Here is a 61,484-nt window from a genome sequence, read left to right on the forward strand (position 1 = left end):
TTAGCCCACAGCACCACACCAGAACTGTTTGTTAATTTCGGGGAAGGGGAACGCAATATGTAACAAGAGGGAAACTGGCACAGGAAAGGTGAAGGTAGTGGAAGATACAGAGAGGAGTACAAGAGTTACAATGAATAGAGTTAAATACTGTTAACTGATGATACACAGAGTGGATTTCAATCGTTGTATTGATGTGACATGAACGATTTGTTGAGTGTGGGGACTGATGATCTGTTCTGTAAACTTTCACTCAATTCACAATAAAAAGTTTAAAAAAGATGGATCAGTAAGGGCAGACAATCGAGTGAAGGGAATAGTGAAATATGAAACAAAGGAAGTAAGAAGGGGCCAGATGATGACAGACTCCATAAACCATATTAAAAGAGTCTGGGTTTTCTCCTGAGGGTAAGGAGAAGGTAATAAAGCGACCTAAGCAAAGTGCTGCATCTCAGCTTTTGGAAGTATGGTGGTGGTGGTTATGTGCTGTGGAGTTGGTTCCAAGTCATAGCGACCCTGTACAGGGTTCTGTACAGGGTTTCCGAGGCTGGAAATCTTTACGGGAGCAGAAAGCCTCATCTTTCTCCCATGTAGCAGCTGGTAGTTTCGAACTTGCAGTTCGCAGCCCAATTCGTAACCGCTATGCTACCAGAGCTCCTTTTTGGAAGTATACTTTGGTGGAAATGTAGAACATTCATTTGTTTTCTAATGAATTAATTTCTAATGGCAAAACTAGACCCCTAATGAGATGGATTCACACAGTGGCAGCAGCAATGGGCTCAAGAGTAACAACAATTATGAGGATGACACAGGACCAGGTAGTGTTTCATTCTGTTGTGTATAGGGTCGCTATGAGTCAGAAGTGACTCGACAGCACCTAACAATAACAACAATGATCGCCAAGACTAGAAGCAGGGAGACCACTTAGAAGGTTAGTGCAGAAATCCAGAAATGAGATAAGTCACACAAAATTGTTGTTGTTAAGTGCCATCAAATTGGTTCTGACGCACAGTGTCCCTGTATAGGGTTGCTGAGGAGCAGCTGGTGAGACCTTAAACTGCCGACCTTGTGGTTCAAAGCAACTTTGCAGTCCAGAGTATTATCCCACAGCGCCACAACAGGACTTCCACACAAAATAAGGCACGCAAAATAAGTAGGACTGGAGGGAAGAAAGTAGCTTGAGAATTTTTAAGAGGCAAACAGGACTTGGTGATTCACTGAATATGCTGAATCAGGGAATTAGAAGCCTACAAAATGATGCCCAGACTTTGGATTTGGACTCTTGGGTTAATGGTGGTACCATCAATTTAGGTTGATGAGGAACAAAACTTAGGAAGGGTAGGCAGGGATCTGAGAGAGAGATGACAAACTCAGTGTGGGGCCTAAGAGCTTGACGCTCAAAATGAATGACTCTGGATTTGAATATAACATCAGCTTTGAAACTCATTGACTGTGACATTGAGCAATAAGCTCTCTAGGTTTCATCTATATAATGAACTCCATTAAGGGAATGTAAAAACAGCACTGCAGAGGTATCTGACCTCTAACTTCCTGAGAGGGAGAGAGAATCACCATCAGCCCAAAGCTTGATTCCTATGAGGCCAAGGTCAGACATGCCTCCACTCTCCGACCTTTTTACCAGTTTGGACACTAGTCATCCCTCTAACGGCACTCTATTTCTCTGGTGTGTTTGATGATTCATTGCTATGACCACACAGAACTAACAAAAATACTTGCAGTTGTGGAGTGTATTAGGGAAGTAACAGTTTACAATTCAGAATCAGAAATGACTCAGGATACAGTTCTTGGGTCAGGACTTGTAGACATACCTCTCACTGACTCATGGGTTCTCTACCTCTGCCTTGCTTGGGCAAGCATTTCAAAGCCCTTTAGCTTCACCAATAAGTGTCCCTGAGGCACCCCATCCCCCCAGGAAGCCTCCTGCCTGAAGGCACTCAACTTTCTCACTCTGTAGGCCAGGAAGCCCACCGTATTGTCTCCTGCCAATGTTCTAGTTCGGCTGTCTCTGCTACTACTTCTTTCTGCTTCTCATCATCTCCAATGTTGCTGCTCTCCCTCTGTGTCTCCTCGATCTAGGAGGTTCTCAGCGCACAGATCCTGGTTCCAAAGGATGCACTCTGCTCTTGACTCTTCTTCTTTGGTTGCCATGATGTTCCTTGTTCTGCCTCTGGAAAGACTCATCTTAAGCCAGTCAGATAGTAAAGCTGACTCATCCCCCTTTCAGGAATCCATACACCTTATTTGCATGGTCCCACCCACCAGGGTGCCTTGTGCCTTATTTGTGTTATTAGTAAGCTATCCAATCCCCTTGGTAGGCCATCCACACATCATTTGCATGGACTGACCCAATCATTGGTGGGAGTTACAAAGACTATAGCTAGAAGAGCCATATCAAGTAATTCATTGCAATGCAGGGATTTTTATGATAATTAATGAGAACTATGGAAAAGTGCCAAGCAGACAGCAGATATTCAACAGATCTGAATTTTGAGCACAAAGTTGGAAGTAAAAGCCCTGTTTGTTTTTGCTTTTGTTTTAAAAGAGTTCACTATGTAGCAGAAAAGGCAGACTTAGTTCTCACAGAAGGAGCTCTGGTAGCTTAGTAGGTTATCAGTTGAGCTGCTAACTGCAAGGTCAGCAGTCCAAATCTACCATCTGTTCTGTGGGAGAAACATGAAGCTTTCTGCTTCCATAAAGATTTACAGCCTTGGAAACCCTATACAGGGTTTATAGCATATCACCACCACCACCAGTTCTCCCAGAGGACTCTTCCTCTGGATCTCTATTCCTTTGTAATGTTCTGTTCTTGCAAATCTGCTCATCACTTTCTAACCTTCCTATCTGCCATCTCCTGACCACTACCCTATATTCGTTTGCAAACCCCTTGTTTTCAGAGATTACACTTCTACTCCATGTCAGCTACCCATGCCCTGACCACACCCTGAACTTAGTCATCTTCCAGAACTGCTGTATCTGTGAAAATTTAAATTCTGATATGCTAGTTTCCATCCCAACATCCTGTCTTTCTAGATTCTGAAGAAATTCTAGGGTCCCCATTGACCCAGTCAGGATACAGTAACATAATCAAAGAATCCCCCAAACTAATTTAACATAATTTAAATCTCTACTTAGTTTCTCCAGGGGACTCAAAAAGTGTAGGTAAGAGGTAGGAGCACATTTTATTTTATTTTTTAACATTTTATCGTGAATTGAGTGAAGGTTTACAGAGCAGATTAGTTTTCCATTCAATTATTTATACGTATTGTGTTTCATCTCACTGATTAAAATCCCCAAGATGTAACATCACTTCTCCTACTTTCTCCCTGTGTTTCCTGATTCTATTCTTCCTTCTTTCCTAACCCTTCTGAACTTTGTCCTTGTGTAATCACTGTCCTTTTAATCTCAAATAGTTGCTTATTTTAACATGTGTGTACCTCACCGTTCTGATTGTCTAACAATGGGCTCAAATATAGCAATTGTGAGGATGGTACAGAACTGCACAGTGTTTGCTTCTGTTGTGCATAGGGTCACTATGAATTAGAACCAACTTGACGGTACCTAACAATACCAACAATATTTTGGGCTGAAAATTGAGCCATGGAAGTGAGTTCATTTCCACATCTGAAGGGTTACTTAAGGGCCTTAGTCTTGGAGGTTCCACCAGTCTCTATCTGACCAGTAAACCTGGTATTTTTTATGGTTTTGAATTTTATTCTTCATTTCCCTCCAACTCTATCCAGGACCTTCTAATGTGATCCCTTTCAGAGCAATTGGTTGTGGTAGCTGGGGGCAGGAACACATTTTAATGCATATTCTAATGTCTTTAAAAGCTTCTTTTTCCTAGTCAGCATTTTCCATGTAGATGATAGGTTCTCTCCAAAACTCTCTTTCCCAACCCCACTCAGGCCACATAGCTTTTCCAGGTTTCTGCCCTGCTCAACTCTTTACTATACTATCCTTTAGTTGCAGATTTGTTCTTTTCACTTCACCTTGATTTTGCATAAGGGTTACACAGGTGAAAAAACAACAGAGGAGAGTCCTGAAGTCTTCTACTTATTCTAGTCACTCTCTCTACTCTGTCCATGAGGTCCCCACAGTTTTACAACTTGTTTCTGGAAGGGAAGGTAGACACCTCCTTCAGGACTTCTTCCATGATCCCATATTCAGTGCTAGGTGTCCCTCTTCTGTAATGGCACCTATCACATTGGTCTGGAATTTCTGTCCTATCTGACTGTTTCAACACCAGACTGTAAACTCTTTGGGTATAGGGACCATGTCTTTCCTTTTATCATTCCTTGAATGTAAGCTAGACCTTTTGGCACAAACGCTACAAAATATTTCACCTTAGATATGTAGATAGTTCCTTTTTGTTGTTGTGTGCCATTGAGTCAGTTCTGACTCTTAGTGACCTGTATAGGGTTTCCGAGATCTGCTGGTGAGTTTGAACTGCTGACCTTGCAGTTAGCAGTTCACTGCTTATCTTACAGTGCCATATCTGTTATGATTATTTTCTAATGCTAATAATGCAGGGGTAAGAAGTGGGAGGAACACAAAGGAAGAGATGCAAGGGAACAAGAAGAATTAGCATGTATTGACCATTTACTAGAATCCAAATATGATGCCAAGCATTTATATCATTATATTCATGAATTCTGATAACCACTCCACAAGGCAGCTAGTTACATACCCATTTTACAGTTAAGGAAACTGAAGCTCATAGAGATCAACTAACTTAAGACCACATCATTGCATGCAAATAGGTCGCAAAACTTGGTTTCTGTCTGACTCCAAAATTCCAGTCCTTTCCTCTATTCCAGGTGCTGTTGAGAGAATGATTTGATTCGAGTTTATCAACCAATTGCTTATTTTTTAAACAGATAAATGAAACAGTCTGTTCTCGATGGGAGATTAGTACAACTGATGTATTTTACTCTTTTCCACAGAGTCCTGGTGTAGTGCTGTGGGTTAATGCACTGAACTACAAGGTCAGTTTGAACTGCAAGATCGGCAGTTCAAGCTCATCAGCTGCTCCTCATAAACCCTATATAGGGTCCGACTTGATGGCACTTAACAACTATAACTCTTTTACACAGATCCATTTTTCAGCACAAAATTATTATAAAGTATTTTAAGCCCCCCAATGCTTCTTGCATCTGTCTATATTATCAAGGGAGTCCTCGTGTGGTGTTGCAGACCGTGTAAAGCTGGTCAGAAGTTCGAGGCCCACTGGGCCCAAGTGTTGCAGACAATGCAGGCCACAGGCTCTGAGGAACAGATTCTAGCCACCGGACAGAAACAAATTGTTTTTCATCTTAGTGTTCAGTTATGTTTTATTAATTCCAAACATGAGCCCTTAATATCCACAGATAAATGTAATATTTTCCTAAAGCTGAGACTGTAAAGGTTTCAAGATTAAACCTTTCTCCAAAGGATTAACTAAAAATAGCTTAGCTACTTCCCAGTTCTTTGTTCTATAAACAAAAGGACATTCTCCCTAAACCTGTCCCAGGTGCAGGCTATTCAGCCAAAGTTCCTGAAAACCTGGCTCAAGCCAAAACAGCGGGACTCCTCCCAAGCCTTTTGTCCTTCCCTTTCACCTTCCCCCAACTGAGCTCAGGGGCTATAGATATGTTAATTGAACCTGAGAAACTAAGTTGCAGGCCTGGGATTTGAACCAGCGAAGCTCAATGTAAAGTTGCCTGAATGTCGGGAGAATTACGTATGCTAGCTGTACCTTGTCTTAGTCCCTCCCAGCTTGGTGTGAAGCTCCTCCCCTAAATAAAACGGAGACGCAGGCCAGCCCAGGTGTGCATTACAGGCAGGCGGTGAAAGTGTGCAGTACAAATTGGATAACGTGCTGTGCAACTGACTAGGCATGTGTCACTGACCAGCTAGTAAGGGGTGCGTACTGCCCGCTTAGCTAAGATGTATACCATGCAGGATCTTACCACCCTCCTGGCTAATATGTTCACCACGCCTGACCTGCCGGATGCCAGTAATGCACCCACCCTGGTTTTGGGGTGTCTCTTTCTCACCCTCTTTTTGTCTTTCTGTGTATTCTTTTGCTATCCCTTTTGCCGCCAGATATCCCCTCCTCATGAACCAAACACTCGTGAACAACACAACTATGTCGAGGCCAGTCCCCGACAGTGTGGTGCTGTAGGATAAGCACTCGACCATAAGGTAGGTTTGAACCTCAAGGTCGGTGCTTCTAACACACCAGTTGCTCCTCAGAAACCCTATACAGGGTCGCTGTGAGTCAGAACTGACTCAATGGAAATTAACAACAAACAACATATTATCTAGAGAATGTGCTAATATATCTCTATAAAGCTGAATATGTGTATGCCATTGTTTATGTTCTTCTATATAACTGGGCTTGAGGGGTTGCTCAAAGTCTGAAAAGAATGCTTTAAATTTGCTTCCTCCTCTCCCTTTTCTTCCTAAGGCTATGTAAGTCCTCTGGGCCTGTCCCCACATAAGGTCCTGTATGGGGAAATTGTTAAGTATTATTGCTCACCCACCTTCCCTCACCCCCCTCTTTCAGAGCATTTTTAGGTGGTTTCCCCTAGCTGTCAACTGTCTAGTCTTGCTGCCAATGATTTTAGCTACCCCACCCCCACCCCCCACAGCAACAAGGCAATGGGGAAAACATTCCATTGGTTCAGAAGTATCCTCTTAGCCAATAAAGTGCTAATACATTGAATTCCACTTTCTTCCCCTCCTTCCCCATGAGCCTAGACCAATGAGATAGTGGTTTGTCATTTACTGTCAATCTGATGTTTAGTGGGGGAAATACTGTGTAGAGATTCAAGAAGTGGGGCTAGAGATGGAGTAGAATTGTAAATGAAAACTAGTCCATTCCATAGCATCCCCTAGAAACTGTGGCTCTCCCACCCCTAGCACAAAAGTAGTGCTTGGACTAATGCCCAGATTTCGTCTGCTCTCACCACAGAAACAGAGAATCTCAGGGATAGAAGCTTTAAAAAATTGGCTTAACTCAGTTATTGCTTCAACTTCTTCTCTCACCACAAACAGTCAAACACAAGACTTGCCCTCCCATAAAATGTTTGTTCAAACTCTGAACCTCTCCAGAGCAGGGTGCTTACTTCATCAGCAGTCACTGGCCCTTCTCTTTCCAGCTTCTCCTTGTTCCCTCTTCCCGCCTCTCACACCAGATACTTGAACTGTTTCAATCAGTACCTCCTCCTTCCTTCCTGTTACTGCTCCCATCTCAGGTCTGTGAAGGCAGTAAGTGGGCTGTCTGGAGAGACAGCTCTTGCAGGGGCGTATGTATTCGTACTTCCACAGCAAGAACGTACTGGGCTCCTGTCTTCAAGATGTTAGGTAGAGTCTATAGCCTGGGTCTCAGAAGTGGGTAGTATGGGGAGACCACTCTGGAAAGGGGTCAAACCTTGCCTAGGATTATTGTTGTTAAGTGGCGTCGAGAGTCAATTCTGACCCATAGCGACCCTGTATAGGGGTTTCCGAGGAGCAGCTGGTGAGCTTGAACTGCGTACCTTACAGTTCAAATGGCTTTGCAGTCTGGCACATTAACTCACAGCGCCACACCAGGACTCCTTGCCTAGGATAGAGGGCTGGAATGTCCATCACTTCTTGAGGAGCTAGTTTGCTTTGCTCCCTTTCACTATATGCCCTCCACCTACCCAATTATGGCAGTGACTTGGAGCCCAGTCCCTTTTTGTGACTGCAAAAATGGGCTCAAGCACAGCAACGATTGATTGTGACATGGCACAGGAAAAGACAGTGTTTTGTTCTGGTTTTTTTTGTTGTTGTTGTTGTTGTTTTTAAATAGGGTTGTGTTGAGTCGGAATCCACTCAAAGGAACCTAACAACAACAGTGAGCAAAGGGCTTCCTCTTAAAATTATACATACACATGAAAGTTATTCACAAAGTGTGAATCAGAGTAAGCACTGAAGGAGGGCTATTATGCAATGTCTTACATCCTCCTTTGGAGAGTAGTGTCTGGGATTTTAAAAGCTCATAACCAGCCATCTAAGGTGTAACTATTGGTCTCTCCAGGTGTGGAAGAAAAAAGAATGATGAAAATAGAAGATGCTTGGAATCAACTAATCCAGTGAACCAGTGGAACAGATGAACATCAGTTACTATGACTCTGAGACCAGTAGAACTCTGTGCCCAACTACCACTATTAACTGCTCTGAAAGGGATCACATGAGAAGGTTCCAGATAGAGTGGTAGAAAATGTGGAACAAAATTCAAAATTATAAAAAAACTAATCTGGCTTACTCTTCAGAAAGGGACGGGAGGAACCCAAGACGATGATCCTTGACCACCTTTCAGGGTGACCCAATTTTCAACCAAGCAGTAAATATGTATATAGGGGAGACAACAACACTAGTAAAATATGTTCACCATTGAATGGTTGATGATTCAAGATCAAAAGGGCAACAATTACCTACCCTACGGACAAAGTTGAGAAGGAATGGGAAGGTGGGTGGGATGGAAATAGGAATCACAGGAAAGCAGCAGGATAACTGCTGTTGCCTGGAGGGGATTGCAATCATTGAGATGAAGCTAAGTGTAGGATTTGTTGAGTGTGAAATTGATGATCTTGTCTGTAAACCTTCACTCCATTTACAACAAAAAGTCAAAAGAAAGAAAGGTATAGGTAAATATGATTACCTATTCCTCACATCCCAGTTCAAGACTCTCTCTTCTTAACCCACACAGTCCCTTGAGTCTTATCTCACAGTTCCTCAGTGTCACCCTGTTTCTCTTTGTGGAGGTGTAGCACAGAACTTTCCTCCTGGAATACAGTGTGAGCTCCTTTAGCACATATATATTGTTTGCATTTCTGCTTCACGTCTGCTTAGCACAGGGTCTGCTCATTGTACCATTAGCCCACAGTGTTATGATCCATAGAAGATGTTATTATTGGTGGTCCAATTTTGCTAATTAGATGAAACAGTTGAAGAACAATCTGGCCTTGATTCACTCTCTTGCTTCTACCTCCTCTAACCTAGCTTGTAGGAAAGCCAGAGAAAGGGCCAGAGTCCAGTGGTGGAATTGTGTTTGCTGAAGAGAGAGGTAGTTGGGAGACTCTTGTCCCATTGCTTCCGAAGGAATCGGGCTCTTGTCCCATGCTGTGCCGGGCATATGCAGTATAGGGCATTATGTAATGTGCTGCCTGACACAGAATTTGATTAGTAAAATCCAGCCCTAGTGAGCATAGCACCCACAACCACCGCAGCCTCACCCCCATACTCCCAACTCCATACCCAAGCAATGTTTGGCAGTCCATCTAGGGTTTCTTATAGTAGTGTGAAGGACTTTTAGTTCCCAAATATCCCTACACTCACCAATCCCTAGCAGTCCAAATTCTTGCAGAGTACACTTGTCACCCTTGCCCATCCCTGCTCCCTCCATGACACACACAAGACTACCCTGTTCAAAAGGAAAGGTTGAACTATTCCCAGTATCCTGCCTCTCAGGAGTTCTGTCACCACTGGATACTTGGCTCCTATTCACCCACCATAGATGAATACCTGGCTCCTATTCACCCACCATAGTTGTTCTTCAGGCCATTCTTTTCATCTTCCTTCTCACCCTTACCAAACATGTTCCGTGTTCCTCTTAGTAAATTCCATTTCAAGTTCACTTCTTCTAAGGAGTTCCCAGAGTGCTGGTGTGGTGCTGTATGTTAATGCTCTGGACTGCAAAGTGGGATTGAACCACAAGGTCACTGGTTCAAACTTACCCAAAAGCCCTATACAGGGTCACTACAGATCAGAACTGACTTGACAACACTTAACAATAACAAGTAGTTCCCAGGAGTCCTGGTGGGTGGTGCAGTGGGTTAAGCATTGGACTATTAGCTGAAAGATCCATGGCTAGAACCCACCAGTCACTCTGAAGTCTGCTTCTGTAAAGATTTATACCATTGGAAACCCTATGGTGCCGTTTTACTCTACTATAGGGTTGCTGTGAGTTGGAAGCAACTCAAGGGCACTGGGTTTGGTTTTGGGTAAGTCGTCTGCTTGGTGATTCTGAGGACCTTGTCCCAGTCATAAGGGTGTCCTCTTACATGAGTAGAGCCTTTACTATTTAAATATTCTAACTCTTGTCTTCAGAACAACCCTAAGAACAGGTTTTATTAGCCCCATTCTACATACGGGCAATCTAAGCCTCAGCATCAGTAACTTATCCAACACTACCCAGCTAATAAGATGTTGAACCCCAACTCAAATTCAACCTATCAGTTCCCGCTCTGGTGCTCTTTCTATTACAATAATTTCATTACTAAGTGGGTGTTGTTTTAATGTAGTCATTTGGTTATTTCTGTACATTCATGTTCTTGTAAATTATATTTTGTTAAGTGTTTATTGAGTCTCCTTCCTGTGACTGGAAGCTTACAGAGGTAAGGGGCAGAATTGTCCTCTCTCTGAGAGTCCTTTGGAATTCAGAAGAGAGTTCTGCAAACCTAGAGTGGGTGCAGGCACCATTGACACCATTGTCCCCTTCAAGTGCACTTCAGACCCCATGGAGGGTGGAGGCTGAGAGAAAGACAAGGACACTAACTAACAGCCGCTGCCGTTTATTGAGCACTTACTGACCTAGTGCTAGGCATTGTGCTAGTTCTTTATTTACATTATTTAGTCCTCAAAAATTTCCAAGTGACGTTTTCTTATCTGCAAATGAGGAAATTAATGCTCAGAGACAAGGAGCCCAGGGTACAACCCCAACTGTCTGGCTCCAAAGGACCACATAAATAATTGAATTCAATTTAAATTTAAAAAATATGCATTCTTATCCCTCATTCCCTGAAGGTCCATCCTACCCTTGACTCTTCCTTTCCTAGAAAAGGAAATTCAGGGAGAGGAAAGCAGGGCAGGATGTTCCTCATACATAAGCACACACACGCGCACACACAAGCACTCACACACACACAGAGATCACTTACACTAATCACCACCACCCTGCATTTCCTAGCCAAGATTAAGGGCTATGTGGGGTGGAGTCAGTTTCCCCAGTTCCCTAATACTTATCCCCTTCCCTGCTACTAAACAAAAGTGAATAAATACTAAATAAATACAACTGGGGCCCACCCTGCTTTCTCCCTCCCTCCTGTGACCAGCAGGGCAGAGGAGGCAATTTAGATAGGGGACTGTTTCCCAGCCACCTTGGATCCACCAACCTATCACTGCCTCCCAGGGCAGGACACAAAGGCAGGGCCAGCCTGCACATTAGGGCAGAGAGGAGGGGTGGGTGCCACCCCACAGGCCCTCCCCACTGTGTCTCAGCATGAGGCAGCTGCAGGAGCCCCTCTTTTACCCAGCTAAGTCAGAGGCCCCGGTGCCCAAGAAGAGCAACCGGGATGGCTAGGTTATTTCCTGCCTGCCCAGGGGCGCCGCCGGAGGATCTCCAGGATCTGGGCCTTGCGGTGCAGCCAGTCCTGGGGAGTGGAGCGTGCTGTTGGAGGGGTTGGCCGCGGCACGAAGAAGCTGTATCGGAGGCGTACATTCTGAGGATTGCCAGCCAACAGGGCCTGCAGAATCAAGGGCTGGGCCAGTGGTCCGTGGCCTGACAGTGTCTCTGAGGCTGCAGTGGCCCCGCTGTAGCGCAGACTGACAGCTCCGGGCAACAGTACAACGGTGGGTGAGGGCGTCAGTGTGTATTCGCCATTGAGGACATAGGAGCCATCTGGGAGCTTCAGAGCTAGGTAGATGCTCCGGGGGGTAGCAGTCCCCTGCTGCCGGACAAGGATGTGGGTGGCCCCCGCAGGGATAGTAACCACATTGTTATAGCCATACCTGTGTGGAAGGAGGATGTGGGAGAGCTCAGCATATTCCTGGATCTTCCTCACTCTTTTGAGCTGTGTTTGTATGTGTGTACGAGGAGGCTTCAAAAAGTTCATGAGAAAATCCCATTATATTCTAATTCCATTTTTCCACAAGCTTTTTGAAGTCCTCTCTAATGTTTATATATATGTGTCTAGAGGGTTGTCTCCCCAAACTATGTGAGTCATCCAGCACAGATTTGAGCACATACAAATGTGTCCCCTTCCTCGTATCTGCAGAGTGTAATACCCCCCTTACTGAGATGCCCTTCTTCACCCCACCCCGTAGTGCCTGTTCAGTTTCTAACTCCCTCCAAGACTCAGCTCACCTTCTGGGGATGCCTTCCCTGATGCCTACAGGGGCCCTGAGCTGACACCCATTGAATGCATGTGATACTTGTCTCTCTCCCCTACTAGACTATCAGCTCTTTGAGTCAAAACAGTACTGAATCCACCTCTGTATTCCCAGGGCCCAGGGATGTGGGGAACAAAATAAATGGCAAATTAACCTGAATTTTCTGAAGGAGCCAGATTGCTTGCTGCATCCAGAGCCATCTCCACCGCACACCATGCACTTGTCAAACTTCTTTTTGGAGCCGATGATGCGGTCACAGCCCGCATGGATGCAGCGGCCCTGGACACAGACTGAGGAGCTCTCTGGGGCACAGGGAGTCCCGTCTACCACCTGAGGAGGAAAGAAATGTTACAAAGGACTCTTCCTAAGTCAGGGCATTGTTGCTGTCGTTATGTGCCGTTGAGTTGGTTCTGATTCATAGTGACCCTGTATAGGGTTTCCAGGGAGTGGCCTGTGGGTTGGAACCACTGACCTTGCAGTTAGCAGTCCAGTGTTTATCCTACAGTACCAGTGAGTCAAAAAAGACCTATACCTGTCAAGAAGGGCTATCAGAATAGTTGGGTGAGGTAGGAGAAGTGAATGATACATAAGTAGAGAAAACCCTATCACCATATGGGATGCTATTCCTAATGATAATGCGAGGCTTCAAAAAACTGGGATGGAGGGGAGGAGAATGGAATAGAAAGATAATGGAATTTCCCCACAAACTTTTTGAAGTGTCCTCATACTCTTATAAAAATCACCATTTTTAGAGTACAGCTGTAGTGCTGTAGGATAAGCACTAGACTCTTAACTTCAAGGTTGACGGTTCAAACCCGCCAGCTGCTCCTTGGAAACCCTATACAGGTTCCCTATGAGTTGGAACCAATTCAACAATAGTTAATACCAACACCGTGATCAGCTACTATGTTAAGTGCTTTGTAAACATGAATATAAATCTCATAACAGCCACTGGGGGTTTCTAGAGATGGTTTAGAAAGATCAAGCAACTTGTCCAAAGGTTGCACACTTGGCAAGTCAGGATGGGTGGGAATTGCAGGTTTTGATGGCACTGTTCTCAGATGGACACTAGAGGGCAGCCAGCCTGTGGGAATTTCCCCCAGAGTAGGGATGAAGGAAACAAAACTCTGTCCTTCCTCAGCCAGCAACCTGTCATTTTATCACGTTGTTGTTGCTAAGTGCCATTGAGTTGGTGCTGACTCTTAGTGATCCTGTAGAGGGTTTCCAAGGAGCAACTGGTAGGTGTGAACTTCCAACCTTGTGATTCACAGTCCAGTGCTGAGTCTACACTGCTACACCAGGAGTTTATCCTGTCAAATAGTGTAGCACATAGAATACATATCACTGCCCCCACTGTAATTTTATAGAGGAGCCCACAAAATGAGGGGCAAGGACTTGCTCAAGTGGTCACCATTCCAATTGTCACCAAAGGGAGCACCAGAAGCTAGGGATAGAGAAGAGAAGAGAAGAAACCGAGAAATAAGACAGGTGGGCAGCTTAGCCAGAGTCTGGGACTTGTTTTCCTAATTTCTATGGATAAGTAAAGCAGTTAAGTCTGAGTGGCCTGGCATGACTGTGGGAATGCCAGTGATCGTGCTATCGTTTTGGAGGATCTTGGCTATCAGAAAACAGAGGCACTATTGGGAAGAGTGTATTTGGACCTGGGGTATCCTGGTCCTCACCCGTGGCTCCAGCACATAGTAGTAGCCCAGTGCCTGGGCCTGGCAGGTAAGCTTGCACTGGTCCTGGGGAGCCACCCCTGTGTAGCGAGGAACCCAGTCCATAGGCCCTGGGAAGCTCTTGAAGAGGTCGGTGCGGTGGTTGTAGGCAGCACACTGCTCCTCACGGAAGGTCAATGCTATAGAGGCAAAATGGACAATGAGGGCCCACCTCTTCACACTGCTCCAGGAGCCCCTCCCCCAGACCCCTTGGACCTCTCTCCCTCATGGACAGTCAGAGAAGATGCTAAAGCATAAAGCCACCCCCCATCAAAGCAAATCAAGTGTAGAATTCCTAAGGTGCCAGCACCCAAGGGACAATCATTCTTACTCTACTAGCCCCTCCCAAGTGCTCCCACGGCTCCCACCTCTCACCTGAACCAGTTGGACAGTTCTGGGTGTTGCAGGAACGGAAGCGGGTGCGGCGGCCCTCACAGTACTTGCCCCCATTGCGGGGGATAGGTCTCGTGCAGTCCCGGGAGGAGAACTGAACACCACCTCCACAACTCCGAGAACAGTCACCCCATGGTCCCCAGGGACCCCAGCCACCAGCCTGAGGGATCTGCAGAAGTGCCAAATAAGAGGGTGGGATAAGTACACTCTCTCCCAGGCTCAGGGACAGTCTCCCAGGCCCCCTCCTCTTCCCCTCCATACCCTGTAAACTCACATTGAAGTCCTGGAGCTGGTCAATGTGGAGGCAGCGGCCACCCATACAGGCCTGAGCTGACCCACAGGGGGTGCCGTCGGCCCAGGGTGAGTGCTTGGTCTGGCACATGGCGTGGCCATTGAGGTGGCCAGAGCACCAGAGGGCAGCACAGGGTGGAGGCAGCTGTGGACAATGGCGTGAGTCGGGCCCAAAGGTCAGCTGGCACTGGCGGTCAGCGTCATAGTCCTTGCCAGGAAAAGTCACAGGCAGATGCAGGGGAGCTTCTGGCTTGTCTAAGAGACAGTGCCCTGGGAAGGGAGTAGGGGCACAAAGTCAGCAAAGGTCTGAGGAAGGCATTCTAGATTGTTTGAGCTTCCTAGGACTTCATGAATCTTAGAATCTAAACCCTAGGGCAGGCAGGGGATTTCAGTTACAGCTACAAATTTTTGGATGCTATTATGTAATGTTGTTAAGTGCCGTTGAGTCGGTTCCAACTCATAGTGACCCTGTATAGGGTTTTTGAGGAGCAACTGCTGAGTTTGAACCACCAACCTTGCTGCTGAGTATTGGCTAAGTGTTCAACCATTGTCCTCCTTTTCAATGATGGTAAACATCTGTGAGGTACTTATTATTGTTATGCCTAGTTTATAGACCAGTGACAAATACAGGGAAGTTAAATAACTTACTCGCAGTCTAAAGAACAAAATCCAGGTAGGAACTCAAAACACTAAGTCTTCCTATCTATTCAGACCAACTGCTGAATTCTTGAATGGTTGTTTCATGGTGTGTGCACACCTCAAGTTCCCTGCAGTCAGTCCATTCTGGTTCATAAAAGGTCAGTTCTAATTCTCTTAAGCCAAAATGTACCTCCCCTAGGCTTTGTTATTTACTCTGGGAGGAAGTGGTATCAATACAGAGACAGCAGCATTTTCCCCCTATACCACACTGAAGAGGAAGCACACTCAGGAGTCTATTTTGTCCACTTGGATGAGGCAGAAGTGAGAATGTAGCAAGGGATAGGAGTTGAGCCTGGCACAGGGAAAGGTAAAGAGCATCTGCTTACCATAGCCATTGTCCAGGAAGTCAGTGATGAAGCGTGCACTGCAGGGGGACCAGGGCTCCTCAGAGTCCACGTGAGCCATCACAGGAGCCATCACATGGCGGGAGGTGCTCCCAGGTCCATTCAGACCAACACATGGTTTCGAATTGTCATGGAGCATGTTGAAGACATGGCCTGGGAGAGCAGAGACCATGCTAGGCTCTAAGGGTCCCATTCTGTACCCTTAGGGGTCTGCAGGTTTCTCATAAACCTGGCTATAGCACGGGATGCTCAAGCCCACTCCCCAGTCCAAGTAACCCCTCTGAGTGCTCTGAGGGCTGTTTAGAATATAGCCCTCACTGCTCTGTCTCCCTCAGATACACTCAGGGTGTTTCCCCACTTTTCCTTGTAGCCCAAATTTCCAACCTTGTGCTTACTTTCTTCCTTACTGTTCTTGTGAATAAAAGCTCTATTGATACTGTGCCAACTCTTTCTCCCAAACACACACACATAAAATACACAATGTTTCCAAACACTGTCTCACTTAACAAGAAAAGTCGAAATGCTTATACAAAAAGCAGCGAAGGATAATAGCCCTTGGACCTAGGTATTAGGAGGAGGAAGCAACATCCGGGAAGCCCCATGTGTACCTGGGTGAGCTGACTATTCCCTCACCTCATCCTCGATACATCTCTTAGCCACCTCGGCTTCCCCAGGCCCCCAACCCCTCTTTACCCAGTTCGTGAGCAGCAGTGAAGGCCGACTGGAGCCCATCATCCTCCACAATGGCACAGCTCCGAGCTGGGTCACACACAGTGCCCACATCAGCCATGCCTAGAGTGTCACAAGTGGAGACCCCACACAGGTCCTGTTGAGACAGATCACAGATGGATAGGCTGAGATCTAGATTAGTGAGGAGCCGGGCTGTCAGGCCCTAGACAGTTTTGACAGTGTGGTTGGGGCCAGGACATCATGTGGCACAACTCCAAGGGTGCCATTTACATCTTAATCTACATCTACGCAATGGTGCTTTTTGGACTATGAGGTGCAAGGTCTGTGGTGCTGAGGACTCACCTGACGGGTAAACAGAATGGCTGTGTCAAAGTGATCCGAATCTGAGTCTTCAGGGGTGTTGAGTCCCTGTTGCCAGGTACAGAAGCTGCGCAGGGTCTGGGCGGCACTGGGTCCCACCTGGGGCCCCTCTTCACCTGGACCCAATATCACTAGCCGAGTCACCACTAAACTGACAGGGTTGCGGATGCTTGGGTGCTTGAAGGCCTTGGCAGCTGCTGCCATAACTGTCAGCAGGTAGCGTTTTAGCCCTGCACCATGGAAAGCCACCATCTTGTCATCTGCCACAACCAAGGTCTCCACAAATCTACTCAGTGAAGCAAAGCGCTGGAAAGAAAAAAGGAGAGGTGGATCCAGAAATCATTTCCCAAACTTGTGGCTCACTTCTTCCCTCCCTCACTTCCTGGGTCTGGAACTCAGGAGAGGCAGCTGGGCCCAGCATACCCCAGGGGGATTCCTAACTGGTCTTGATTGGGCCCTCCCCTCCAGCCCCAAATCCCAGGGCTTTTGTGGTAACTCTGAGGAATCAGCTGTTGGTTCTAAGAAGGGGAGGAGAAAGGGATTGGGGAATGCCACGTCCTAGGATTGTGTAGGACCCAGAGGTGATGAGCAACTGGGACTGCTTCAGGGAGGGCCTTTGGGGTCCTCCAGGCCTTAGTGTGGCAGGGGCCTGTGGGTCTGGGACTGGAGGGCTGGGTTGCAACGTGTCTGCCCTGTGTGGTCGCAGGAACAATTCAGTCAGCAGCTAGGGCCAGGGCCAGATCTCAGCGTGGCGGGTGTGGAGGGAGCCCAGAGAGAGCGTCTGGTCTGGATTAAAGCTCCAGAAAGGAGGAGGGAGGAAGAAAGGGAAGAGGAGGAGAGTTGCAGTGGGAGGGAGGAAAGGATGGCGCTCAGGCAGCCTTTAAATCAGTCCACAGGGTGGGGAGGGGATTGACCAGAGAGAGGAGGTATGGGGCGTCTTTCCTCCCCTGCCCACTCCTGCCCTACTTTATAGTTTGCCAGGACAATTTTTAAGCATCAACGGCCAGAGGCCAATCCCCCAGGGCTTCAAACCACTCTTTATAGCTGGGGGTGGAGGAGTAAGGGAAGCGGATGGGGTGAAAACCAAATTAGGGGCAGAGGAAAGAGCCAAGGCCAAGAGGCTGCGAACTGTTCCTTACTGCTGGGGATCCTGCCAGTAGGGGATGCCCCAGCCAGGCGGGGTGGAAGCGGTCACTCCCAATCCAGTCTTTGACCCACTTCTGGGAACCCTCGGTGGGGATCATTCTGACCAGGAGACAGGTTGGGGCTAGGCTTGGGAGAGGACTCTCTTTGTGTTCCCCAGCTGTCCCTAACTTCCCTGCCAGGCGATCCACCGAGAAAGCATGCTCGTGGAAGAGGCAATGCAAGCAGAATGGTCAGAAGTAGAAATGGGTGGGGACAGGGTGAATAAGGGTCAGTAGGACAGACATGGCGGGAGGACACTGCAGGGTGCAGACTCCAGGACTGCCTACCTTGGCTCTTCGAGGACTGGGGCTGGGGCTCCCTGAGGGAACCTTGACGTTGCACATAGGACCCTGGCCGCTGGCAGGATGCTTCCGACGGAGTACATGAGCCCCAGGCCCCCCAGCAGAGTTAGGGGTGCCCCCCTCCAGGGGCTGGAGGTGGAGTTCAGATCCCCGATACTGCAGCACCCCTAGTAGGGCTCCTCCATCCCAGTGCAGAGATGCCACTGACTCTGGATCGCCATTGATGGTACCTGTCAGGTAGGTGCCCGGCTCAGCCCCGCCCAGCAGCTCAGGCGCCTGGCCCAAGTACTGCACTGTTAGTCCCTCGACCCGCACACCAGGGTCCTGCTCCAGCTCTAGCAGCAACATCTCCCCAAAGGCCGGCAAGCGGTACACCAGCCTGGCAGGGGTGCCCGAGCCAGGAAGGATACTGCTGTTGAGCTGCTCTGGAAACACGATCTCCTCCTCCCGGGGGAAGGGGCTGGCTGTCCGGGCTGAGGGCAGCAGAGAGGCCAGCAGCAGCAGCAGCCGCCACCGGTGCCCCAACCCGGAGAGGGGCACCGTGGGGAACAGCAGGCAGGACTGAACTCCCCATAACCAGCGTCCCTCCAAGCCCCTCCTGGGAAGTCCCATCCAGGACATGGCACTCGTGCTGCAGTTGGGAGGCAGTGAGGAGTCTGGAGTACCCAGCCCTCCACACTCAGGCTTTGGAAAGTTCCTTTCTGTAGCTTGGGGGCTCAGACCCTGATTGGGTCAGAGGCAAAGTTTTCTGAGGGGCTGGGGACCTTCAGAGGAGATGGAGAAAACTTGGCTGCTAGGCTGAGAGGAGGTCTCCAGTGGTCTGGATCCTGCAAACTCTCCTCTCGTGCCTGTCTCTCCGGAATCTTTGTCTGCCTGCCTGTGTCTTCTGTAGCTTCTCTGGGCTCTCCCTCTGTGAGAATCTGGTTCCGTCTCTGTGCCTGCCCTTTCTGTCTCTGCCTCCTTCCGCTGTGCCTTTGTTTGTCTCTCTCCTCCTCTGTCTCTCCCGTGTCTATGAGTCTGTGGGTCTCCCTGAGAGTTCTCTCCAGCCTCTCTCCATGCCAGCTCCTTTAAGCATCCCGAGCCTCTGTGATTGGCTGAGTTGTAAGCCACTCAGCCAAGAGCTCTATTGGTAGGACTCAAGAAGAGTGTCTCATTGCTTCCCAAAATCCTCGTTTTTTTTGTTTTTCTTAAAAAAAAAAAAAAAAAAGACTTGCCCCCCCTTAGGGGATGGGGGGAATCTAGCAACCGGATGGGTCATAGGCACTGGGCCAACTAATGACATAGCCTTTTCCCAAACCCCACTAACGGCTCTCAGCTGTCTCTTTTCAGTTTTGGTGGGACAGATCCCCAGGAGGATTAGGAAATTGGGGAAAGGGCCTGGCTTACACACACAGAAAGGACTTTGGTCTTGGGAGAATTCTGCCCTAACTTGGTATGACCTTCCCTTTCTCAGGGCTTCCACATGCCACTGTTGCCCTCTAGAAGCTGTTTTCCAAGGCTGAGGGGAATGTTGCTGGGGCATGAAGGTGGGGAATAGGTAAGGAAGCAACAGAGGGCAGAATAAAGAAAGGAGGTGGGGAAGCCTTGACTTAGTTCTGAATGGGACCAAGGAGGAATGATCAGGGAGTGAGGAAGACAATGCTGAGGGAGTGTGTTGCCTAAGGTGGGATGATTCTGGGAAGACAAAGCTCAGCGAGGACAGGGCAGATGACAAGGGAGTATATTGTTAAGGGCAGATGACAAGGCAGGAGGAGCTGACGACTTTTCCTTTTATAAGAAGAGGATGCTGGGTGGTACCTCCTATTCTCTAACGTCTCTTCCCTCCTCAGGCTCCCCCTTCCTGAGTTAACACTACCGCCCCCTCCAAAGCTCTGAACTGCCATTTTGCCTCCAGTTCCACATGCCCCCCTCCCAACTTCCTGACTCCTCTCTCCCTGGCCCAGCTCCCAGTCGCTTCCCCTAGACTCTTGGCCCTGCTGCTACCCACACTCAATTGCCCTAAACCCTCTTCCAGCCTCCAGCCTCCAGCCTCCAGCCTCCAGCCAGTCAGCCCCAGGCCCCCAGCACAGGAATGACTTGCTCTCAGGAATCTAGATGCACCCAGTGTCAATCCAAGGGTACCCCACCTGGCATCCTCCCCTGACCCTCACCTTATCATAATAACCCGATCTTTCAGGAAATATTTAGTAATCTTTATTTCTCACAGGGAGAGGGTGGAGATAGCATTATATGTAGAAATCAAGAGCACTGGGAGAAATGGGAACTCAGTCGGTGTCTGTGGCAAGGAAATGGAAGAGGTAATGCTAAGGAAAGGAAGCAATATGATTCCCTTGGTTCTAGACTGAGGAAACTCAGAAGAGGTCTTGTGGTGGACTCTCAAGTAAAGGGTTCAGAAGTAGGGGCAATTTCTGCTTACCCCACCCCATGGCTACTCTTGTTTCCCCAGGAAATCCCCAGGAAGGAGAGTATAGTCAGCGGTCCCTTCCCTTCACAGTGCGGACCAGCTCCCCCTAGTCCCATTTACCTTTTCACTCTGCCTTACCACCTCCTGTCTCCCACATCATATCCGACAAGACTAACACTTCCTCTCCCCTCCCTTCCTGCGCAGGTCACTAACACCTGCCCTACTGACCATCCCTTCCTGTAACACCCTCCCCCCTCCCCATGACACTTAGACCCTCCTGACCCACCACATGCCCCGAACCTAATCCTAGGTTCTGGAGGAGTCAGACAAGACATGGGAGTCAAGCAGGGGCAGGGGCAAGAGGAGCTATCCCCAGAAGGTTCTTACTGCCCCTGTCCACACCCCCATCTGAGATGAGGACAAAGGGGGTGACTAAGCAGTGAGAGACAAAGGGCCTTAGAGTCCCATCAGCAGTGTGTGTGGGGGTGTTGGCTGCAGGGAGAAAGCACAAAAGATGCAGTGTCTCAGGAAGACCCCAGGAGCCCTCATTCCAGTCCCAGATCAAGTTGTCCCCAGGGCTAAGCAGCCTAGAACCTATCCTGACTTCTTTCAACCTCAACTAGAGTAAAAAAAAAAATTCCTTCACACTTCCTTCCCCCTATCACATGTCCCAAATACAGAAGGAGAGAAAGGCCACAAGAAGGGTGGAGGATAATGAGTTTAAGGGGCCTGAATATCCCCTTGGTTCTATTGGGGCTATCCCGCCTACTCCAGGTCCTGGTCAATTCTCACAGCCAAGGTTCTGACCCCACCCTTTGGTATGGCTCCCATTTATTCCCAGGCAAGAAGTCTGGCTTTCCCCTCTCTTTGCTGCTAAGAATTCCCTGTTTCTGCCACTCCCCTGGTCTGTCTGCCCCACCCTTTTGTGCTGCTGGTGGGCTGTGTCCCAGAAACCCTGTCTGGGAAGATCTAGGAAGGGACTCTTTCCAGGCTTAGGGTGGGAAGAGATGTAAAAACTTAACGGGTGGCCCAGCTGGATCTGGGCTTGGAGCATAGACAAAGAAGAGAAACTGGCCTCCAAGGCTGGGAAGGTCCTCTGTCTTTTCTATACAAAATTGGAATCAGATTCCTGGTGTTACCATTTTTCTGTGCTGTTGTCCAGGACTGAGGCAGTGTTAGAAAGAAGTGCGGGAAAAGATACCCACCCAGGACGGAAGCTGGGTATGAGGCATCTTGAAGTGTGGTTTCTGGGTCTGTGGTTCTGTAGGTTCAAGGAGCCTGAGAGATAGTAGAGTTACCCACAAGGGACCTCCCCTCTTGTTAGGGAGAGGCCAATGTTGGTGACCTTGTGTTCTAATTTCGGTCTGGTTTGGTAGCCTCACTTGGGTCTCTTTCCCTAACTTGATTTATGGAAATTCAAGGAGCTTGCCTGTCTCTCTCCGCGCGCCTTCCCCCGCCCCCCAAGAATCTTTTGGATTCAGGAGTGGGGAGGTACTTGTGAAAGCCTGGTGTGGCATTGTGGGTTAATATGGTGGACTGCAAAGCCAGTTTGAACTGAAAGATCGGTGGTTCAAGGCCACCAGCCGCCCCTGGGAAACCCTCCCTATACAGGGTCGCTATCTGTTGGAGCCGACTCGACGGCACTTAACTGCAGTTTGTAGTTAAATTCAGCAGTGCCATTAAAGAAAAGTCTGGTGAACTTCTTCAGTAAATCTTGGTGGTGGTGGTGGTGGTGGTGTGCCGTGGAGTCAGTTCTGACTCATTGGGACCCTGTACAGGGTTTCCGAGGCTGTAAATCTTTACAGGAGCAGAAAGCCTCATCTTTCTCCCGCGGAACAGCTGGTAGTTTCGAACTATTGACCATGAGATTAGCAGCCCGATTCGGAACCACGACGCTACCAGAGCTCCTTTCAGTAAATCTTACACGCAAGAAAATCCTAATCCTATGGTGTAGCTCTACTTGCAGACTTGCAGTTTTACTCTGTGACATATGGGCTCGCCGTGAGTTAGACGGACTTCAGGGTAGCTAACAACCACCAAACCAAATGAGCAGGGCTTAGACCCTACTGCAGAGCACTACAGCAAGGCAGCGCCGAGGCGGAAAAGAACCCCGATCGAGTGTGCGTCGGAACGCTGCGGGAGGATAGCTTCTATGGCACACACAGAGGATCGTGGAGTGCGTTGCTGTCCTTGATAGGGATGGCAAGTTTTGCTGGTTTATGCCTTGACAACCGTAAGTAAAGATAGCGGCAGTCATCGCTATTTAAAGTGAAGCAGAGACACAGAACCCGGATGTTGTCAGAGTCGCGGTTGGCGACACTGCCAGCTTTCAAGAGGGCGACTCTATTGTGCTCATAGGCGAGAAGCCCTCAAGGAGGCGCGCAGGAGCACTTCCGCCCGGTTCTCCTTCCCGCAGTCTGCAGCGGGAGTAAGATGGCGGCGCTCAGGGCCCTCTGCAGCCTCCGGGGTGTCCCGGCCCAGGTGTTGCGGCCCGGGGCCGGGAGCCGACTGCCGATTCAGCCCAACAGGTGAGACGGAGACGGTTTTCCCGAGGCTAGGGTTTCTCTAATATGGGACACTCCGTAGCACCCGTGACCCCATAGGAAAGAATGACCCAGGTCTGTGACCCTGCTCCCGTGCCTCAAGTCTAGGGCTCCAGGATGCAGTAGCGCCTACACTGGCCGAGGGAGAGGAGAGAGACTTGAGCTTGCCCTGCTAGGGGAGTGAAATCAGTGGGGTAGGAGACCCCGACCCTCGGCATTAGAGTTAGTGCTCTTCTTATTCCTTGCTGCTTAATGCTTTACTGATGAAAAGCCTCTATAGAGACTGGGACAGTAGGAAAACGCGCACGAAAGTGTAAAACTAGGATCCCAGGTTGGCCCCAGTGCACCTCCCTGGTCATGCCTGAGAAACCTAGGGCTCCTCCAAGGAGCTAGAATGCTTGCACACACTCCCACCTCTTGGTCCTTCTTCGGTTGACCTTGAATAAGCACCTTTCTAGCGTTCATGTGTTCTGTGTTGGGAATATGAATATGAAAGAACTATAGTTCCCAACCTTGCATGCACGGATGATGGGTGAAGTGATTTCAGGTATAGGTTGAATGTTAGTGGAAATGGAACTTCTAGGATTTCATCTTGTTTAGTGTGTCAGTGACTTGGGATTTTGAAGCATCCAATCTTTCCCTGGGCCCACTGGAGAGTGAATGGGAACAGGGGATTGAATTACTCTTTAGGTCCTTTGTCTTGGATTTTTTAACTCCCCAGAGGTGCTCGGCAGTGGCAACCAGATGTGGAATGGGCAGAGCAGTTTGGGGGAGCTGTCATGTACCCTACCAAGGAAACAGCCCACTGGAAACCTCCACCTTGGAATGGTGAGTGCCTAGTGCTGTTGTCCTAACCCACATCCATCCCTGCCCTACAGTTTTAAACTGCTTTGGGATTCTTGTCATTTTAGGTTGCTTTTCTAAAGCAAGTTTTAACCCATATTCTTTGCTTCTTTCATCACCCAATTCAACAAATATAGTTGTTGTTAGGTGCCATTGAGTTGATATCGACTGCCCAGTCCTGTGTCAATCTCACAATCGTTGCTACGCCTGAACCCATTGCTGCTGCCACTGTGCCAGTCCTTCTCCTTGGGGAAGGGAGGTGTTTTCCTCTTTTTTCCTACCCTCTACTTTACCAAACATGATGTCCTTTTCCAGTGACTGGTCCTTCTTGATAATATGTCCGAAGTATGAGAGACAAAGTCTGACCTTCCTTGCTTCCAAAGGAGCCCTCTGATTGTGCTTCTTCCAACACAGATCTGTTTGTTCTTTTGGCAGTCCATGGTATTTTCAATATTCTCCAACATCATAACTCAAATATATAGTAGTAATAACAAATACAGCAGTAATAATAATAATAGGTATCTACCAGGTGTGATAAGAATCCTGATGTGGCCCTGTGGGTTAATGTGCTGGACTGCAAGGTCGGTTTGAACTGCAAGTTGTTGGTTCAAGCTCACCAGCTGTTCCTCAGAAACCCTTTACAGGGTTGCCATGAGTCAGAACCAACTTGATGGCACTTAACAACAACATCAGCAATCGTGTGGTGCTGTAGGATAAGCACTAGACTGATAACCACAAGATTGGCGGTTTAAAACCACCAGCTGCTCCTCGGATACCCTATACAGGGTTGCTATGAGTTGGAACTGACTAGACAGCTCTTAACAATGACATTTACCAGGTAGAGAAGGAAAGGAAAGGCATTCTGAGTAGACTAGAAAAGGTAAATTCCAGGTAACACTTGATTGCCCTTACCAAATTGAAATCTGCAGCTTCCTTTCCACCCCCAGTGTTCAATACTACATGTCCAGCGCCCTCTCTGGACATGGTGGTTTCCCCACTGCCACCCAAATTAAATATGCCTAAGTGCAAACCATTTTTGTCCCTATAGCATGAGGTCTATCTTTATTTGATTTTTGACTATTAGCAGCATCATTCTCCTAATCCCTCAGGATTAACACTTTTCAGTCATTCCTGGCTTTTTTTTGCTCTCTTGTCCTTTCTGCCCATGCCCCCTAAATTATCAAGCCATGTAGTCTGTCACCTTTGGTCACCTCTCCCTTTTATTCTTAAGCCTTCACTCTAGCTCAGATGCATCTTGTATTAAACCATGACTGTTTCTGAAGCCTCTTCAATGGGTTCCTGTCACCGATCTGTCCTCTCTCCAATATGTTATATAATATCATTGCCTTCATCTTCCCTAAACAACATTTTACTATGTCTTTCTTTCTCTTGCTCAAAAACACTTCTAGTTACCTTTCAGTAATTTAACAGTAACAGTAGCCTAGTGCTAATTATGTGTTAAGTGTTGTGTGTTATTATTTCACTTAATCCATACTATAACCCAATGAAAATGGTACTAGTATTCTAATTTGGAGGAAATCATGGTGCAAGAAGGAGTCCCTGGGTGGTGCAGACAGTTCTGTGCTCGATGATTCAAGGAAAGGTTGGCAGTTTGCAGCCATCCATTGGCTCCTCAGAAGACAAGTCTGGCAATCTGATTCTGAAAGATCACAGCTTTGAAAACCTTATGAATCAAATTTTACTTAACAGGTACTGCAAACAACAACATAGTGCAAGGAGATAAAACTTGCTCGGTGACACACAGGCAATTTTGAACTTTCGGAAGATGGGTTTGGTTTCAAATTTCAATTGCTGGTGAATAAAGTCCCTACTTCATAGCATTATTGTAAGGATTAAAAGAGATGAAACGTAAACCACTTAGTGTAGTGCTTGGCACATGGTAAGTTCTTCATAAATATTAACTGTTTTTAAAGATATTGATAATTTAAACCCTGCTTCCTTCTGTTTCTCAGCACCAATATTCTGCCTCTTGTGCAGGCCTATATGAGTTCAACAGATACTTATTTCCTTCTTTCTAAGATGTGCGTATTGATGGCATAGCTTGAAATGCCTTCTTTTCCCTGTTCTTATCTGAATCATTCCCTAAACTTAGGAATCAGCTCAGGTTCACCTCCATGAAGTCTTCACAATGTTCTGTCCTTCTTTTAAGTACTTCATGGTAACTTACAAATTTAGCAGTAAGTCTACATTTCCAGCTTAATTGTCCATTCATCAGATACTTTGGACTTTGGAGGACAGTGTATCATAGTGGTTGAGGAGCTCTGGTAGGGTAGTGGTTAGGAGTCAGGCTGCTAACCTCAAGGTTAGCAGGTCGAAACTACCAACTGCTCCATGGAAGAAAGATGAGACTTCTCATAAAGATTTACAGCCTTGGAAACCCTATACAGGGTTGTGATGAGTTGGAACCAACTCCACAGTGCATAACCACCACCACTATAACTATATTTGAACCTGGAGCTACACTTCTGGATTTAAATCCTGGCACTGTCCTGTCAGTTATTATAGCTCTGTGATCCTGAGCAAGTCACTTAGCCTCTCTGTCCTCTTTGTCTCCAATACAATGGGAATATATTAGTACCTGCTGTTGTTCTTTTCCTATATGAAAATTTAAATGAGTACAGTTCAAGAATTTTATATTCAATTACTATATAGTATCTATGATTCCATACAGTTCACCCATGGCAGTTTATCTAGATCAGTTCTGTTCAGTACTGTAGTCACTATTGAAGTTTAAATTAATTGAAATGAAATAAAATAAAATTCAAAGTTGTCTTCCTCAGTCATACAAGCCATATTTAAAGCACTCAGTGTGTGGTTAGTCTTTATCAGTAGTGCAACACAGATATAAGGTATTTTCCATCATTGCAGAAAGTTCTTTGGACAGAACTAATTTAGATAATTCAGCTTATTTAGAAAAAAATATAAACATATTTCTATAGAAGTTTTATGAAGGATTTTAACACTGTTGAAAGCATAGATTACTATCTGACATTGTAGGCAAATATTAAGGTGTTTTTCTAGACTTGGTGTGCCAAATATTAAACCTTAAGCTACAAACCTTTAAGAAGTAAAGGAATTGATGTTTACTAATCAAGGAGTCCTGGTGTGGCTCTGTGGGTTAATGTGCCAGACTGCAAAGCCGTTTGAACTGCAAGGTCGGCTCACCAATCACTCTTAGGAAACCCTGTATAGGGTCGCTATGGGTCGGATCTGACTCGACGGCACCTAACAACAACAACAATCTTAGTATTGGAGTCCTGGTGTGGCGCTGTGGGTTAATGTGCCAGACTGCAAAGCCGCTTGAACTGCAAGGTCGGTGGTTCAAGCTTACCAGCTGCTCCTTGGAAACCCTATACAGGGTCTCTATGGGTTGGAACCAACTCGACAATACTTAACAACAACTCTTCATATGAGTCCTGGTGTGGCGCTGTAGGTTAATGTGCCAGACTGCAAAGCCGCTTGAACTGCAAGGTCGGCAGTTCAAGCTCACCAGTGACTTCTTAGAAACCCTATACAAGGTCGCTATGGGTTGGAACTGATTCAATGGTACTTAACAACAACTCCTCATATGGAGCCCTGGTGTGGCACTGTGGGTTAATTCCCTAGACTGCAAATTCAGTTTGAAATGCAGGCTCAGTAGTTCAAGCTCACCAGCTGCTCCTTGGAAATCCTATACAGGGTTGCTGTGGGTCGAAACTGACTCGACGGCATTTAACAACAACTACTCCTATAAAGAGCCTGGTAGCATAGTGGATTATGAGTTGGGCTACTAACCACAAGTTCAACAATTTGAATCTACCGGCTGCCCCAGGATGAAAAGAAGATGAAGCTTTCTGCTCCAGTAAAGATTTACAGCCTTGGAAACCCTATACAGGGCCACTATGAGTCCAAATCGACTTGGTGACACACAGCTGCCACCACCATTACTCATATGGAGTTCTGGTGTGGTGCTATGACTGCAAGGTCTGTTTGAACTGCAAGGTGGGCAGTTCAAACTCACCAGCTGCTCCACGGAAACCCTATACAGGGTTGTTATGAGTCGGAACTGACTCGACAACACTTAACAACAAGTACTCATATAGGAGACCCTAAGTAGGTTCGCTATGAGTCAGAACCTACTAGACAGCACTTAACAACAACACAATAAGGAGCCCTGGAGGCACAGTGGTTAAGTGCTTGGCTAAACAAGAAGTCAGTGGTTCAAACCCACCAGTCACTTTGTGGGAGAAAGATGAGGCAGTCTGCCTCCATAAAGCTTTCAGCCTTTGACACCCTATGGTGCAGTTGTATTCTGCCCAGTAGTGTCGAAGTTGAAATGAATTTAACAACAACAGGTTGATTTTTCATTTTTGTTTTCTTACTACTTGTAATTGTAAGAATTTGTTAAAGTAAGTCAAGTACTTGGCACATAACAAGGGCTATATAAGTCTTCTATTACTGTTATCGGAAAGGTATTCTGGGAGACATAGAGTGAGATTTATAGTCCCTCCTATCAAGAAGCTTAAATCTCCTTTGCCTTCTCCCGACGTAATGACCCTCTTTCTGGTTATTTTGAAAATGGCAAAGCCAGAATTAATAAGATATGGTTAATAAGATATGGTTAATTCCATTGTTAAATGGGAGAGGCTAACTGTTACTGTCTCATGGGGGATTTCCAGGCAAATTATCATTTAGCAATGAACTGTTTCCCACTTCTCAGATGTGGATTCTCCAAAGGACACAATGGTGTCGAACTTGACCCTCAACTTTGGGCCTCAGCACCCAGCAGCCCATGGAGTCCTGCGACTAGTGATGGAATTGAGTGGGGAGATGGTGCGGAAGTGTGACCCTCACATCGGGCTGCTGCACCGAGGCACTGAGAAACTCATTGAATACAAGACCTATCTGCAGGTGTGGGGCTGAACCGGGGCCTGTTGACAGGATCTGGGAATGCTTTAGCATGAACCTTTGCTGAGTTGCTGTTTCCAGAACCCGTGGGGAGAAGGATGTTGAGGGGAACCATCTATCAAGGTCATTGGGAGAATCTTTGTTGGGAGGACGGTTTGGAAGGGGTGGCAGGGGATGCTTGAGTCATCTGGATTTGGTTTAGTGTGAGCTACACTCCCAGCTTTTCTCTAGTTGACTTTTGGCTGGCCCCTTTATCTGTACTCTGCTGCCTCAGTGTCCCTGCTCTCTTACTGGGGTGCGTCAAATCTGGTGTCCCTGGGGAAAGGGAAAGAGGAGAGAGACGTCAGCGCTCTTGGAGTAACAGCTGAATCTTATATCTTCTGTTTTTGAAGCACTTAAATGAGTCAGAGTAACGGAGGGGTATTGTGACTGAGTTTGCTGATTTTAGGAGAACTGTGTGACCCAAATGGTGTGGGTCAGATTTGAAGGAGTTCCTTCTGGGAAACGAATCAAAAACTTTTTCTTTCTTTTTTGAAGAAACGGGTCATGATACAGAAGATGGTGGGGTTAAGATTTAGTCACTAGAATAAGATTTACTCACAGTGACTAGAATGTGATTCCCCAAAGAGTCCAGGCAAGGATGGTTTCTGATCCCAGAGTCAGTGGAGTTTAGCCCTGTAACATTATCCCACGTCACAGTGACATCAGGACAAGGACAGGCTTTCCCAAAGTAGATTATCTTAGCCCCACCTACTTCCTGGAAGCTGTAGTTGGTTAAGCAGAGTGCTAGGACTTTGTTTTGTTTTTTTTGTTTTGTTTTTGCATTCACTCCTACCCCCTACCCAAAACAAATCCCATCCTTATCAGTCTTCCCTAAATCTCTCACTCCCCAGGATGCCTAAGACTGATTCCTTTTGTTCCTTACTGTCTTGTTTTCAGAAATGTAAGAGAGTCAACGGATTATTGGCAGTGATTTACAAAAGCTAGCTGAAAGTAGTTTGCAAGAGCCAACTGTTAACGTTTTCAAGAATTCTCTGAGGGGGTTGTTAAACACATTCATTATTAAAATTATGTGAACTTAATAATTGAATACATTATATTAAAAGTCGAGGTATGACGTACTTGAAACCACTTCGTAAGTATTTGACTGCATTTTATTATGCTGTCTTGAGGTGTTTGCTTTTATCCCCATGGTGGAAATACTATGTAGGGTGTGCTATGACACATCTTCTCATTGTCCAGTTATATAATGATGCTAGTTTGAAATTGACCAGAGTGGGAGTATTTTCACCATGGGAACTGGCAAACATGACAAATCAGGGATTTTTCTCCTCCTTGAGGAGTTGGTTTTTAAATATTGACCAGCATAATACTATGAGTTTGGGGGATATTTTGTTTTGTCTTCCTGTGGCTTCTGAAATTGGCAAGGCATATTATACAGCATTGAAGGAAACTTGGAGAGTTATATGGTGGGCTGCTAACCGCGAGATCAGCAGTTTGAATCTGCAAGGCTTTCTTCTCCTTCAGCCCCAGAAACCCTATGCAGGGTCACTATGAGTCAGACCAAACTGCATGACACACCACCACCACCACACAGCACTGAGCCCTGATGCCCACTGAGAGCAAGGCTTCCAGCTGCCAGACTGGGGCCTCCTTGGTCTGTTACATAGGACCCAGTTTCCACCTTCTTCCTAGGCCCTTCCATACTTTGACCGGCTGGACTATGTGTCCATGATGTGTAATGAACAGGCCTATTCACTGGCTGTGGAGAAGTTGCTCAACATCCAGCCTCCACCGCGGGCACAGTGGATCCGAGGTATGCCTTATTACATTTTTCCTGTGACCCTTTGTGTGCACAACACATCAGTCACCCTGCTTAGGGAGCATTGAACCCAAGTATAGTATTCAAAGCCCAGGCTTTGCCCAGAACTTCTCTGTCAGCTCCTATACCTTTATGTTCTCTGGTGTTGCCCCTTTCCTCAGTGCTATTCGGAGAAATCACACGGCTTTTGAATCACATCATGGCTGTAACCACACATGCCCTGGACATTGGAGCCATGACCCCTTTCTTCTGGATGTTTGAAGAAAGGGAGAAGGTATGAGAGAGAGGAAGGAGTAGGAATAGGGGGTGAAGTATAAGAAGTAAAGAAGATCTGAAGGAGACAAGAGATGAAAAGAGGGAGAAAACATGGGGAGGCCTTTTGTGGATAGAAGGTTTAGAGTATAACCTGGGTTATATTCTTAGGAGCTCTGTGTCAGGAGAGGTTGGTTGGGCATAAGAAATAGTTGAGTGGACCACTGTGTTGAGCTTGTAGGCCTAGGACTATGTCACTAATTCCCAGTGTGTCCTATCAAGATGTTTGAGTTTTATGAACGAGTATCTGGAGCACGAATGCATGCTGCTTACGTCCGCCCAGGAGGAGTGCACCAGGTGAGCAGGCTCCCCTGTCACCGATTCAGCCCAGTCTTGTATTCTGTGTGGCCACTGGAGGGCAGTGGAATCTCAGAGGCTGTAGCCCTGGGAAAGGAGACTCCACTGGCTCTCCTTACTGAAATCTCTGCTGTACCCACTCTTGTCCTCCATGTGTCTTCTAGGACTTACCCCTTGGACTTATGGATGACATCTATGAGTTTTCTAAGAACTTCTCTCTTCGGATTGATGAGGTGGAGGAGGTAAGATAGGAGTCAAAGCTCCTTTTTTTAAAAGTTCCCACTTGTAAAAGAAATAGGAAGTGGCACCGTGGATTAAGTGTTAGATTGCTAACCAAAATGTGGCAATTCAAACCCACCAGCCACTCAGGAGAAAGAAGAGACTTTCTACTCCTATAAAGATACACAACCTTGAAAACAGTTTTACTAGGTCCTATAGGGTGACTGTGAGTTGGAATGGACTCACTGCCAGTGGGTTTATAAAAAAAATATGGAAGTATCCTGTTATGAAGAGTAATAGCATACCAATTTTATTCACCAACAGATGCTGACCAACAATAGGATTTGGCGAAACCGGACAGTTGACATTGGGGTTGTAACAGCAGAAGATGCGCTAAACTATGGTTTCAGGTGTGAGGAACAAGACTTCTCTCCTGAGTCCTGTTCTCCAGGGTGTCTTAATTCGGACCCCCCTTTCTAGGGTTGGGACTATAGTTTGGGGGAGAGGTGAGGGTGTTCTAGTCTAATAGTTTAGCTTCAGGCATGTTTGACATCCTCCTTATCATGCTCTGAGTTTTTATCCCATTCCCAGACTGTGAGGGAGGGACAAGGGGGAACTAAAGAGGAAAGTTTGTCTTTTTTCTTGGTTTATGGAATGTGATCCTTATCCCTATACTCTCTACAGTGGGGTGATGCTCCGGGGCTCAGGTATCCAGTGGGACCTACGGAAGACACAGCCCTATGATGTTTATGACCAGGTGGAATTTGATGTTCCCATTGGCTCCCGAGGGGACTGCTATGATAGGTAAGGCCCAAGTGATTTTCCAGCTCCTTGGCAAGCTACTTTCTCTTACCTATCTTTTTTCTTCTCCGACTGTCTTCTTTAACCTCCTGAAATCTGTCAGAGTACTTGTGTATATTAAACTAAATTGCTTTACAAAGTACTTTCACATACGAGGGGACTTCAACAAGTTCTTGGAATAATAGAATTAAAAGATAATGGAATTTTTCCATGAAACTTTTTGAGGCCCCCTCATATGTTATATCTTTTATTTTGCCCTTACATTCTCCTCCCCCACTTAAAAAAAATTTTTTTTTTTGGTTTGTTAGTTTATTTAAGAGGGTATTTCTATTTTAAAACACCTGCTTAAGCAAACCAACTGGACATGGTCTGAGAAAATAAGGAGAGGATTTAGTACAATCATCAGGAGTTATGTGGGTGGTCAAGCCACATACTGGACTAAGAAGAAAAGAATAAAAAAAAGTTCACTTAACTCTTTTTCACGTTGGCCAAAGGGCATCCTTCCCTGCTCCGTATCTGATCCTCTGACCTTCTCGTGTTCTAAGTCTGTCTTATCTACTTCAGGTACCTATGTCGGGTGGAGGAGATGCGCCAGTCCCTTCGAATCATCTTACAGTGTTTAAACAAGATGCCTCCTGGGGAGATCAAGGTTGATGATGCCAAAGTGTCTCCTCCTAAACGAGCAGAAATGAAGGTTGGCTATAGGGAGAGGGAAAGGCGGGCTTAGAAAGGGTGCAACAGCACGAGAAGAGTATCTTTAGATTAGACCTGCTGTTCTGGTTTCCTTTTTTAATGAATTAGTATGTAAGATTTTTAACCTCATGGAGCTCTCTTTTATTTTCTGTCGTTTCTGCTCACTGATCTGTGTGTGGATGTTTAGTCTGCCTAAAGGTCGAAATTATTTTCTGTGCTGGGGAAGGACTAGGAGTTAGAGTTTGTGTCTGACTTGTTGATACTCTGTTGTCTCCTCTGCAGACTTCTATGGAGTCACTGATTCATCATTTCAAGCTGTATACTGAGGGCTACCAAGTTCCTCCAGGGGCCACATACACTGCCATCGAGGCCCCGAAGGTGAGGAAAGGAGTGGAAGATGAGAAATAGGTGTCCAAGTAAATTCTAGCTCATCAGTGAGAGGACATGAGGGTGAATAGACAGGGTTTGTTAGCAGAGGAAAATGTTCTTCCTGTTAATGGCAGCCGATCTTCCTTGGACAGGGCGAGTTTGGTGTTTACTTGGTATCTGATGGCAGCAGCCGCCCTTATCGATGCAAGATCAAGGCTCCTGGTTTTGCGCACTTGGTAAGAACCAATCCCAATGATTCTAACTCCAGTAAATGAATCTAGTAATTTTATGACCTTAAATTTTTATGAGCTCCCCTACACTGCAGATCTAACACTTACTATTTCAATCTCCCCAGGCTGGTTTAGACAAGATGTCAAAGGGACACATGTTGGCAGATGTCGTTGCCATTATAGGTACAAGACCATTGTGTAGTAGAGACATCCCAGACAAGTGGGTTGGACTTGGGGACTTGTGTTGGGGACAGAAACTGGGCCTTCCCTGTTTGACATAGACTGTGGGCATGGAATCAAGTCCTCAATCTCCTTGGCACAGGTAAAATTTCTGAATGCTTGGTGACACCATTTCTTTTCCACCCCCTGACCTCTCCCAGGTACCCAAGATATTGTGTTTGGAGAAGTAGATCGGTGAGCAGGGAAACAACATTTGATCTTCTCCTCCTATCAGTTCCTCAGTGATATTCGTCACCATTTGGAAATGGGTGTGTGTATATGTGTGTACACATCCGTGTATACTTAGCTGTCAGACTTTCTGTGTGTGTACTAGAAAAGGAAAAAGTGTAATAAATTAGCTGCATTGCAGCCACTATGCCCAAACTTCTAGTGTGTCTTTCTCAGAATCTTACTATGTTTCTCTTTGATGGGAAACCTAAAGGTGTTTGTTAATCCATCCTCCTTTTCTGTATTAGAATTAGTTCTTACCAGTTTTTCCTGCTAATGCCCCATCCCCCTTCTCTGACTTGTATGTTTTCCACTTCTCCATTCCCCATTTCCGCTTTTCTTCCTCTTTTCTTCTCAGACTTCCCCGTCCAAGCCCCTTCATTATCTATACAGATTCAAATCAAGATGGGATAAAATTCTAGGGGGGAAGGAAAGGGCTATTGTGGGGCTTTAAGTAATCTAGAGGGGTAGTTTATCACAGATGTATCGCTGAACAGGGGTAGAGTAAAAGATGGCAAATGTAGATAGCCTTCCCTAAGCATGAATCCCCCTCGTTCCATGGATTAAGGGCCTTAGTCAATGAAGGACTAAGGCTTAAGCAACCAGATCTCCCAGCTCCCCTAGTTGGCCCTTCCGGGAGCCGCCCGCCCAGTCTCTTAGTGCAGGAAGGGGAAGGGGCCAAAGTGTGGGGGAAGGCGTGGCAGGAAGGGGGGAACTCTGTGGTCAAGGAACTGTTCGCTGAGCCTGTACAAGCTGCGCAGTGCTGTCAGAGCGTCTGATACGCACTTGGCCCCCAGTCCCCTGCCCAAGATGATTCCAGCCGTGGTCTTGCTCCTACTTCTTTTGATTCAACAAGCAGGTGAGAAGGTTTAATGGGCAGTGAGCTGGGCTCCATGGTAGGCATCCAGGGCATGTTTTCAAGGGCTGAGGCAAGGACAGAGGAAGACTGGCAGTGGGCAGACAAGCACAAGGGCTGAGGTGGACTTAACCAGAGTCTGGTTCTATCCAGCCCCCGTCTAGGGCACTAGATATTCATGCTCATACCTCCCTCCTTTCTTCTGTCTTTGTCATAGCTTTTGTCCTGTTCCTATCCTGTCCTACTCTGTCTTTTCCTCTCTTAAAAGACTGATACCCTCCGGAGGCTTTAATTTGGCTGGGGAGAAGGAGTGGTTGTGTGACATGGAGATCTGGTCTGGGGCAATGCGCCATATCCCACATTTAGCATTTTTGTGTAGAACACCTTTGGTCTTGCCCATTGGGAGCCAGTCACTAGCTGGTTAAATTGTACAGAGCTCCCTTAAAGAAGCTAAGGACTGTCCTTGTGTTTGGGAGTGAAGCAAAGGAGGTCAAGATAAACAGGCATTGTTGTTGCTTCTGTGGGGCATCAGTAACATGCATTGTGTCACTATGCTGATATGAGAGTGACAGTACAATATAACCTCAAGAGACATTGGCATCAGCTGAGAAATGGTGGCGGAAGTAGGAAAGGCCCGGCAGCTTTAAGGCTTAAGAACCCTCACATCTTGGCTGTACTGGAATTGTGTGTGCACATGCATATCTGTGTGTTTGTGTTTTGAAGAGGAATGGCAGCAGCTGGGTCGTGTGATGGAGGAGAGAGGTTTGAAAACTTCAGGGAAATGGCAATCAAAAGGAGGGGAGGAACTCCACTAGCCAAGTTATAAAAGCAGAGAGGCTTAAACTAGATAACCAGCTTACTACAGTGGGATGAGGACGGAGCATTGACAATGAAGCATAATAAAGGAAAAAATATGCTTTGGAGACGGTAAACTTGGATTTCAGTTCTAGCTCTGTTGAATAACTGCCTAACCCTTAATGAGTTAACCTTTCTGAACCATGGTTTTGTCATTCATAAAATGGCTATGTTGTCTCCCTTGGTAGTTTTGAGAATTATGCAATATTGTATGTGAAAGAGTGTTAGCTACTAAAAAATGCTCTACTGGTACCACACCTATGAGCTCTTCTCATAGAGACCTGGAGCAATCTCTGAAGTCTAGACCCTACTTGATTTTTAAAATTACATAAAACTTCCCCTCTCAGAGGCCCAGGGTAAGTGAGTGACAGGGTAGTGTGCCAGGAGATGGAATCCACAGGGCTTGTGGGCATTTCCTTTAGCTGGGCTAAGGTATTCCCCCAGCCGTGTGACCTGAGCCTTTGATACCTATGATATCTAGGAAAGCAGACCCCTGGTTTTTCCATGTTTAAGTGTCTCATGGGAAGATAGAAAGCAAGATGGCCAGTAATGGAGTAATTGCTGTCTCCCCTAGCGCACATCCTTCCTGTCCAGCCCTTAGCCGCAGGTCACAGGACTTAGCAGAGACACTCCTGTGGTTTCTGTGCTGAAATTTATCATTGCCTCCCTTGTACTCTACCCCTCTTGGCTGAGGTTTTGGGTCTCAGCCCAGTAAGCACAGATAGGTCCCTTGAGCGGGGGGTGACATGCCTAATGGTGCCTGAGGAAACCACAGTACTAAAAAGTGAGGGTTGGGGGCTGATGGGGAAGCCTCAATTCTCAGTACATATATAAGTTCCATCACTATAGAATCCTTCACATTTCTCCTGCCCTGGTGTGGGGAGAAGGCAGAGGGGAGGCCAGAGAAACAGGAATCTGAAGGGGAAGGCAGTTTCTTTCCTTGAAGGACTCCCCTCTAGGTCCAGTCCTACCTCCCAGAGCCCTTTCCCTTTTCTCCTCTGAGCACCAGATCCTCCCTGATGCCCCTGACCCCATGGGCACCCTCTATCCCCTCAGCGGCCCTGCAAGAGCCTCAGCTCTGCTATATCCTGGATGCGATCCTATTTTTGTACGGCATTGTCCTCACCCTGCTCTACTGTCGACTCAAGGTAAGGCTGGGCCAGGCTGGCCTGAGGACTGCTAGAAGGGGGAGGATGTTGGCAGCATGGATTTGAGGAGCAGGAATAAAAAGGGTGTCCCCCATGGCGTTTGGAGGGAAGGTGGATGGGTCGCTAGCTTTCTCTTTACTGTTCACCTTTCCCCTACTCTAGATCCAGATGCGAAAGGCAGTAGCCAACTATGAGGTATGGACTCTCCCACCCATGGGCACCCTTTGTGTTTCAGACTCAGCCTTTGTGGGAATCTAGCCTTGCGGTCTGAGCTCTCTGAACCTCTGGGAGGGTGTATGTCAAGTGCTGATCTATTTATGCTTAAGAGGTCCCACTGCTTCCACCTCACACTACGCTACCCTGCATCCTAGTGGAGCTGTAGGGAAAAAATCAAGAATATGGTGACAATGAATGAAATTTGTATGTTGTGTGGTTGCATGTTTGTATTCATGTAGGCAAATGTGTATTTATTCATGTCTCAGGGCATCCAGGTGTGAGCCCACTTGCTCAAGGGGCTAGTTACTTCTGGCCAGATACCTCTTTGGGTGGGGAAGAAGGCGCTGGAGGGTCCTGAAGGAGGTGTGGGTCTCTAATGCCTTACCCCTTTTGCTTCCACAGAAGTCAGATGGCATTTACACGGTGAGTGAACTTAACTCCCACTGCCACCACCCCCAGTTCCAGGAAGTTAGCAGAAAAGGGTGGACCTTCGAGTGACCTTTGAAAGATCTGTAGTCTATGGGGGTGGGTAGGGAACTTGGGATGGGTTCAAACTCCTGACCATCCTCTGACCCCTACCTCCAGGGCCTGAGCACCCGGAACCAGGAGACATACGAGACCCTGAAGCATGAGAAACCACCACAGTAGCTTTAGAATGGATGCCCTCCATCACATCCTTATGTTCCTCCTCCTCCTCCTAGCCCTCATGGTTGGCATCCACATATGTTCCCCTCCTCGGCAGTTAATGCCACCTGACCCCACTCCTGTAGTGGGCCTTGCCCCTCATTCATACTCACTGTGGACCCTCCTCCCTGTCATAAGACTTATGCTCAAATACTATTCATTAACATTCTAGTCTTGTTCTCTTCTACTAAACAATGCCATGAGAGTTCCTCTAATAAAGTCATCACAGACTGGGTTCTGTTCATTTATTCGTCACCATATATACATTTAGCCTCTGCCAAACACTAGACTGGACACTAGTTGGTTTGTTTTTTACTATTACACTGTTTTAAAATGTTTTTTTTTAATTAGGTAAAATATATATCACAAAAAATTAGTTGTTTCAACCTAATGATACAATTTTGAGGCAGATTCCGTTCCTAATCTCACAGAGCTCACAGGTTAATGGACTTCTGGATTATTTTGTTTAAATAAGGAATGAATGTTGACTGTGGCTAGGGCAGGGACAAGACTCTCTACCTGCGGATGTACTGGGATGGAACTGGCATAGTGAATTACGTGTTGAGACTCTAGGCATATTTGGAGAGATTGAAAACCAGTTGATTCTGACTTGTGGGTTAGAGTAGAGCTGTGCTCCCTAGGGTTTACACTGGCTGATTTCTGGAAGTAAACTGATAAATCTTTCTTTCAAAGAGCCTCTGAACTTGGATCTCCAAACTTTTGGTGAGCAGCCGAGGGTGCTAATTGTTTGAACTACCCAGGGGGTTTTTTGTTTTTGTTTTTGAAGACATTAGAACCTAAGAAATGATTTCTACACCCAACTGGCAGTTAAACTAAGTTTGGGTTGTGGGGGAGTCTGCCTATGTTCCCCAAGTAGTCACCAATCCATACTAGAGTGGGCTTCAGGGAGCAGTGTGAGAACAACTCACAATGTACATGCATATGGGACCTGGCATAACTGAAAAACCAGACATGCAGGAGAGATGGTAGGGACAGGGTTGTGCGAAGTGCCTAATGAGAAGTTTTATGGGAATGATGTTTTTGGAGCAGGCTCTGGGGCAAGAGGAACCTTAGAGGGCCAGATAAGGAATGGAGATGGGTGAGGCAAAGGTGACCAAGTCTGATTCAGATGGAAGGTCAGTGCCTCTAAGTGCATGAGCAGATGGTCAAGGAATCCCTCTGGTCAGTGCTTGTCCTGTTTTCAGCCTTGCTAAAGGCAGGGTGTCCTGGACGCATCAGAACCCCATCAGATGCTTCCAATCCTTGCTCTGACCTAGCAGCCCTGTCAGAATGGACCCAGAGTCTCCAAACTTACCCCTGCAAGTCCCCAATGCTGGACTTTGAGTATTGTATAGTTACTCAAAATTTCAAAGTGTTTCTAGCTCATTGTATTATTTGATCATCCCACTAACTTTGTGAAGAAATTCAGTCGCTTTGAAGTTAATTAACCTGTCCAACGAGTCCTGGTGTGACGCTGTGGGTTAATACACTAGACTGCAAAGTTGGTTTGAACCACAAGGTTGGCAATTCAAGCTCACCAGTTGCTCCTCGAAAACCCTATAAAGGGTGGCTATGAGTCAGAACCAACTCAAAGGCACTTAACAACAACCTGCCCAAGGTCACCTTGCAAGTAATGGAGCTGGAATTCAGACTGAGATCTCTGTCTCCACACATTTTGCTATATGTGGGGGCGGGGGGGGGGAAGACTAGAGGAAAGAGACGAGGATGGAGGTAATTAAGAGTGTTAAGCATCTTGAAGATCACAATGAGAAGATTGATCAGTATAGTGAAGAAATTCGAGCCATCTCCAGTGTCTGGGGGAAAGGTGACTTCAATTGAGATGTAAGAAATAAACCAAAGTAGGGAAGCAATTGTTTGAAAGGTAAAATGGGAACAGATTTCATTGGAAAATGCTCTACATCTTGAGACTGACCCTCCCTGCATCATTCCAGCCTGGTTTCCATTCTATTTTTGATGTAACTGAGCTCCCAGAGTTTCTCTAGGCCTATGTATCTACCAAGTTGTGTAGCTGTCAGGACTTTAAATGACCATGGATGGCTGCTAGTTCCAGGCCAGTTCTATGAAGAACACCTTGATAATAATGGGATAGGGGTTTGGAATCCGTCTTCATCAGACAGGGAGGGGGTCTAGTTGAGAGATTTTGAATGGAGGAATGAGAGTACCTTTGGGGAGAGGAGTAAACCCAGGCATATTCTTTCACTGTGGGAGCTGGGAATTCAGACTGAGATCTCTGGTTAGTTTAATGTTCCTTTGGCTCAGAAGGGAAAGAAGGATCTTGGGTGATACCTGTGGGTTATTTTCTCGGAAGCTTTCTCTTCTTTATAAAATGATGACGAGAAAATTCTGAGGGATTCCCTCAGTTCATGTGATCCTAGGAATCTAGAGATTTGATTTATGAATACTTTATTCCTTTCATGTTTCCAAGTTCAATGCAGAACTCTTTAGTGCTCCGTGACCAAATCCATTCCCAGGCCTAGAGGTAGATTTCTTGGGTTTGGAAAAGAATGAAGGCATCCCTGCTCTGCCATTCCTATCTCTTCTCTTTTCTGTCTCTTCAACTCTCTCTCCATTATTTCATACCAAAGCTCCACTTATTTTAGAGTAAGATTTCTTCTATTCCTCCCTTACTTCTCTTACCTCTTTTCATCCCTAAAACACACCAGGCTCACAGCTTGACAGGTCAGTATTTATTGTAGAAAACCATGGTGAGTTGAGAGAGGAGCTCTAGGCCTGGCCAGCAAGCGTTTTGTGGCCAGATGAGGATGAAAGACAAAGGTTTGGATGCCTCACTTGGAGACAGGCTCTGTTTTGCGATCTACAAAGCTGCTGAAGAAGGTAAGCAGATCTTCTCCAGCCTTCTTGACCAGGGGTGCCAGCTGCTCCTTTGTCTTCTCAAAGTAAGCCCTGGATATGTGAGAGACTAGAGGTCAGTGTGAGGGACCCTAGGCACTGGGAGGGGCCTTGTTAGTGGGAAATCAGAGCAGATGGAATGAGATCCCCATATTCTAGTGCCTGGTTCACCCTGGCATGACAAAGCTCCCCAAAGGAAAAGAAAACAATAAATCACAGGAATATGTGCTAGAGACAGAAATGCAAAGCACCTTTCCTGCTGCTCCTATCTGTCTGTCCAGCAGGTTAGTGGGATCTAAGAGGAGTGGGTTGAGTGGGTCATGAAAAGATTTTTCTTTTGAACCACAAGATCAGTGGTTCAAGCTCACTAGCCACTCCTCAAAAACCCTATACAGGGCTGCTATGAGTCAGCACTTAACAACATCAACAACAATTTATGCCTAATCTCTAACCTGCACACACGACTGAGTTTAGTCCTCCCAAAGACCTCCCGTCTTCCCTTCATTCTCTCCACAGTCCCTGGGACTCACTTGGCCTGGGCCTGAAGCTCTGGAGCTTTGGCCTTCTCCATCATGTCCTTGCTATAATCACTCACGGTCTGGAGGTACTGAGAGAACATACTCTGTAGAGTTGACTCTTCCGCTTCTCTCCGAACCAAGGCTCCTGTATAAAACATACACACGTTCTTCTCAGTTAGGCCCATAGCGGGAGAAAGATGAGGCTTTCTCATTCCGTAAAGATTTACAGCCTCAGAAACCCTGTGCAGGGTTGATATGAGTCAGAACCAACTCCAGGGCATAGAAACACCACCTCCACCAGGTCCATGACAATCAAGTCTTGACCTCCTGCCACACCCTCTGCCAATACCCAGTCCTAACTCTCAGCCAATTCCCCAAACAGGTATCCAGTTCCAGGTCTTTCAATGGGCTTTCTGGGTTTTGTTGCTGTTAAGTCCCATCGAATTGGTTCCGACTCACAGAGACCCTGTAAAGAGTTTCTGAGGAGTGACTGATTCTGGGTTTTAGAGGAGGCTTAATCTTCCCTTTGAGTCTGCAATTACAAGACCTAGTCATAGGACCGCAGACAGATGGGTAGCTAGAACCATCAGCATTGTCTCCTCCCTAGACCCTCCTCTCCATATGATACCCACCTTCAAGGCTACAGATGGTGATGAGCAGCACAGATATTGCAAGCAGCTTCATGGTGGTAATAGTGAGAAGATGGCCTGGGAACAGGAGGGAAGGCACTGAAACCTGGTGGTCTTCAGCATCTCCCCAAGGATCTCCCTACCTGGGTCCCCACTCCAAGCTGGTTTCCTCCCCATCCACAAAACCCAGCCATCTTTGGATACAGCCCATACCTTCTGCTTCCTTACCCTACCTAGTCAGCGTCTCTGTCCTTGCCGTCTTTGCCGAATCTGGCTGGGAGGCAGTGAATATATACCTGTCTGCTTCCCCACCCCCTGTCAGGTGACAGGTATTATGGAAGGTCTAGTGGGTCAGGGCCTGTGTTAGAATAAACAAGTTGGAGAAGCGGGGGAGGAAACGACAAACACGTGGAGACTCATGGTGATGAGGTGAGAGGTAGTTGTTGGGGGTGGGAGGATAGGTCTTAGTGGATGCCAAGAAAGTAAACTTTAGGCTGGGTTGGGATTTGTTTTAGGGGCTCTGGGCAAGTAGATCTTAACTTTGAATGCATCAGGAAGCATTACTAGCTTTTTTCTAGAAAGTCCTGACATATCAAGCCCTCAGCTCTTGGTATCTTTATTCCATCCTGGGTAGATTTCATCTCTCCCACCTTAAGATTTTCCATTGCTATTTGACAGAGTGAGACTGGAGAAAGAGAAGGAAAAAAAGGTGTGTGTGTGTGTGCTGTCGGGGATGACATAAAATGCTATTATTGGGAAGCTGAGGCCTTGTGACTTGGACAAAAATCCAAACCCTAGGCCCTCCTCGGTATGGCGAGCCATGAACCCTGCAGGCCCAGGAAGTGACCTCCTGGGGTCCCGGGTTCATTGGTATCTGTGAACTCACTGTTGGGCTACCTCTGTACAAGTCCTAATATTGTTTACTCTATTCTTCTAACTCCAGTAATTGTAGCTTCTGAGAAAATGGTTTTTATAATGCCTCTCTTAATGTCTCCACTGTGTTGGCAGTGCATAGGGTCCTGGGAATGAATCTTTCTGAGGTACAAGCGATAGCCACCTGGGATGAGTGTCAGAACTGCTCCTTATTTGATTATTCAGTTATGTTTAATATTAACTTAGAACATGAGTTCTTGATTATCCATGTACATTAATAAAACCGAATTTCGCCCTAGAACCGAGGCAGTAAAACTTCCTCAGAGGACGAAACAAGGACAGGTTTACTGGGATTAAGCAGGGAGGTTCTGGAGAGGAACTGCCTGGGGTATTCACTTGAGGTGGAGTGGTAAATTCTGGGAATATTGGATTAAAGGACAATGGTGGCAACTCCCTCAGACCACCCTGGGTTTAATCAGTTTAGATTCTGGGAAAAGGAAAATGGTGGCAACTCCTTCAGACTGCCCTGGGTTTAATCAGTTTGATCCAGATGCTCTTCTTCCCCCTGATGATAGTGAACATTGTAGCATTTGAGTGTGGAATCCAGATAGAGGATAAGGAATGTGAAGGTGAAACCTCGCCTTCATTAGAAAGGTTAAACCCAGTAAGGAAGAAAGGATTACTGGCTTAATTTATCTTAAAGATTGTCTCTGTGAATCATTAAGCATTATCTTCTTTGAATAATATACCATTCTTCTTCTGTAAAGATCTCTTCCCTAAAGAGAGAAAATAAAAGACTGGGGTAGAGATAGTTCTGCGTGCATTCTTGGCAGCAGGTCTATCTGCCTGTCAGCTTGTATCCACTCTGGTCTCCGAGTGTTTCTTTTCTCTCTCGCCTCTCCAGACATGCCACCTAGAGTTAGTTCTGTGTGCATGTCTGCCACTGAGCAGTTTGTCTGGCGGCTTGCATCAAACCTGTGTCTCTGTCTTCTTTGCGTCTGTTTTTTTTTTTTTTTTTTTCTCTCTCTCTCTCTATCATCGCCAGACACCCCACCTTCGTGTACTCACCCCTTTGTCGAGGCCAGACCCCGGCAAGGGGTGGGTTTGAAATCTGGCAGGGGTGAGGATAATAGGGTTTAGGGAATGGAGTTCGGGTCAGAGGGTAACTGTGATCAACTCTGTTCCCTTTCTGAGTTAATGTGTAATCAGGTAGGAGGCAGAAAACATGAGAGCCCAGAATGACCCTCCTGGGTGCTGATCAATGAGCATACCCTACCCCCAGTACAACAAATTCAGAAAGCAGTTCCTGTTTCCTCCTCCCAAAGGATGTCTCTGGCAGGGGCAAAAAAAAAAAAACAAACAAAAAACAGGGTGAATGATAGGTTTTTGCCAGGCTAAAGGTTGAAGGTCCCCGGTCATTTGATCGCCTTATCAGTTCTAGGTAGTAGTCAGTCAATACTGAGTCAGCAGAAGCATTAGCATCTCTCTGGTCAAGGCCTAGGTCTGATTGTGAGGAAAGGCAGAGGTACATTTCCCAAGCCAAAAACATGTAGGCAAAACCAACTAAGTAGATATCAAAAGTATTGGAATCTTTCACCCTTAAGTCCCCAAAGCCTACTTCCTGAGAGAGAGGAATGGAGGTGTGCCGGCTAATGAGGAAGGTAGTGACCAAATTCAAGAAATCTTCCTCCATTCTCAATTATGCTCCTGTGGCGTGCTTACTGGGTGAGAGTCACTCCACTGATTTATTCATGGTCCTGAGGTACAGCACATTTGAGGATCTGAGTCTACATTCCTGGATTTTGTTAACTCTGCCTGAGAGTTCTTCAGGGAAAGAAGGGCTAACTACAGGAGCCCCCGGCTCCACTCACACCCATCCCATTCCATCAAAAGGGGCAAGACGGTCCTGTAGGATGAGCACTGAACTGCTAACCGCGAGGCTGGAGATTCAAATTCACCAGCTGCGGAGTCAGAACTGACTAGGCGGCGGCATTTAACTAACACCTCGAGGAGAGATACATGTGTCCACATCTTCCGGAGAACTGTTGTGAATGATACTCATTTGGAGGTGTACTGTAGAGGGCTGTCAAGAGGGCTCTCCAGGAATTCTCTATGGGGAAGAGAGGGAAGTAAGACCCAAGGTTCAAAAGAAGGCTTCACAATTGTTCTTACCACCACCCTTCACAAGACAGGAGCGTCCAGGCTTCACTGTTTTGGCTTTCTCAAGGTTCAAGAGGGAGCTTCAGTGACCCAAGCTACAAAATGCTCCCCCTAGCGTCTAGTACTGGACAGTGAATAAGGAAGATCGTAGAAGAATTGATGCCTTTGAGTTGTGGTGTTGGAGGAGAATACTGAAAGTGCCATGGACTGCCAAAAGAACCAATAGATCTGTTTTGGAAGAAGTGCAGCCAGAGTGCTCCTTGGAGGCCAGGATGGCTAAGCTTCATCTCTCATACTTTGGACATATTGTCCAGAGAAAACAGTCGCTGGAGAAGGATGTCATGCTGGGTAGGGTGGAGGGTCAGAGAAAAAGAGGAAGACCCCTAACGAGATGGATTGGCCAGGTGGCATCATTGATGGACTCATGTGTGGCAGCGGTAGTGAGGTTGGCCCAGGATCAGACATTGTTTCGTTCTGCTGTGCATGGGGTCGCTATGAGTCGGTTCAGACTCGATGGTACCTGACAACAACAAGCGTCTAGTACATTCACAAGTTTTGCCCAACGTTGGAGAGGCCCGGCAATTTAAGGCCTCTACTAGAGTTCGGTATAAAGATCCACCAGTCAAGTCCCACTTCGCCTCCTGCGGCAGCGCCGGAGTTGGAGCTCTCGGCCTGTGAGATCTGTCACTCCCTTGCTTTCTCCTCTTTCATTGGATCCTGGAAGAACAAGGCGGCCTTTTTCCCCATCGACTGGGCGGGGCCCAGTAGGGGAGGGGCGGTAGGCTGGCTTTTTGATATCTTTTTTTCGCCCGCTTCCAAGATGGCGTTCGTGACTGCTCTAAGAATGCAGTGTGAAGCCTCGATTCTGCCATCACTCAAGATGGCCGCCCCCATCAAGATGACCGGGGTGTGCCGGAGGGGAAGGGGCAGCAAGATGGTCTGAGACGGTAAGGGCTACTGTTCCATTACAAGTCTGGCCTGGGGGCCTGGTAGTGAAGAGTAGAAACACTGGGAAGGTGGGTGAAGTCTGTGATATGCGCTAGGATTAGAAAGTGGAATAGGAAACATTGTGACAGGTGGGGGTGAGGGATCAAAGATGGGACGGGAATGTGCATGGGGTTCGATCTTTCTATCGGTGCCCTCTCTTCCTACCATTTCAGGTTTAGCAACGGACCATGTGGAAGTTTCTGGGACTGGGGAGCCTGATGATGGGGGGTGGGGCCCGTGGGGGGTAGAGGAAGCTACAGCGTCCTTTCTAAGGCTATCCCCTGCCCCTTCCCCTCCCCCTCCTCTGGGCTGAGATGGGGAACACATTGGGCCTGGCCCCCATGGGGGCTTTGCCCCGCCGAAGCCCCCGCCGAGAGGAACCTCTGCCCAACCCCGGAAGCTTCGATGAGCTGCACCGGCTATGCAAAGGTGGGAACTTGATGCTAAGGTGTCTCAAGTTGAAAGGAGCAAATGAAGGGAGGGTCTTGAATTCTGGGCGTCCAGAAATGGAAACAGGAAGGGGCGACAACAGCTGGGTATCCTGTGTCAGGGAAGATCAGGTGCCAGAATAATATGGAGCATTTCTTTGTCGGACTTGAATGAAGGTCAATTCATCTGAAGTACTTCCTGTGGGATTCAAAGGGGAGACCACTTCATGGGATTGGGATTCCTTGTCTGTGTATATGTCTGTACTTACTCCTTTTCTTCCCTTCATGCCCCCTTCAGATGTATTTCCAACACAGATGGAGGGTGTGAAGCTCGTGGTCAACAAGGTTCTGAGCAGCCATTTCCAGGTGCCCCCACTTCTCTGACCCCTCCTTGCCTGTCCCCAGCCACCTTCTCCTTTCCTTTGTATTCCAGACTCAGCCTATCTGTATGTGTCAAATGAGGGAGGATGTGGAGATCCTTTACCTCCCTTGATTGTGGAACTTGTTGCTTTTACTCTGTTGATCCTTGGTGTATGTTGGGATATTTAGGATTCTTAAGAGGTCCTCTGGGTGGGGAGGAGATGAGAAGATGCGATGCAGGATTGAAATGGTGCAGGGATGCTCTCTCTTACAATGACTTCTCTTTTCTCAGGTGGCTCACACTGTGCATATGAGTGCCCTGGGTTTGCCGGGCTACCACCTCCATGCTGTCTATGCAGGAGACAGTCAGCTTAGTCCCAGTGAGGTGAGGACATCACACACTTAAATCATCTCCCTAAAACCCCAGCGGGAAGTCAGGTCTGGTGGAGGAAGAAATGTGTGTGTCGTGGGGGAGAATGGGCAAGGCACCCTATTCTGTGTCTTCTGAACGGTTGTTGTTATGTGCCGTGGAGTCGGTTTCGACTCACAGCGACCCTGTACAGGGTTTCCGAGGCTGAAAATCTTTACGGGAGCAGAAAGCCTCATCTTTCTCGCGCGGAACAGCTGGTAGTTTCGAACTGCTGACCTTGCGGTTCGCAGCCCGATTCATAAAATGGTAAACTTTTGTGAAGAACCCGGAGTTTTATCTTTGTGTGTCCACCAGGGGGCGCCAGGAACCGTAAGGAAATCTTGCGTTTGGGCTTAGGTTTGGATGTACAGCTGTGCTCAGCCTCACTACCCTCTCAACAGGTGTTCCCCACTGTGGTAGGGGATATGGATAGCAGTGGCAGCCTCAACGCCCAGGTCTTGCTCCTCTTGGCAGAGCGACTCAGAGCTAAGGCTGTCTTCCAGGTAACCCTGCCTCCTGTCTCCGTCCACTGAGGCATTTCCTCTTTCTTCCCAATGAGTGACCTGCTCTGGGGACATCAGTGGGTGGGACAGAAGCGATAGTGATCTTACTGAGGGAGGGAGATTTTACTTCTTGCTTTCCCCATAGACGCAGCAGGCCAAGTTCTTAACTTGGCAGTTTGATGGCGAGTATCGAGGGGACGACTACACAGCCACTCTGACCCTAGGGAATCCTGACCTGATTGGAGAATCTGGTGAGGCATTGGGACAGGGCTCATTTTACCTCAACTGCCCATTTGCTAATGTCAGCTTGTTCATTTGTACAGTCCAGGAAGGAGGAAAGGACCTTCTTGGGACAGTTAGGAGGGGTAAGGGACAGGTTTGGAGATTGTCTCTATCACTGCCCCCTGACCCTGTCTCTGCGCTCCTCCACAGTGATCATGGTTGCTCACTTCCTGCAGAGCCTCACCCATCGGCTGGTACTGGGGGGAGAACTAGTTTACCACCGGCGGCCAGGCGAAGAGGGGGCCATCCTAACACTGGCCGGGAAGTACTCGGGTATGGGGTGAGGTGGAGTAGTACAGGGAGGGGCAATTCTGGATTTTTCTGGGGTTTCTGACTGTGTCCTACTACAATAACATTCCTTTCCCCCTTTCTTTTGGTTTTTGCAGCTCTACACTGGGAAGCTACATTGAATGTGGGGTCAGGTGGGGCCCATGCAAGTTATTACCATAGAGCAAATGAACAGGTAAGACTACACTGATCCCATACCCCACCCTAGAAAGTCAGCTCTGACCTTTTGCTCCTCTGGCCCTCCACGGATCTTTGTTGTTGTTGAGTGCTATTGAGTCGGTTCCAAATCACAGCAACCTTGTATAGGGTTTCCAAGGTGGGTTTGAACCACTGACCCTGCAGTTAGCAGTCCAGCTTATCCTACAGCACCACACCAGGACTCCAAAACAAACTTATTCCCACTTAGTCTTGAACTGGGGACCTTTTCGTTGTGAGGTGAACGCGATAACTACTACACTACGGAAATCACAGGGCTTATGACCTATTACTGTTCTACCTACACTTCACTTACATTTCTATGAGTGTCTTCATTCTAGTGCTACTGATCCTCTGTTAGGGCCCCTTTTCTCTTCACTGATGCTAATCCCTCTACCATCCCTGCTCATGGTTCTCAGGTTCAGGTTGGAGTGGAATTTGAGGCAAACACAAGGCTACAGGATACGACCTTTTCCTTTGGTTACCACCTTACTCTGCCCCAGGCCAACATGGTGTTTAGAGGTGAGGGTTATTGCAATAATGGTTCAAACGTGTGGAGGGATTTGTGGGATATCGAGGGCTAGGGAGCCCTACCTTCTTTCTGCTAACACCTTTCTCTGAGTCTTGGTAAGTAACCTATTTGGTGCTTTCTTCCCCAACAGGCTTGGTGGATAGTAACTGGTGTGTGGGTGCTGTCCTGGAGAAGAAGATGCCCCCCTTGCCTGTCACCCTAGCCCTTGGAGCATTCCTCAATCACTGGCGCAACAGATTTCATTGTGGCTTCAGCATCACTGTGGGCTGAGGTTGTCCCCGATCCTCCATAGCAGCTGGAAACTCTGAGTCAGGTGCCCTAGGGTCAGAGACTAGGCCCCTCTCCAGAACCCTCCTTACTGGGTGACCTCTAGACCCCAGGAGCAGAGTGGGGACAGGACCATTCCCTCCTCAGAACTGGAGCTGCTACAGGGGTAGCTGGTGAGGAAGTGGTTTGAGGCTCTCACCTCTACCATCAGCCCCACACCATCTTCCTCATGCTCTTAGGGCTTTGGACTAACAGGGAAAGATTAAGGGTATGTCTGGCTGACTTTTCCCTTTCATTTCCTTTCCCTTTGGATTAAAGCTCCTAACCTCTTCCTCTTCGGAGTAGAACATTACATGGGATTAGCTTCCCCCCCTATTTTCTAGCCTAGAACTTTCCAAGACTTGAAGTGTTGAAGGGCTAAATCTTTGGTCTTAGAAAGTAGGGTCCTTCCACTCCCAAAAGGAGATTTACTTCAAAGCCCTGAGGATATTTCCTTCCCATCTTCTGTGCTTTGTCCCCTTGGTCACGCCCCAGTTCCCCCATGACAGCATGAAGAGGCAGTCATTGCTTTAATCTTTCATTGCAGCCACTGTTAGTCCCCACTTCTGGTACCAGTATTTTCCCCTTTCCAATTCAGTGTGTCCAAGGTGGGCTAGGAAACAAGGTGAGCCAGATCTCAGCTGTAAATCTCTTGGAGCAATGGCATCATGGCAGACAGCCCCTGGATGTGCTGAATTTGGTGTCCATATGCGTTGTTAATACTCCGGAGTTCAGCCAACAGGCCCAGTAGCTTTGCATAAAGAAACCTTTGGAGGAAGCCGTGGGATTGCAGGGAAAGAGTAGAGAAATAAGTCAGTTGGTACTCTTGTCCTGAGACTCTGGTCCTTGGAACTGCCTCTCATTGAAGCTATTGAGACCTCTAGGGGAAATCATGCTCTGGTATGACAAATGAATCAAAGGTTCCAAAGGTCCCCAAGGAGGACCACTGTCTGACAATGTCTTCTCTTACCATGCCCATTTCCCTCTGAGTCTAGAGTTCTGAGAACCAAGTGTGAAGAAGACCCCAGACTTCAGCCCCAGCCCCAGAACTTCAACTCTGTGGAATCTGAGGGTCTAGCCTTCTAGAGCAAGCTCTAGAAGGTGGGTGTGTTCTATTGTATAAAGAGTCCCTCTTCTGGCCAAATTGGCTCATTGAGGAATGAGCAAGAACAGAAGTGGATTGTACCTCAGGGCCTAGATCATAGATTGTTGAGCCGTCACTGTAACTGTGAATGACTATATCAAGGGGAAGGAAAAAAGAAAGGAATTATCTCCAGTGAAGAGGTGAAGGGCTCAGGAAAGTGAGCAAACCAGACTCTTGAAGGGCTGCTTTAGTCTGGAAAATTGGTGGGTGTCATCAATCTCAGGAATGCTGTTATACAGGGCCTGTGAGCTACTACTTTGCATCTCTACTGAATAAAAAAAAAAAAAAATCTGGAAAAAGTGAGGTGAAACAGCATCAGGAACAATTTGGATGTCGGAACTATGTGAAATGGGGATGGCCAGAGGGAAGGACTAGACCCCCCAGGGGACTTGGTTTCTCAAAGGAAAGGACCAAAAAGGATCCATTCTGAACTCAATGACCCCCTAGCTCTTCACCCCAGTGCAAGTTCCAAGTCCCAGTCTCCCATCGTACCGATCCCGGGGCCTTGGCTGCTGGCCCTTGATGTAGCTTTGTAGAGTCAGTGCCATCACCTCTTGCATCTGGTCGATCTCTTCTCTCTGGGTGACCCCAAGTCGGTATGTAGGGTAGGGAGCCAGGATGGACAATGTGGGGGGAGGTTGGAGGGGGCCTGGACAGTGAGTGCCCCAGATGGTTAAAGCTAAGACAGACTCATTCTGTAGGTTTAAAGGTTAGAAAGCCAGGGATGGATGAATTCAAGGAGCTGGGAGTTTGGGTAGAGGTGCTGGAGCAAGAGCTTTGGTGCTTTGGGGGATGCTTACCCGGAGAGAAGAGGGCCAAGGCAGCCATGAGCACATACTCGGGCTCCTGGAGCTCTAGTCGCCGCAGTGTCCCATGGAAGCGAAAGAGCAAGTCCAAAAACTCCATCTGGAAGCCCACTATAGGAGATGGTAGGCTTAGTATCCTCCAGGTCAGCTGACCACCTCATATCACAACATGTGCCCTCTTGCTGCTCCACCACTGTCTCACCATGGACTCCATCTTCCATTGTGTAGCGAAGAGGTCCACAGAGGAAGTTTTGTGTTTGGAGACAGAAAGTGGTGTTCAGTGCAATGTGACAGATCTCCAAAGCTGCTCCCTTGAGAAGGGAGATCTGGTCCTCCATGGGCAGGGACCTGTGGAGAACAGGAAACAAGGGCACTTTAGATTCTAGCATGAACCTCAGGAGAAGAATTCCTATTCTTGACCTAGGCATTTACACACAAAATTGGAAACTGGAGACCTGATGCTTGGAAAGGTGGAGGGTTGGGTTAATTTGGTCAATAACTTTTGGGGAGTCGAGGTGATGGAGGAGTTCTGGTGTGGCATTGTAAGATATGCACTGAACTGCAACTGCAAGGTAGGCAGTTCAAACCTTCAAACCCACCAGCTGCTTTTCAGAAACCTACAGGGATGCTATGAGTTGGAACAGACTCAACAGCACTGACAACAAATTTTCTGGAGTATTTGTTTCCTGAAAGGTGATGGGAGGTCACTCACCGGAAGAGGGGCAGATCCTTAGTGAACTTGATGACTTGCTGTACCATGAAAGTACTGATGTCTGCAAAGTGCTTGAGCAGAGGCAGCACAGGGACCAGGGTGGGCAAGGGCTGGTGATGGATGAACAAATGAGCTGGAGGCTGAAGAGATCACAGCATAAGGCTCCAGGCCTAGGGCCACCTCTCCAGCTTTATCTCGGAAGGGTTCTGGCCTGAGGAGCCTGCCAAGGCTAGGTTTCTGGAGAAATTCTGTACTTGAGGTTGGTGCTTGGCACCAGTTAGTTAAAAAGTCCCCCTCCCTCAGGCCAGTTTCCTTAGACCCTCTTTTTTTAAAAACATGTTTCATTGTGAATTATGTAATAGTTTACATGGGAGAACATTAGCTTTACATTCTCGTTTTATTACCATGGTTACAATCCCCTCCATGCATCATCAAACAACCAAAGGTTATACCCTGCAAACCTGTCCCATGGTCATCAGCATACAGCTCCTCTCCCTCTCCAGGTCTAGAGTCCCCAGCTGCTCCATCTCTCCATGTCATCATCTCTGCCTCTATCCCTGGTGTCACTGTTTCTCTGGGTAGGGCCCCACACTCCGCTCTTCTCCCTTGATGGTTCCAGGGACTTCTGTTCCTGGACTGCAAAGTCAGTCACTCCTCTCCTTTTGCTATAAAACGTCTACCTTTATATTTCCAACCCTCACAGTCAGTCCTGAGAGTAATTATTCACTATGGTGCCACATGAGTGCTATCCCCATCTCCTTTCACCAGCCCCACCCAGACAGATTGGATACTACTCAGTGGAGATTCTACCCTCCCCCACACCCTCTGGATCTAGGCTCCCTCTTGAGAGCTTGTAAACCAGTCACTTCTTGCCTTTGTAGCCCCCCATTTTGGATAGCCAATGTCAAAGTTGCCCATCCCTGCTTAGACCCTCTTTTGATGTCACACTCCAGCCCAGATCCTGTTTAAGTGCTTACTCTGAACTGCACAAACTGGTCAAACATGGTGCCCACATGGCGAGTGTGAGCAACCAGGAGTGTCTGGACCAACTCCGTCTGTTCCTTACTCAGCTGCAGAGATGCACGCTCTGCCCGCTGCTGGGCCTGCTTTGCTCGTCGTAATGCCAGGGCTTCTGCTGACAGGATCACTGTACGGGGCAAGAAATGTGACAAAGCTATGGAGAACAGCAGACAGCACCTCTTGCTGCCAGTCCTGGGCCTGGGGTCCCTCAGTCCCACAGCACAATAGAGGGTGGAAGGAGGAGGGTTTCTAGGGCTTCCTTGGTGTCTACTGAGGCCCTAGAGGCTCCCAGTGGCAGGGGAGTCCAGCCCACTCATTAACCTGTGAGGCTGTGCAGCAGAAAATTGCCCTGTGGCAAAGAAGGGAAGTGTGGAGAGCAGAGCAGAAAAATTTGAAGGAAATGACTGACCACGGATGAGAAAGGGGGCGGGGCCTTGAAAACACTACCTTTATCATTTCATTGGGAACCATTGAATAAATCTCACTGCATGAAACTGTGAGTATATAAAATCCAAACCCACTGCCATTGAGTCAATTCCAACTCTTAGAGACCCTACATCGGGTTTTCCAAGACTAATTCTTTATAAGAACAGATAGCCTCATCTTTCTCCCACGGAGGGACTGGTGGGTTTGAACTACTGACCTTTCGGTTAACAGACTTAGTTTTGGAAAAGCCGATGTAGGGTCTATATGAGTTGGAATCTACTCAATGGCAATGGTTCCCATTGAAATGATAAAGGTAGTGTTTTAGGTTTCAAGGCTCCTCCCCCTTTCCCACAATGCCACCAGGGCTTTTTATGGGCTGGAGAAAGATGAGGCGATCTGCTCCCGTAAAGATTTATAGCCTCGGAAACCCTGTACAGAGTCGCTATGAGTCGGAACCAACTCCACGGCACATAACAACAACAACAGGGCAGTTAGGTATTATTCTCTGAAAAATATTAATAATAATGAGTAGATAGAGCAGGTATCATTACCTGTATTTTTCAGAGAAGTAAACAGGCTTAGAAAGATTCCAAAGTCTCAAAATATTTCAGCAATATAGACTGATTTCAAACCAAGATCTTTTGACTTCTCGTTTCCTTTCCACTGCTTCATATTGAAAGGGAGTCCTGGTGTGGCGCTGTGGGTTAATGTAAAGCCGTTTGAACTGCAAGGTCGGTGGTTCAAGCTTAGCAGCTGCTCCTCAGAAACCCTATACAGGGTCGCTACGGATCGGAACCGACTCGACGGCACTTTACAACAACAACTATGTTATGGGAAAAATAAGAAGTTGGAAGTCAGACAGACGCTAATTCTTTAGCTGAGTATACTTGGGTAAGTTAACTTCTGTGAGCCCCAATTATATCATCTCTTGAAAATATAGCATAACTTACCTGGCACAAAGAAATCCTTAAATAAGTGAACTGAACAATTACTTAGTGTTCATTAGGTGATAGGAATCCTACTGTGGTGCTGTAGGATCAGCACTGGACTGTGAACCACAAGGTTGGCAGTTCGAACCCATCAGCTGCTACTTGGAAATCCTATACAGGGTCGCTATGAGTGAGGACCAACTCGACAGCACTTAACAACAACAATTAGGTGATGGGAGTCCTGGCCTGGCGCTGTAGGATAAGCACTGGACTGTTAACTTTAAGGTCCACGTTCAAACCCACTAGCCACTTCTTGGAAACCCTGAACAGGGCTGCTATTATGAACTGACAACTAGATGAGGCACTATATTCAGGTGTTGTTAAGTGCTGTCGAGTCAGTTCTGACCCATAGCAACCCTGTATAGGGTTTCCAAGGAGTGTCTGGTGAGCTTGAACCACCAACCTTGTAATCCAGTGCGTTAGCTCACAGCGCCACACCAGGACTCCATATTCAGGTGATAGAAGAGGAAAATGTAGTCATATGAATACTTATGGGAAGAGCACTCCAGGTAGAGGGAATAAAAGAATAAGTTCAGAAGTCCCAGGAGAGTCGAATCTGTGTGTTTGAGGATGTCAGGGAAGTCAGTGTAGTTGGAATGGATCAAGCAAGGGGGAAAGAAAGAGTAAGAAACAAATTCTGAGAGGTTAGAGTTGGGGAGCTAGACCAGATAATGTATCCTAAAAGAGAAGGGGAGCCATTTGAGGTTTTGAGCAGAATAGTGACATATCTGACTTATTTTGAAAAGTTTACTCTGGCTGCTATGTGGTGAATACTCTAGGATGAAAGAGGGCAAAACAGAGGCAGTCCATGGATTCTTGGCATAACAGGGTCACTTACTGTCCTTCCTCATGCCAGCATTGAGGCACTTCTGTAACCTGCAGGCTGGGCAGTGGCGCCTCTGGGCCTTGCTGACCTCACAGTTTCCAGCAAAGGGGCAGGTGAGACCAGTGCTTTTGTTGGCTGTTCGTCTGTGACAGATAGGCATTGTTAGGGATGGGGATGGCGGTGAATAAACAGGTGGGTATGTGAGGGCCTGATATGATCTAAAAGGACTGGGAATCTGGTTTGGGCTGCGCTCAAGGGTCTCCAAGGGTGTGAACCACCAGCAGTACCATGGGAGCACATTTGACATAGTACTTAATTCTGCGCTTTGTAGGTAGTGTGTGGATGGTAAGTGCTCTTGACTAATGTGGCCTGTCTGGAGGACAAATATTTGGCCTTCTCTCTTGTTGTCATGTCACCTGTTTATACAGTGTTGTAGTTGGCAAGATGTGGCAGAGCCACAGGGCAGTTGAACTCTAGGACACAGAAATAATGAAGCTGGACAAGCTCAAACTTGTCTCAGGGCTTAAAGGTTGACTGACAGGCAGTTTAGGGGGTTGTTTCTATTGGAGAGGAGGCTCTTACCTGAAGAAACCCTTGCAGCCCTCACAGGCCAGGGCATGGAAATGGTAGCCTGTGGCTCGGTCCCCACATACCACACAGTTTCTTGGCTCATCTTCTGCATTGGCCATGGCCTCAGGTGTTGGGGTAACTCTCACACACCCCTGAATGTGGTAGGGGTTAGCAGTCAGCTCTCCGCCACCATTGGTCCTCTTCTCCCTTCTGCAGAGCATTTTCCCAAATCTACTCTGGGTCTGACACCAGCATTACCTTTACTTTATTGCTTTTAGCCTCTGGCTCCCAATAGATTGCCTACCTGCTCTTCTTAGGTAGAACACCTCCTTCAGGTCAAGGATCTGATGTGGGATGTCTCTCCCCGACCTCTTACCCTGGCCTTGCTTCTCTTGATCTCAGGAGCTGCCAGTGTTTGGAGTTAGGAATTATAACCCCCAGGACCTGGAAAATAAGGGATGTCTGTTCTTTGTGGCTTCCAGTTGCTCTTAGTGACTATCTAGACTGGGCAGACTCTGGACCCAGGGCAAAGGTTTGGATGGTGAAGAGGTTTTCCCAGCATGCCCCTGGTTCTGGTTGCTGGCACATGGGGAGGAAGTCTGCTTGGTGAGGGCCTTCTGACTCATTAGAAGCTGCTTCTTTTTAGGTACATAGAGGTTTTCCCTACTGGTGAGCTTCACACTTAGATCTGCATCCTGCCCTGGACAAGCTGGGAACACATAGAGTCAGAGCAAGTTTGTTCTCATGCAGCAGTAATAGTAAGTGAATAAAGGAACATTTACTCATGGCTCCCAAAAGGAAAGCTTTTCTGAAAAAAGACTGGAAGCTAATTAAGAGTCTATATCAAGACCTAGAAGGGGCTCCATTTCTTAACTAGGGAGGGCTGGGAACTAAATCAGAGCAGTTGTTGTGAAGTACCATTGAGTCAGTTCTGACCCATAGCAACCCTGTATAGGCTTTCCAAGGATTTAAATCTTCGCAGGAGCAGAAAGCCTCATCTTTCTTCCATGGAGTGCTGACGAGCTTGAACCACAGACCTTGCAGTTTACAGTCCAGTCCTTATCATATGGAGCCATGGTGCTCCTATAATCAGAGTAGTAGTAGTTATTGTTAAGTGCCGTTGGGTCACTTTCAACTCATAGTGACCCTACATAGGGTTTCTGAGGAGCAGTTGGTGGGTTTGCATTGCAGAGTTTGTGGTTAGCAGTCCAGTGTTTATCCTACAATGCCACACCAGGACTCCATAATCAGTTGTTGTTGAGTGCCATTGAGTCAGTTCTCACTCATAGCAACCCTGTATAAGGTTTCCAATGAGCGGCTGGTGAATTTGAACCATTAACTTTGTGATTCAAATTGACCTTGAGGCCCAGTGCTTTATCCTACAGCACCACACCATAATCAGAACGGCCTCTAATAAATTAGAGGTAAACCCAAAACACCCAAACCATTGCCATCAAGTGATTCCGACTCATACTGACCTTATCTAGGGCTTCTGAGGCTGTAAGTCTTTTTTAACTTAAGGTTTTATTTTTTTGTAATTACATTTTCTAAAATAACTAGATAACCATAAAATAAACACGACTGAAATAGTGATGAAAGAGATGAAGATTGTTATGAACGAAGATTATTCCCAGTTCATTCATATGAGGTGGTAAATCTTTACAGCAGCAGACAGCCTCATCTTTTTCCCTCAAGGGGACTGGTAGATTCAAACTGCTGACCTTGCAATTAGCAGCCCAATTCAGTAACTCACTACATCATCAAGGTCCTTATGTTGTTGATGTTAATTTGAGAGAGCTGGTTTCATGGGCTGGTGACCTCAGTAGGATACTATGTTTGTTGTAATGCTTTGCCATTGCCATCTTGAAATGCTTAATATTTGAACAAGGGGTCCTGTGTTTTTTGTTTTGCATTAAGACCCGCAAGCTATGCAGTTAGTCCTGTGTTGAACCTAAAATGAAGGAATCAGGAAGATCTAAAATGATTAAGAATCGAAAGAAGGAGTCCTGGTTGGGGTTGCAGTGCTGCATTGACACTGAAGTATATATATTAAATGAGCACTGGTGGCACTGTGGGCTAAGCCTTGAGCTGCTAAATGCAAGGTCAATAGTTCAAACCCACCAGCTGCTCCATGGAAGAAAGATGAAGCTGTCTATTTCCATAAAGATTTACAGTCTTGGAAACCATAAGTCAGGTTGCTATGAGTCAGAATTGACTTGATGGCCATGAGTTTGGTTGGTGGTTTAGTATATACACACACATGAGGGGGCTTCAAAAGCTCATAGAAAAATTCCATTTTTTTAGTTCTATTTTCCCATGAACTCTTTGAAGTTCCCTCATACATGTACATGCACATGTGTGCACATATTTTTTCCCCCTAACATCTCAGAATAGGATAAAAGCTATTTAAAATCTATTTGATGCTTTGGGGATGGGTAATGGGTTTAAATCTATGTTGGATAAAGCAGGCCAAGGAAACAGCACTACTTCATCACCAAATCTGATCCCTCACATACTGAAATCAAATTGCAGTCTTCCTATTTGAAAGAGCCTTCTTATTGCAGATCTCCTCAGGTGTTTTTTGTTCCTGCATACACAGTCTTCTCCCATTAAAAGTAAGCATTTAAAAAATCTTCCTTTTGTCATGTCTCCTGCTTCTTTGGTTAAGAACAAAATTAGTGTTGTTCTGGAGATGGGTTAAAACCCCAAAGTGCAGGCTAGAGTCTCACACAGACACACATGGAGAGAGAGAGGGGAGACAAGAAAAGCACTGAATTAAAAAGAGCCTTCTTCAGATTCCCAGAATGAGTAATCATGGTGGTACAGCATTCAACTATGCATTACTTTGTATTTTGAAAGAAGCTGAATTCCAGGCAACATGAGGCTTGGGTCTGGTGCTTAATAAATGGTGAATATGTGTATGTATCTCTTGGTATCTTTGCTTGAGTACAACTCTGAGAGTTAATACAATTTATTCAGTCAACAAATATTGACTGAAAATTTATTATTTGTTGTTTGTTTTTGTTAAGTGCCATCGAGTCGATTCTGACTAATAGTGACCCTGTATAGGGTTTTCGAGAAGTGACTGGTGGGTTTGAACCGCTGACCTTTCAGTTCAAACTGACCTTGTGGTCCAGTGCATTATCCTGTAGTGCCATACCAGGACTCTACTAGCTCTTAGATATTAGGAATAAAAAAGTAAATAAGATGTCCTCTTGCTCTCTTAGAATTTAAATTTTAGTGGGAAGACAGATCCCCCCCCTTACCTTAAAAAATTTTTGTTTTAATGTGAATTGACTGAAGATTTACAGAACAGATCATCTGTCCCACATTCAACAAATCAAACAAATACAAATACACATAGTGTCATTACAATGATGGCAATCCTTTCCATGTATCATGAGTTTGTGTGGTGCTGTTGGTTAATGCGCTGGACTGCAAAGTCGGCTTCAGCCTCAAAGCTGGCAGTTCAAGCTCACTAGCTGCTCCTTGGAAACCCTACATAGGGTCGCTATGGGTTGAAACTGACTCGACGGCACTTAACAACAACAACCTCTATTCACTGTAAACTCTTAAATGCCTCCCTGTGTCTTCCACTACCTTCATCTTACCTGTGCCAACCTCCCTCTTGTATATTGCCTTCCCCATCACCCAAGTTAACTGTGTCTACCCTTTAGCCACTGAATAGTTTTCCCTTCCCTCCCACCACAGTGTAACCATCATAGAATGTTTCATTTAGCAAGAAAATATCATCTTAACTTTTTACAACAGTGGTCTCATACAATGTTTGTCCTTTTGTGAGTGACAGTTCACTCACCATAATGTCTTCCAAGTTCATCCATGTTATGAGGTGCTTTGCAGATTCATCATTATTCTTCAACAATGTGTAATATCCCATTGTGTGTGTGTATGTACCAAAGTTTCTTTAACCATTCTTCTGTTGATGTGCACTTAGACTGTCTTCATCTTTTTGCTATTGTGAACAGTGCTGCAGTGAACATGGGTGTGCATATATCTATTCATGTCACAGCTCTTCTTTCTTTTTTCATAATGATGTTTATCACTATTCACTTTATTTTGTTATTTTTTTCCATCCCCCTTTACCTGTCTTATAACCATGATAGAATGTTTAATTTATCAAGAAACTATTTTCTTCTCAACCTTGAAACAACAGGGATCTGTAATACTGGGATCAAGGCATAGTCTGAAAAGGGGGACTAATACTAAATAATAAGATACTTAACTGTCTTATGAATATTGGTTTCCCTTGCCTACTATTGTAAAATAGACACTAGAGTAGGATAGAATGGAATGTCAGGGAACATGATTACAGAAAGCTTATAGGCCCGTCTTCAGCCTATAACTGATTTGAATACCTAAAAAGGGTTCTACAACTTGCCCAGTGAAATAGACCTCTTGTGGAGCCTTTGTAGTGTATAGGACCTTAGGTGGAATCCTGAGCTCCATCCAGAACCTTCTGCGGTGGGATATTCCCACTAAAAGGGACAAGCAGACCATCCTGGAACAGCTAGAGAGACAGAAGATACATCTTCAAAGAAATATCATCAGGAAAAACCCAAAACCAACATGTTGTATGACTGGTTACTACAAGAATAAGCAAGTTGTTTGCTGGGAAGCCAATAAGGCAAGCAATCAAGTTCCTTCAGGACAAACCCCTCTCTAAGACCGAGACTGAAAGGGAACACATGAGCAGGCATGTAAGCTTGCTGATGATCTCATTGGTCTACTGGTGAGTGGAAGAGGGGGAAAGGCAGAAATGAAGAAATGGTCTGAGTTCAACCACGTTCCATAGACTCCTGTTGACCTGGAGATGAGAGAGAGAAGAGGAAGGGCTGGTTGGTCCAAAGTGTGGTGAGACCCGGGGATGTCTGAGCCCATGGACAAGGTCATAGCCATAGAAGGCTAGGGATGAGAATGAAGCATCCAGCTGATGTGAAGTGAGGGGATACGCACTAAGAATACCCAAATTTCCAGATAGTACCTGTTTGACCTAGCCTTGATGGCTTGATAATCAGAACTCCGCTAAAAAAATATATATATATATATTTTATAAAGGAAACGAGGGTAGATTGCTACAATTTGATGAACTTGACCTATACTCATTGAGGTAGTAACTCTACCAACAAGAGGGAAGGAGTCTTCACATCAAGTATCAATGCTATCCCCTCTGTATACAGGGTAGATAGGGATGGGCAACCTAGACATTGGCTACCTAAAATGAGGGGATGATAAAGGCATGAAGTGACTGGCTTACAAGGTTTCAAGAGGGAGTTAAGGTTAAGAGTGCGTGGGAGAAGATAGAGTCCCCACTGAATAGTTTTCATCTTGTCTAGATGGGTCTGCTAAAAAGAGATGGAGACAAGATTCTTATGATTCAATAGTGAGTTATTGTTATCATGACTAATTGTGACTGTCACAACTGTAATGATAAAGTTTTGTAACAAAAATGGGGAGTAGTTAATCTTATGTCTAGAAACAGAGGCCTCTGGGACCATAAAGGGACAAGAGCACAATGGAATGTGAGACCTTATCCAGAGAAACTGCCACACCAGAGATGGAGGCAGAGATGGGGACATGAAGCGAGGGAGCATCTGAGGACTCTAGATTCATGGAAAGAGAGGGACTGGGTGCTGGCGGCCAGGAGGCAGACTTGCAGAATGTGTCCTTTGTAGGTGTAAATTATTATATATGCCTGAGTGGTTTTTGGCTTTTTTTTAAGAGCTAAAGTGAATAGCTCTGGTAGCGTAGTGGTTACGAATCGGGCTGCGAACCTTAAGGTCAGCGGTTCGAAACTACCAGCCGCTC

General features: G+C 46.7%; 6 protein-coding genes across 8 annotated transcripts; 3 read left to right on the top strand and 3 right to left on the bottom strand.

Annotated features, from left to right (window-relative positions):
• Positions 1-10,795: 10,795 nt before the first annotated feature.
• Positions 10,796-19,218, bottom strand: ADAMTS4 (ADAM metallopeptidase with thrombospondin type 1 motif, 4). The gene is made up of 9 exons (XM_006861670.1): positions 18,163-19,218; positions 16,673-16,996; positions 16,334-16,466; positions 15,623-15,793; positions 14,581-14,867; positions 14,289-14,475; positions 13,878-14,053; positions 12,350-12,525; positions 10,796-11,814 (listed from the first exon to the last, which is right to left on the bottom strand). The coding sequence occupies exons 1-9, from the start codon at positions 18,796-18,798 to the stop codon at positions 11,388-11,390; spliced, it is 2,517 nt and encodes an 838-aa protein (XP_006861732.1). The 5' UTR covers positions 18,799-19,218; the 3' UTR covers positions 10,796-11,387.
• A 3,592-nt stretch (positions 19,219-22,810) lies between these two features.
• NDUFS2 (NADH dehydrogenase (ubiquinone) Fe-S protein 2, 49kDa (NADH-coenzyme Q reductase)) lies at positions 22,811-34,036 on the top strand. The gene is made up of 14 exons (XM_006861671.1): positions 22,811-23,109; positions 23,846-23,952; positions 28,688-28,878; positions 30,571-30,691; positions 30,859-30,971; positions 31,232-31,306; positions 31,471-31,548; positions 31,850-31,935; positions 32,210-32,329; positions 32,891-33,020; positions 33,302-33,397; positions 33,541-33,624; positions 33,744-33,801; positions 33,999-34,036. The coding sequence occupies exons 1-14, from the start codon at positions 23,015-23,017 to the stop codon at positions 34,034-34,036; spliced, it is 1,392 nt and encodes a 463-aa protein (XP_006861733.1). The 5' UTR covers positions 22,811-23,014.
• An 839-nt stretch (positions 34,037-34,875) lies between these two features.
• On the top strand, positions 34,876-37,788 carry FCER1G (Fc fragment of IgE, high affinity I, receptor for; gamma polypeptide). The gene is made up of 5 exons (XM_006861672.1): positions 34,876-34,924; positions 36,833-36,924; positions 37,087-37,119; positions 37,543-37,563; positions 37,726-37,788. Exons 1-5 carry the CDS (start codon positions 34,876-34,878, stop codon positions 37,786-37,788), a joined length of 258 nt encoding a protein of 85 aa, XP_006861734.1.
• A 2,843-nt stretch (positions 37,789-40,631) lies between these two features.
• APOA2 (apolipoprotein A-II) lies at positions 40,632-41,897 on the bottom strand. The gene is made up of 3 exons (XM_006861673.1): positions 41,846-41,897; positions 41,226-41,358; positions 40,632-40,749 (listed from the first exon to the last, which is right to left on the bottom strand). The coding sequence occupies exons 1-3, from the start codon at positions 41,895-41,897 to the stop codon at positions 40,632-40,634; spliced, it is 303 nt and encodes a 100-aa protein (XP_006861735.1).
• Positions 41,898-45,619: 3,722 nt separating this feature from the next.
• On the top strand, positions 45,620-49,449 carry TOMM40L (translocase of outer mitochondrial membrane 40 homolog (yeast)-like). Of its 3 annotated transcripts, XM_006861674.1 has the most exons (10): positions 45,620-45,822; positions 46,036-46,291; positions 46,589-46,656; positions 46,943-47,035; positions 47,461-47,562; positions 47,708-47,813; positions 47,995-48,117; positions 48,231-48,307; positions 48,747-48,849; positions 48,990-49,449. In XM_006861674.1, the coding sequence occupies exons 2-10, from the start codon at positions 46,177-46,179 to the stop codon at positions 49,127-49,129; spliced, it is 927 nt and encodes a 308-aa protein (XP_006861736.1). In that variant the 5' UTR covers positions 45,620-45,822; positions 46,036-46,176; the 3' UTR covers positions 49,130-49,449. The 3 variants fall into 3 exon arrangements, with proteins under 3 accessions (XP_006861736.1, XP_006861737.1, XP_006861738.1); XM_006861675.1 differs by lacking the exon at positions 47,461-47,562; XM_006861676.1 differs by lacking the exons at positions 46,943-47,035; positions 47,461-47,562.
• A 353-nt stretch (positions 49,450-49,802) lies between these two features.
• On the bottom strand, positions 49,803-55,777 carry NR1I3 (nuclear receptor subfamily 1, group I, member 3). Its single transcript, XM_006861767.1, has 8 exons — positions 55,671-55,777; positions 55,101-55,231; positions 52,805-52,974; positions 51,828-51,967; positions 51,318-51,463; positions 51,110-51,226; positions 50,802-50,907; positions 49,803-49,932 (listed from the first exon to the last, which is right to left on the bottom strand). The coding sequence occupies exons 1-8, from the start codon at positions 55,775-55,777 to the stop codon at positions 49,803-49,805; spliced, it is 1,047 nt and encodes a 348-aa protein (XP_006861829.1).
• Positions 55,778-61,484: the final 5,707 nt, after the last annotated feature.

This window comes from Chrysochloris asiatica, unplaced genomic scaffold (assembly GCF_000296735.1).
Source record: "Chrysochloris asiatica unplaced genomic scaffold, ChrAsi1.0 scaffold00042, whole genome shotgun sequence".
Taxonomy (NCBI): Eukaryota; Metazoa; Chordata; class Mammalia; order Afrosoricida; family Chrysochloridae; genus Chrysochloris; species Chrysochloris asiatica.

What these genes read in the sequence shown, in the direction of transcription:
- TOMM40L (XM_006861674.1), top strand. Translation starts at nt 46,177, where the DNA reads ATGGGGAACACATTGGGCCTGGCCCCCATGGGGGCTTTGCCCCGCCGA. An exon ending in GTCAGCTTAGTCCCAGTGAG is followed by an intron (nt 47,036 to 47,460) that starts GTGAGGACATCA and finishes CCCTCTCAACAG; the next exon opens with GTGTTCCCCACTGTGGTAGG. An exon ending in TGACCTGATTGGAGAATCTG is followed by an intron (nt 47,814 to 47,994) that starts GTGAGGCATTGG and finishes GCTCCTCCACAG; the next exon opens with TGATCATGGTTGCTCACTTC.
- NR1I3 (XM_006861767.1), bottom strand. Translation starts at nt 55,777, where the DNA reads ATGGCCAATGCAGAAGATGAGCCAAGAAACTGTGTGGTATGTGGGGAC. An exon ending in GGCTGCAAGGGTTTCTTCAG is followed by an intron (nt 55,232 to 55,670) that starts GTAAGAGCCTCC and finishes TATCTGTCACAG; the next exon opens with ACGAACAGCCAACAAAAGCA. An exon ending in AATGGAAGATGGAGTCCATG is followed by an intron (nt 51,227 to 51,317) that starts GTGAGACAGTGG and finishes CATCTCCTATAG; the next exon opens with TGGGCTTCCAGATGGAGTTT.
- FCER1G (XM_006861672.1), top strand. Translation starts at nt 34,876, where the DNA reads ATGATTCCAGCCGTGGTCTTGCTCCTACTTCTTTTGATTCAACAAGCA. An exon ending in AGGCAGTAGCCAACTATGAG is followed by an intron (nt 37,120 to 37,542) that starts GTATGGACTCTC and finishes TTGCTTCCACAG; the next exon opens with AAGTCAGATGGCATTTACAC. An exon ending in AGTCAGATGGCATTTACACG is followed by an intron (nt 37,564 to 37,725) that starts GTGAGTGAACTT and finishes CCCTACCTCCAG; the next exon opens with GGCCTGAGCACCCGGAACCA.
- ADAMTS4 (XM_006861670.1), bottom strand. Translation starts at nt 18,798, where the DNA reads ATGTCCTGGATGGGACTTCCCAGGAGGGGCTTGGAGGGACGCTGGTTA. An exon ending in CCATTCTGTTTACCCGTCAG is followed by an intron (nt 16,467 to 16,672) that starts GTGAGTCCTCAG and finishes CTGTCTCAACAG; the next exon opens with GACCTGTGTGGGGTCTCCAC. An exon ending in GGCTCCTTCAGAAAATTCAG is followed by an intron (nt 11,815 to 12,349) that starts GTTAATTTGCCA and finishes CCTTCCACACAG; the next exon opens with GTATGGCTATAACAATGTGG.
- NDUFS2 (XM_006861671.1), top strand. Translation starts at nt 23,015, where the DNA reads ATGGCGGCGCTCAGGGCCCTCTGCAGCCTCCGGGGTGTCCCGGCCCAG. An exon ending in GCCCAGGAGGAGTGCACCAG is followed by an intron (nt 31,307 to 31,470) that starts GTGAGCAGGCTC and finishes TGTGTCTTCTAG; the next exon opens with GACTTACCCCTTGGACTTAT. An exon ending in AGATGTCGTTGCCATTATAG is followed by an intron (nt 33,802 to 33,998) that starts GTACAAGACCAT and finishes GACCTCTCCCAG; the next exon opens with GTACCCAAGATATTGTGTTT.
- APOA2 (XM_006861673.1), bottom strand. Translation starts at nt 41,897, where the DNA reads ATGAAGCTGCTTGCAATATCTGTGCTGCTCATCACCATCTGTAGCCTT. An exon ending in CACCATCTGTAGCCTTGAAG is followed by an intron (nt 41,359 to 41,845) that starts GTGGGTATCATA and finishes TGTTTTATACAG; the next exon opens with GAGCCTTGGTTCGGAGAGAA. An exon ending in GAGCTTCAGGCCCAGGCCAA is followed by an intron (nt 40,750 to 41,225) that starts GTGAGTCCCAGG and finishes TCACATATCCAG; the next exon opens with GGCTTACTTTGAGAAGACAA.